Source organism: Fusarium subglutinans, assembly GCF_013396075.1.
Source record: "Fusarium subglutinans strain NRRL 66333 chromosome Unknown NRRL66333_c0000056, whole genome shotgun sequence".
NCBI classification, from domain to species: Eukaryota; Fungi; Ascomycota; class Sordariomycetes; order Hypocreales; family Nectriaceae; genus Fusarium; species Fusarium subglutinans.
Genome location: NW_023502119.1, coordinates 482 through 68,961, shown reverse-complemented (window position 1 = coordinate 68,961; position 68,480 = coordinate 482). Strand labels below are relative to the sequence as shown.

At 47.3% G+C, this 68,480-nt stretch overlaps 18 protein-coding genes across 18 annotated transcripts; 7 read left to right on the top strand and 11 right to left on the bottom strand.

The window, feature by feature from the left end:
- Window positions 1-1,070: 1,070 nt before the first annotated feature.
- Window positions 1,071-3,051, top strand: FSUBG_5625 (CMGC CDK kinase; the record flags this gene model as incomplete). The annotated part of the gene is made up of 7 exons (XM_036683742.1): window positions 1,071-1,207; window positions 1,286-1,367; window positions 1,420-1,522; window positions 1,577-1,973; window positions 2,026-2,217; window positions 2,270-2,556; window positions 2,606-3,051. 7 exons carry the CDS (start codon window positions 1,071-1,073, stop codon window positions 3,049-3,051), a joined length of 1,644 nt encoding a protein of 547 aa, XP_036538851.1.
- A 297-nt stretch (window positions 3,052-3,348) lies between these two features.
- On the bottom strand, window positions 3,349-4,049 carry FSUBG_5624 (uncharacterized protein; the record flags this gene model as incomplete). The annotated part of the gene is made up of 3 exons (XM_036683741.1): window positions 3,349-3,630; window positions 3,678-3,692; window positions 3,741-4,049. The coding sequence occupies 3 exons, from the start codon at window positions 4,047-4,049 to the stop codon at window positions 3,349-3,351; spliced, it is 606 nt and encodes a 201-aa protein (XP_036538850.1).
- A 1,002-nt stretch (window positions 4,050-5,051) lies between these two features.
- On the top strand, window positions 5,052-6,727 carry FSUBG_5623 (SIP2-dominant suppressor of some ts mutations in RPO21 and PRP4; the record flags this gene model as incomplete). The annotated part of the gene is made up of 3 exons (XM_036683740.1): window positions 5,052-5,866; window positions 6,048-6,633; window positions 6,683-6,727. The coding sequence occupies 3 exons, from the start codon at window positions 5,052-5,054 to the stop codon at window positions 6,725-6,727; spliced, it is 1,446 nt and encodes a 481-aa protein (XP_036538849.1).
- A 366-nt stretch (window positions 6,728-7,093) lies between these two features.
- On the bottom strand, window positions 7,094-8,134 carry FSUBG_5622 (glycoprotein endopeptidase KAE1; the record flags this gene model as incomplete). The annotated part of the gene is made up of 1 exon (XM_036683739.1): window positions 7,094-8,134. One exon carries the CDS (start codon window positions 8,132-8,134, stop codon window positions 7,094-7,096), a length of 1,041 nt encoding a protein of 346 aa, XP_036538848.1.
- A 1,593-nt stretch (window positions 8,135-9,727) lies between these two features.
- Window positions 9,728-11,727, bottom strand: FSUBG_5621 (enhancer-polycomb 1; the record flags this gene model as incomplete). Its single annotated transcript, XM_036683738.1, has 3 exons — window positions 9,728-10,579; window positions 10,647-11,417; window positions 11,581-11,727. The coding sequence occupies 3 exons, from the start codon at window positions 11,725-11,727 to the stop codon at window positions 9,728-9,730; spliced, it is 1,770 nt and encodes a 589-aa protein (XP_036538847.1).
- A 1,038-nt stretch (window positions 11,728-12,765) lies between these two features.
- FSUBG_5620 (CNB1-calcineurin B regulatory subunit) lies at window positions 12,766-13,661 on the top strand (the record flags this gene model as incomplete). The annotated part of the gene is made up of 5 exons (XM_036683737.1): window positions 12,766-12,817; window positions 12,923-12,975; window positions 13,083-13,156; window positions 13,211-13,545; window positions 13,651-13,661. 5 exons carry the CDS (start codon window positions 12,766-12,768, stop codon window positions 13,659-13,661), a joined length of 525 nt encoding a protein of 174 aa, XP_036538846.1.
- Window positions 13,662-22,510: 8,849 nt separating this feature from the next.
- On the bottom strand, window positions 22,511-23,745 carry FSUBG_5619 (uncharacterized protein; the record flags this gene model as incomplete). Its single annotated transcript, XM_036683735.1, has 3 exons — window positions 22,511-22,575; window positions 22,635-22,892; window positions 22,965-23,745. The coding sequence occupies 3 exons, from the start codon at window positions 23,743-23,745 to the stop codon at window positions 22,511-22,513; spliced, it is 1,104 nt and encodes a 367-aa protein (XP_036538845.1).
- A 6,460-nt stretch (window positions 23,746-30,205) lies between these two features.
- FSUBG_5618 (MRPS9-mitochondrial ribosomal small subunit) lies at window positions 30,206-31,214 on the bottom strand (the record flags this gene model as incomplete). The annotated part of the gene is made up of 2 exons (XM_036683734.1): window positions 30,206-30,297; window positions 30,362-31,214. The coding sequence occupies 2 exons, from the start codon at window positions 31,212-31,214 to the stop codon at window positions 30,206-30,208; spliced, it is 945 nt and encodes a 314-aa protein (XP_036538844.1).
- Window positions 31,215-31,578: 364 nt separating this feature from the next.
- On the top strand, window positions 31,579-33,184 carry FSUBG_5617 (elongation factor 1-gamma; the record flags this gene model as incomplete). The annotated part of the gene is made up of 4 exons (XM_036683733.1): window positions 31,579-31,608; window positions 31,665-31,884; window positions 32,109-32,157; window positions 32,209-33,184. The coding sequence occupies 4 exons, from the start codon at window positions 31,579-31,581 to the stop codon at window positions 33,182-33,184; spliced, it is 1,275 nt and encodes a 424-aa protein (XP_036538843.1).
- A 378-nt stretch (window positions 33,185-33,562) lies between these two features.
- Window positions 33,563-34,664, bottom strand: FSUBG_5616 (uncharacterized protein; the record flags this gene model as incomplete). Its single annotated transcript, XM_036683732.1, has 2 exons — window positions 33,563-34,313; window positions 34,510-34,664. 2 exons carry the CDS (start codon window positions 34,662-34,664, stop codon window positions 33,563-33,565), a joined length of 906 nt encoding a protein of 301 aa, XP_036538842.1.
- A 786-nt stretch (window positions 34,665-35,450) lies between these two features.
- FSUBG_5615 (kinase) lies at window positions 35,451-36,452 on the top strand (the record flags this gene model as incomplete). Its single annotated transcript, XM_036683731.1, has 1 exon — window positions 35,451-36,452. One exon carries the CDS (start codon window positions 35,451-35,453, stop codon window positions 36,450-36,452), a length of 1,002 nt encoding a protein of 333 aa, XP_036538841.1.
- A 1,222-nt stretch (window positions 36,453-37,674) lies between these two features.
- FSUBG_5614 (GNT1 alphan-acetylglucosamine transferase) lies at window positions 37,675-38,633 on the bottom strand (the record flags this gene model as incomplete). The annotated part of the gene is made up of 3 exons (XM_036683730.1): window positions 37,675-37,728; window positions 37,782-38,377; window positions 38,453-38,633. 3 exons carry the CDS (start codon window positions 38,631-38,633, stop codon window positions 37,675-37,677), a joined length of 831 nt encoding a protein of 276 aa, XP_036538840.1.
- A 2,001-nt stretch (window positions 38,634-40,634) lies between these two features.
- FSUBG_5613 (glutamic acid decarboxylase) lies at window positions 40,635-42,710 on the top strand (the record flags this gene model as incomplete). Its single annotated transcript, XM_036683729.1, has 1 exon — window positions 40,635-42,710. One exon carries the CDS (start codon window positions 40,635-40,637, stop codon window positions 42,708-42,710), a length of 2,076 nt encoding a protein of 691 aa, XP_036538839.1.
- A 907-nt stretch (window positions 42,711-43,617) lies between these two features.
- On the bottom strand, window positions 43,618-46,831 carry FSUBG_5612 (2OG-Fe(II) oxygenase superfamily; the record flags this gene model as incomplete). The annotated part of the gene is made up of 6 exons (XM_036683728.1): window positions 43,618-44,608; window positions 44,660-44,911; window positions 44,960-45,366; window positions 45,424-45,456; window positions 45,513-46,257; window positions 46,338-46,831. 6 exons carry the CDS (start codon window positions 46,829-46,831, stop codon window positions 43,618-43,620), a joined length of 2,922 nt encoding a protein of 973 aa, XP_036538838.1.
- A 1,418-nt stretch (window positions 46,832-48,249) lies between these two features.
- FSUBG_5611 (uncharacterized protein) lies at window positions 48,250-48,717 on the bottom strand (the record flags this gene model as incomplete). The annotated part of the gene is made up of 1 exon (XM_036683727.1): window positions 48,250-48,717. The coding sequence occupies one exon, from the start codon at window positions 48,715-48,717 to the stop codon at window positions 48,250-48,252; it is 468 nt and encodes a 155-aa protein (XP_036538837.1).
- Window positions 48,718-51,280: 2,563 nt separating this feature from the next.
- On the top strand, window positions 51,281-55,319 carry FSUBG_5610 (uncharacterized protein; the record flags this gene model as incomplete). The annotated part of the gene is made up of 5 exons (XM_036683726.1): window positions 51,281-51,671; window positions 51,795-52,051; window positions 52,488-54,197; window positions 54,251-54,724; window positions 54,828-55,319. 5 exons carry the CDS (start codon window positions 51,281-51,283, stop codon window positions 55,317-55,319), a joined length of 3,324 nt encoding a protein of 1,107 aa, XP_036538836.1.
- Window positions 55,320-56,054: 735 nt separating this feature from the next.
- On the bottom strand, window positions 56,055-61,011 carry FSUBG_5609 (mediator of RNA polymerase II transcription subunit 5; the record flags this gene model as incomplete). The annotated part of the gene is made up of 8 exons (XM_036683724.1): window positions 56,055-57,118; window positions 57,162-57,621; window positions 57,744-58,319; window positions 58,364-58,620; window positions 58,665-59,481; window positions 59,966-60,406; window positions 60,452-60,858; window positions 60,909-61,011. The coding sequence occupies 8 exons, from the start codon at window positions 61,009-61,011 to the stop codon at window positions 56,055-56,057; spliced, it is 4,125 nt and encodes a 1,374-aa protein (XP_036538835.1).
- Window positions 61,012-61,566: 555 nt separating this feature from the next.
- Window positions 61,567-62,739, bottom strand: FSUBG_5608 (apoptosis-inducing factor 2; the record flags this gene model as incomplete). The annotated part of the gene is made up of 1 exon (XM_036683723.1): window positions 61,567-62,739. The coding sequence occupies one exon, from the start codon at window positions 62,737-62,739 to the stop codon at window positions 61,567-61,569; it is 1,173 nt and encodes a 390-aa protein (XP_036538834.1).
- Window positions 62,740-68,480: the final 5,741 nt, after the last annotated feature.

Below are 68,480 nucleotides of genomic sequence, written 5' to 3'. Positions count from 1 at the left end.
TCTTTTACCCCAGAGATCAAGATCTCCCAAGACGTGGGGAGGATGAATAACAATTAGTTACTGGCACTGGCCATTTACTTATGGACGTGCGTGGGTTGGGCTGCGTTTTTCGACACATCTTCTATTGGCAAAGGCTAGAACAATGTGGATTCCCTTCTACGTATTTTGATGCTTCACAGCCAGCACCAGCGGCGGCAGAACGACCTCCGATTACGGGGCCCTACAGTAACAGGGACTCAATACGTTGGGTTCACAATAAATTCAACTAAGGACAGTAACTTTAATAAATTAATAATATTCCCGAGATCTCTACGAGGCCAGGATTGCCATTAGATATGGTTAAACGAAACTTTCCGTGATATCCATGCTTTTATGTTTAACATGGATAGCGAGCTTTCACATGCCCAAACACCACCAGTACAGGATGCTTCAGCCATAATATCAGGTAAACGGGTTTTCAAGGTCAAATACAGCCATGGCTTTAGTTTGGTTATGTAATCAATGTATCTAATGTAGGTATACATAGATCAAGCAAAGTACTATATGACGTACGCTCCAAGATCACAATCATTTTCTTGCTGCAAGACAATCGCCGAAAAAGTGAGAGAATCTCGACAATGACGATCATCAACCCAGATGATAAAATGGATCCAACAAACGCAAACGCAAGGGTCTGCAGATACGTACCCCCCTGGAGCACCCATCCCTTCTCGCTCCGCTAAACCTCTTCTGAGCATTCTGCCACGTTCTAGGCCTGACCGCCTTCGTGCGTCTCTCTAAACTCTCGTCTTGGCCTTATTGAAAGTGCATTGACAATCAAGGACAATCAACCAACAAAAACATCTATAATAGAAAACCCCGCTCACTCTCCTTTTCAAAATACCAGCGCCGACTCTTTGACTCCTCCCTAGACATTTACTCTAAAGCGTCAATCATTATTCACACTTTCCCCGATGATTCACGATTAAGAAGCGATGCGAATCTTGTGAGAAGCCTCCCAGCCTCACTCAATTCTTCCCGACGCGCGCATCGTCAACTCACCTCTTCGAGCAACCAACGACACAGATAAAATGTCAGACTCAACGCCTGATGGCACTTCGCCTCGAACCTTTGCGCTCAACCACTTGAGACCAAAATCAAGTTTCAAGGGATGCTCCCGTATTTCCGACTATGAATTGCTAGGCAAACTGGGAGAGGGAACCTTTGGGTACGAACCCCTTGGTCGGCGCATATATCGTCGATCATCGCAACCGAACCACGATCGCATATACTAACCAAAGTTTAGTGAGGTTCACCGTGCCCGCTTGCGCAAGACCGGCACACTTGTCGCCCTGAAAAAAATCATCATGCATCATGAAAAGGATGGCGTATGTCGAGGCACCACCCCACCCAAGAATCACACTGACGATGATCACAAAGTTTCCCATTACCGCCCTTCGCGAGATTAAGCTCCTCAAGCTCTTGTCGCACAAGAATATCCTGAGGCTCGAGGATATGGCCATCGAGCACCCAACTAGACAGAGTGAGTGGACACGACTGCTCCTTGCTTGATTCAACTGACAACAACCCCGTTCAGCCGATAAGCGCAAAAAGCCCATCGTATACATGGCCACTCCCTATATGGATCACGATCTCTCCGGCCTTCTCGATAACCCATCGGTCCATTTCAAGGAGCCTCAGATCAAGTGCTACATGCTGCAACTGCTCGAAGGCCTGCGGTATCTCCACGACAGCCGCATTCTGCACCGAGACATGAAAGCTGCCAACCTGCTCATCAACAACCAAGGTATCCTTCAGATTGCCGATTTCGGTCTCGCTCGACACTACGAAGGAGATGTTCCCAAGGCTGGCCAAGCCTACGGCCCAGGAAGGCGAGATTATACTGGTCTGGTAGTTACTCGATGGTACCGACCACCTGAGCTTTTGCTACAATTACGACAATACACCCCCGCTATTGACGTTTGGGGAGTAGGGTAAGCGTGGATTCGGAATTCAGACTCTCCTTGGTGCTAACAATCAATGTAGCTGTGTTTTTGGCGAGATGCTCTTCGGAAAGCCCATTTTGGCTGGCGAAAGTGACGCACATCAGCTCGACATGATCTGGGACTTGATGGGATCTCCGAATGAAGACAATATGCCTGGGTGGAAGCAGTTGCCCGGTGCTGATCATCTGTCCCCTCGGCCACGAACTGGCAACCTCCAGAACAGGTTCAGAGAGTAAGTCTGCATGGGACAATCTTCGAGGTCCAGTCACTAAATTCATTTCTAGGTACGGCTCAGGGGCAGTCTCATTACTAAAAGAACTTCTTAAGCTGGACTGGCGGACACGAATCAACGCAGTGGACGCCTTACAACATCCATGGTTCAAGATGGCGCCATTACCGTTGGAGCCCCACGAAATCCCCGTTTATGAAGAAAGCCACGAGCTGGATAGAAGAAAGTTCCACGACCGCAAGGCTGCCTTACCCCCTGCCCCCAAGGGTGGGACTGTAGGTATTGGTCCAGATGCGAAGGGCGCCACAGCGGGCTTCAACAGCAACGAGCCTTACGGAAATGGTCGGAATGGTGTGAACGGAGGCAGATATCGCAACGGACCAGATGAAAGGCGCCCCGCTTGGCAACGAGATCGAGGCGCTGGGTTACCGCCACGACCACCTCCGAACGATGACGCAGACTATCGTGAGCGAGGACCCCCTCGTGGTAGAGGAGCACCTGGGCCAAGAGCCCCAGATGTCGACACGTACATACCCGCCTATAACCGGGATGATCCAGGCCGACGGAGGGACGACCGCCCTCCTCCACCACCCAGAGATGACCGTCGGCGACGCAACAGTAGAGAAGACCGACGCTACGAGAGAGACCGTGGCACCATCAGCCGCAGTAGGTCACCCAGGCATGATCGGTCAAGAGATCGAGACAGGCAAGACCGTGATAGGCCAGACCGTGATGCATACCGGAGATAGGATCCAGCCTCAGCGATACCGCCTCACGTGTACGCAGGCCACAGAGGGAACAAAGACCCAGTACCACCTCGAGGAGGGACGAGATTAGGAAATGTATACGGTAGTACAGGCGTTTGAAGGCGAACAACCGAGATTAATCACATGTCGATTCGGGCAGAGCAGGACATGGCGCAACGGAATGATACGACCCAAGTAAATAAGTAAGGAGGAAGAAGAATATCCTTGGAAAGGCTGAGTGTCTAGTCTAGCATTATTACATGAGCGGCGCATGGTATAAGAGGATTTTAGCAGATTGATCCTCTCGTCTAAGAACATATATTATGGGATTATCCATAGCGTAGAAGTTGGCAGCTGAGCTTTGATGTACTATAATACTTATACACGATCAATACTCTGAATCATCGTCATCCTCCTCGTGAATGGTCTGCGATAGTAAGCCACCAGCCGGCCGGCGCCTTTGACTGGAAGAGTCAAGCCATTGCCAGTCGAGCTCAGTGCCTGAAGATTGCGAATCTCGTCGACTGCTGGTCTCGAGCAAACTTCCCTTAGAAGATGACCTTCCTGAGTCGATATCGTCACTCTGCATCCCTAGGTAGGATGTGATGATTGATGAGAATACGGCCAGGCCGATGCCAGTCAAGATGCCGACTCCAGCTGCAGCGCCAAACTAGAAGTTGTTAGACTGAGATAAGCTCATGTGAGTTTTGGTCTTACAAAGGTATACAGTGGCTATGGAACGTTAGCATAATCTTAACTCAATTTGATGTTACAGCATACCTCTAAGCAAGCCAGAAAAGCCCATACAGAGCGTACGGCAGCAAGTGTGTAAGAGAAGAGATAGATAGCTGGTGCAAACACAACGAGTAGAATGTTGAGAAGAAAGGACAATGGTATGAGAATTAGGCGGAAAGGAAAGCTGATTATAGTAAAAAGCCGTGAGAAGAAGCCTGACCAGTTGAAGGAGAAGAGAAAGCTGAAGACAGCGACAACGATGTCGAATGCGAGTATGAATGGAGAGACTGTGGGTGAGGCTTCTTCTGATGTTGCTGCCACGATTGTAGAAGTTGGGGGTGATGAGTCGGACATTTTGGTTGGAAGAGGTTGTGATGTTGATGGTGAGTTGGGTGAGGCTGTCTATAAGGAAGGGAGGATTACATCACTACAGATATGGAAGAGTGATAGGGGTTCAACAAGGGAGCTCAGTATAGGTAGTAACGTGCTTATATGATGATACTCTTGGTAGTTTTTTATTTGATTAATGAATGCGTTGTCGTAAGTCAAGCCATGTCACAAGCTACCTAAGGTAGAGCTCCCTTGAGCTGTTGTAGATTGTGGAGGTAGTCTATAGGAAGCTCAGGTCTTATCGAGATGCAATCCATTGGGTGGTTGGCTTTGAACAGCTAGCTCTCAGTGGATACGGATACCTCATAGCTTGTCTTTTTGGTGTTAGTGATGGCCAGTGAGCGACCTATACAATGGGTTTTGTTCTGCCCTGGACAGAAGTACCTAAAGACTGTCACCTATCAGACTCCCCACCACGATTTAACATCCCACCCGTTCTCTTAGGTTCCTTTTATCCATTTCCATCATCGATCAATCTCTCCACCCCCGCGACCAACGACGAACAAACTCAACGAAACGACCGGACACAAACACAACCCTTTCCCAGTAAACGCATCTACGTCGACGATATTTTGGACACAAACATACAAACGAACAAACAAAAGCGCCGGTTTCATCAGCGACACCAAAAATATTGCATCTGAATCATCATCACGCTACACAAGGACCCCGGATTTCGCACCAAACCCTGCCGTGCCGCGTCAGGCCGTTTCTCGCTCGTCCTCCCTCTTCTGACCTCGACCTTCAATTGGCGCTCAGAGCGCACGTATAACTGTTTCCTACAATCGACGTAATCGACGAGATCTGCATCATCGAGTTTGACATGCTGTTTGTCATATTCCCGATAAGATACCGATAATCCGACCTTACCCCCAATACCAACACCAACACCAACGCCATCACCACCAAGATCACACCCTCAAGTCGCAGAGCACATCCCTCGGAAGGGAGTAGGAGGTAGTAAACATGGGTAACAACCCGTCTTCGTCCTCCAAACCGACCACGCCGACGACCTCGGCTCCTGGTTCGGCCCACGGTCATCATCATGGCCATGAATCTCCCCGCCATCATCTCCGAAAAGATGCCCGCAATATCATCACTGGTCACGCGCATCGCTCTGCCGCGCCTCCAGAGCCTTCTATGGCGCAAGCTCAAGGCTCAACCGTCATCAATCGGCCAAAGAGCTTGCCTCCCACTGCTGTCTCGTCTCTGAGCGGCTCTCCTCATAGCAACTTCGCCGCTGTTCACAAGACTGCTTCTTCCTCGGATGCTAAGGGCATCGCCGAGAAGCATGCAGCTGGAACTCCTGAGCCTAAGCATGCCGAGAGCAAATCCGCTGAGTCTAAACCTCAGTACCGCGACGAACCTACCAAGCCTGTCGATGTGCCTATGGAGTCTTCTTCTCTTCGATCACACCAATCCGCTCACGTAAATGACACAGCTCTTATTCCCAATAGCAGTATCACAGACATGTACCTGACCCGACCCCCGCGCTTGCCCCTCCCTATCGATGAGGAGGTTCACACCCCTGGATCACCTATTTTGGCGCCAGAGTCAGATCTGTCGATACCTGACATTGAGCCTATCGACTCTGACACCATCACACGCAAGAGTTCTGCCCTCAGTGCCACTACAGTTGACGAAGAGGATGGTGAGGAGCTGCGGGTTGATAAGACGAGACCTGTCGTTCAGACCAAGCTGGAGTGGTTGAGCGGAGGTGACAAGGTTTACGTGACAGGTACCATCTTTCAATGGAATCGCAAGCAACGATTGCATCCCATGTAAGTGCCATGATGTTATTTATCCTTCCCTCTCTGAGACACGGGTCGATCACTGCGTCGTCTGTGTTTCCGTGGCTGCTTTGTGGTCTCAGATGACTGTCGTACACGATTCGTCCGGCCTACGATAAGGATATAGCCCATATGGAGTCGAGATATAGTTGCTGACATATTGCCTATGTAGCGAGGGTCGTCCTGGTTGTTTCTCGACAACAGTCTATGTTCTTCCAGGTACACACCATGTCCGCTTCCTGGTGGACGGTATCATGCAGACGTCTCCTGATCTGCCAACCACCGTCGACTTTGGCAACAACCTTGTCAACTATATCGAAGTGAGCCCCGACGATGCTCACAAGAAGCAAGTTCCTGCACCTCTTGCCAGCCCTCAAGCCGAGGCTCAAGTTGCTGCTGCTGCTCAGACAGTCTCACAAACTCAGGAGAAAGCCTCGAAACCACCGCCCCAGCCAAAGGGCAAGCCTGTGCCCCCTCCCGAATCGTATCGAAACCAAATTCCACAGTACCTCGTGGACTTTGACCAAGCCGAGGATTCACAGGCGTATCAGTATGCCGTCAATGCTATTGAAAGGCTACCGAATCCTCCTGCGCTTCCAGGTTTCCTGAGCAAGCCCATCTTGAATGCGGCGACCCTTATGAAAGATGACAACAGTGTGCTCAACATGCCAAACCATACAATTCTAAATCATCTTGCCACTAGCAGCATCAAGAATAACATTCTTGCTGTTTCAGCAACTACTCGGTATAGAAATAAGGTACGTCTGCTATACAAAGCGCCAGAAGGATGATGCTTACTTGATGCAGTATGTCACAACGATTGTCTACAAGCCCACATCCTCAGATGATTGATAAGACACGATGGACGAGCATAATGATTGGGTCATGAGTCAGAACCCCCTATGCCTTGGGCCTGCTTTCAGACATGCAGGCTCGAGTTATGATGTGATGTTGAATGCTTGCTATGTATTAGAGGTCTGGGAGATAAACAAGGATTGGTAGTCTAGTATTCTTAGTCTTGATGGAGGTGCAGTGGTGATGAGTTACATAGCGATGGCGACATGAGCTGAGAATAACGAGGGATGTCAAGGCTTCTTGACGCCATGATGAGGCTGATGCGAGAAAGCTCATGGATCAGCTTCTGCAAATACACATAAACATATTTAACCACGTCAGCTTCTTGTGACCTTGTTCTTTTATTATTATTTACTGAATAGTTTAGTCTCTCCATTTGATAAAGACCTCATCAGTTCTGAATCTCTGTGTACATGTACTCTCCTCCAAAGGCGTCCTAAATCCTGTCTCGTAAGCCAACAAACCAGCATGCGCAATCATGATTCCGTTATCGATGCAGAATCTCTCATCAGTAGCATAAACTGATCCTCCTCGCTCCCTGGCCATATGCCCCATCATCTCCTGCAACCTCTCATTACATCCCACACCACCCACGATGAGAACTTGCGATGACCCAACATGCGCCATGGCCCGCTCTGTGATCTCGACTAACATTGCGAATACCGTCTCTTGCAGTGAGAAACATAAATCTTCTGGTGTGAAATCTGCGCCAGCCTTCATCTGTGCAGCGAGTGCATCCGCTGAGGCAAGAATTCCAGAGAACGAACAGTCCATGCCCTTGACTGCATAGGGAATATCGAGGAGCTTGCTTCCCTTCTTGGCGAGCTGTTCGATGTTGTAACCTGGTGCGGGATCGTTGCTGATCTCTAACGTGCGAGCGAATCGATCGAGACAGTTTCCAACTGCTATGTCAAGTGTTTCGCCAAATATCCTGTATCGCTGCTCGGCATACGCAATCACCTGCGAATTACCACCCGAAACGTATAGCACAACCGGGTTATCAGCACCAGTGATGTATCTCCCCATCTCGATATGTCCCACGCAATGATTCACGCCAACAAGGGGTCTATCCCAGAGTAAACTCAATGCTCTGGCCGCAACAGCGACAGAGTTCAGCGGGGCGCCCATACCCGGGCCTTTCGTGTAGCAGATACAGTCGACATCTTTGGGGGTGATTTTCGCTTCGGCAAGGGCTTCACGTGCGAGACGGACGAAGTGGGCGCGGTGGTGGGCTGCTGTGTCTTTGGGGAGGAAGCCTGTTCCTGGAGGAGATACGAAGGTGTCGCGCAGGTTGGAGAGGATTTTTGTGTCGGTGGGAGTGTGGAGAATGACGCCTATTCCGAGTTTGTTGGCGGAGCCTTCGCAGCCGAGGGCGATGTAGGAGGGTTTGTCTTTGAAGGCCATTTTGTATGTGAGGTTGAAGATGGGAAGTTTAAAGGTGTGGGTGTCGAGATGATGGTGTTGATGTCACTGCTTAGGTAAGGCAAGGCCGTTGTCAACCTTGCTGCCAGAGTTTTGAGCAGAAACACAGGATGTATGAATTTTATTTTTAATATTATTCTTATTATAAATACATTCCAAACTTGTCATCAAGGTTGGCTCAGTCAGGTCAAGAGAGCAATGAGTAAGGTAGACGTCTAATCGATAGAGGGGCAGATCTAATCTCGACCAGGCTTCACTGACAAGACTGAGAACAAGGGCAAGTTTATCAAGCCCCTCGCTTAGGTAGAGTACCCTGTATATCCATCCCACAGTAAGTGTCCCAACGGGCACCAGGCGTCATCACTAGCCACAGTTACTCTCGTTTCCGTAGCGGACGGGAGGCTCCGATTTACTGTATAGTTTTCAGGGTCCAGCTAAACCGTGAACAGCAACGGTACATAAAACTCCGTAGGTAGCGAGGGCAGATCTTTGTTCCATACGGGAAAAGTGGTGGTCACCAAGAGAGAATAGAATAGAATGCACAGCTGTATGAGAATTAGTCATAAAGAGCGCATTAATAGTAATATAATATAAACACTAGATCTAACAACTTGACAATTATCATCATATGAGCTACCTACTAACTTTAGATCATCATGCAAGCTTTTTTTCTGCATCATCTTTTTTTTTTCGTCTCTAGCACCAGCCACCCTGTCTCCATAAAAGGCCCTCACTGTGGCTAAAAGATGTGTAAATCCACAACACCCGGTTCGCCGGCCACTTTTCCTTCACCCGCAGCCCGCCCTCCACTCTAAAGCCTCCTCTATCACTCGCATTTCACTCTCGACAGCTTTTTCCCACTGTCTCATACCATTAAATCACTATCCCAAAGGGCATACGTTTCTCTTCATGGCACTGGCAGGTATATTCCTCTTTGTTTCGAGTTTCTTCCTAGCTTATACTATCACGTGGCCCCTGCTAATATGACATCCGTATCAGCCTGGTCCTCTCATCTAAGCTTGGTCACCTTTTACAGCACGGCACCATGATCATGCAACATCACCCCTTCTACGACACAGTCAACAAGGCGATGCACTCTCTTTATTTCTTCTGGTAACCTTGCCACTACTATTCCCTCTTCAAGTTCTCCCTCGCTGTCGTCGGTATATCAGATCCCGATTCTACAGAGCTCCCCCTCAGCCTCCCACATGACAGCGCATGATCACCTCACGACGGAACCATGATCTATCCGGCTACGGCAAAGACATACGATTCACGACACTTGGGAGAGGCAGCATTATCTTTGTGGTCTAAGAGTCGACCATCGTTCTTTTTTTTTCATTTATCTCGACCTGGGCCGCAAAATGTTCTTTCACTTCAAAACCCGAATACCCACCACCCGCTCCGAAACTCCTTGCAATGCCCTGGTCAACGACTAAATAATACACGATGCCCATCCGTCTACCGAAGGCTCATCGATTTTTTTCCCAGCAGTCCGCCGTCCGTTCTGTCAATATTTCTGGGGTATAAAACAAACATCCACCATATTCATACATTCCACTGCCCACGGTACGCTTACGGCACGGTCTGGGCTGCTTGAGCTTGTGCTTGTGCAACTGCCGCCGCTTTAGCTTGCGCTTTCATAGCCAGATGTGCTTGTGCTGCCGCTTGAGCATGCGCTTGAGCATGCGCATGCGCCGCCGCCTGTGCTGCTGCTGGCGATGGCAGTACTCTGTTACCTGCTTGTGCTTGAGCTGCGACCACGGCATCTGGTGGTACTGCCGGACGTCCTCGAAACATGTATGGATTCAACGGAATTGTTGCCCGGAACTTCAATGCTCGGGTATCAAACGGATCAACCTCATATACAGGTGGCTCATCGTCATCTGAATCCGAGTCGTACCTCCACCGATCCGACTTCTCACCATGTTCTGGCGGTGGCGTCACCATGCCTCTTCGATCAATCCACAATCGGTTCAGTCGACCAATACGACGACGGAACGAAGGTTGGCTACCCTTGGAAGGCTCATTTGATCCAGCAGAAAACTGGAAGACAGGTGCCTCATGTTTGACCACTTGCGTGGCATCAGGTATATGTGTGTCCACCTCCATTTCTGACGACGTGGAAGCCGGGGGTGTCATCAAATACTGCGTCTTCGCTTGTCGGAACTTGACTTCTGTGCCCTGTTCCTTGACTGGCGAGAGCGGCTCCCCAGTTAGGTCAATATGGTTATGGTTCCACTTTCTGTGGTTCTGAACCTTCATTTCTATGTCAAGTCGAAGTTCATTCTCCTTCTCTGCCAGCTTGTCTGACAACAAGACAAGATCAGCATCAAGTGTTCTTCCATCAGATCGCACAGGTTGTCGCAAGTGGGCACCGGTTGGCTGTCGGATGACTGGGGGCTCTGCAGGCTTGCGTTTCTGAGGCTACAAAGCGAGTTAGCATACAAGGAGCGGAACAGTCTCTCGCATTGCGAGTATTGGTTTGGCATACCTTTTGATTGACGAGATCCTCGTCCTCGCCTTTGATGCCCAGCCGAAGTTTGGTTTCCTTGAGTCTTGCCCTTTCTTCAAACAGAGCGCGGTCCATCGACATGAGCTCTCGCTTCAACATTTCACGTTCGTATGCGACAAGTACCAACTGCCGGCCATCCTCAAGTTCACGTCGCAACTTCTTGAGTGTTTCTGCAATTTTGTTGTCACGAGCTCTGGTCTTTCGAGTCTGGCGAGCCTCGCGTCGTCTGAAACAGACGAAGGGATCCGTGTCATCAGTCTCTTGATGAGTCTCAAACTTGAGAGTAGGATGCAATGGCTTATTGCCAGCCTCCTGTCGCCTTGACTTCCAGTATTCGTACACTGATTTAGCGTGTTGAAGAATAGCCGGCGACCCAAGTTCGTGGAGTGCAGGTACCATCATGTCATAGGCGGCAACGGTATTATCGACTGCTGCAAATGGTGTCTGCTCCGCTGCAGTGTCTTCAAACACCTCCATGATGCGCTCAAAGTCATCCTCCGAGAGTGCACCAGCAGTGGGTGGTTTACTATTATACTGTTTGAGGAACTCATCGTCCTCGGTGGTCATGTCATAAAGACACGATATACACTCCTCAACTGTTTGGGAAAAACGGATGTAAGAGGAGGGTTTGTGAAAAGGGACAGGATAGAGCTCATCATAGTTGATGTCGCTCTCCTGGGGGGGCGGAACAGGAATTTCTTGGTCATTGCTGGTTCCTGCCTCCCTGAGAATGGTTTGAAGATGGTATTCCTATTCAGAATGTTAGTATGAGGTCGAGGCTAGGAAATAGGCTGCTTGTTGTTTGGATGATAGTACCATCCAATCACAGCATGACAGGGATAAGGTGAGGAAACATATCACGTGAACAAACACGTGATATCATGATATGTGGCAGAACAAAGAGATGACTCACGTTTTCCTCGGCCTGCTCAACACCGGTCGCGATTTGGTTATCGGTCGTTAAAGCTTCATACTCGTTCGGATCGATTTGGTCTTCGCGAAGAACTGGAAGCGTCGTCTTGACGTTCAACTTCTTGACGCGGACTTTGCGTGATGACATGATGCCAGGGGGTTGGAGGGAGGCGGGAGAGAGAGGCGGTCAGGCGGCGGAAAAACCGCAAAAAAAAGCGATCAAGTCATAAAACGAGTACTTTGAAGTTGATTTTCGACAAGGAATTAATGGAAAAGGTGCTGTTGTGGTCTTTTTTCGATGACAGCTTGGTCGGGCTCGATGGGGTGACGTTGGGGTTTGTTTTGGCGCGTAAAGATTTTTCTCTGCTGCTGCCCGGAGTTTTTGGCAAGGGAGAGTCAATGAATGGCTAGAGAGAGAACGGTAGAGTTTGATGACGGTGTGCTGATGGGAGGGGTCGAGGTCACTCCCCACTGTATCTTCGCGGGCGAGGTACCTACGACGCTTGGACCAATGCCTCCTTTTTTTTGGGGCTGTACTTTCCTTCCGTTTGGTACGGAAGCTTATGGTTTGTTTTGCTGGGAGCATGCATTTTAGTGGTAAGTGCCCCAAAATAGCGCTTGCTTTTAGTGAAGTGAACACTGAAAAGGTTGGAACGTTCTGTTGCTGGCTCGACAACCACGTATCAGACGGTCTCTGACAAAACGGTGAGTTGTGTAAGCTTTCATGTTGAAGCTCACATAGATATTTCTCGAAGTTTATCATTTATGAAGTTTCGTGTATCCTTTAATATGAACATTTCTTCTAAAGACACTGTATTCTTCCGTACCTTGGTGCCTTGAATCAATCCAAGTGTCAGAACACAAATATCAACATGGAAGGTGCACCGTAAGGATAACGGAAGTCGTGCTTGAAGGAGGCGGGAGGTACCTACTGCTTCTTGAGGTGGTCGCCCCGCAGAGTAATTACCCCTCTGCGCACTTGCCCCTTTGCGCAGAAGATCGGTCTAGAATTACCTAAACTTAGCGATAGTGACAGTGAGACCTCACTTCAGCCTTATCATCAACATTTGGACAACAGCACAATACAGCTTATTTATAACCAACCGACGCCGCTTCGCCACAACTTAACCCACCCCGAAACAATCTTCCACACTCAAATCCACGACGATAACTCTACGTTGCCAAAATGGGCAACACCACCAGCGCAGTCCTGGACAACCTCGTCCAAGGATCCAACTGTGAGCCTTGCCCTGGCCCCTTGGAAGCCCTGACCCCTCAACGCGAACGCACGGTTGGGGGAGGGGTGATGGAGTGAAACATATACTGAGATGTACGGTTTCTAGTCGACAGAGAGGAAGTTGATCGTCTGCGAAAGCGATTCATGAAGCTGGATAAGGTGCGCAAGCTTTCCGACTTTTTGGTCCTTCGTCATGTCGGATGAGATATATGGCTGAGACCTTCACAAGCACAACGGACATGAAGAGCTAACTTGGGACTTTCTAGGATAACTCCGGCACGATCGAACGCGATGAATTCCTCAGTCTTCCTCAGATCTCGTCCAACCCTCTGGCAACGCGGTCCGTCCAAGCTTCTTCATACCTCTCGCCAATTAGCTAACTCGGCTACAACAGAATGATCGCCATTTTTGACGAAGATGGTGGCGGTGACGTCGATTTCCAAGAATTCGTTACAGGTCTTTCGGCTTTCAGCAGCAAGGGAAACAAGGAACAGAAGTTGCAGTTCGCATTCAAAGTCTACGACATTGACCGTGATGGCTATATCAGCAACGGAGAGCTATTCATTGTCCTCAAGATGATGGTCGGCAGCAACCTTAAGGATCAGCAGCTGCAGCAGATTGTGGACAAGACTATCATGGAGGCCGATCTCGATAAGGACGGCAAGATTAGCTTCGAGGAGTTCACCAAGATGGTTGAGTCGACTGACATCAGTATGAGCATGACTGTCGGTAAGTTGTTTGAGGCTATAGTTGCGTCTGTTTCGGCGATGAGTTGTGCCCGTCATGATTGGCAACTGGGACTTGGGTGGTTTATCAGACGCTGACATGTTACAGACCAGTTCTAAGCGATCGCACATAAAATGGTGCATACAGGGTAGGGGAGTAATGGCTTCATCATTGCCATGGACTTACACGATCCATAGTCCAACGAGGGCTACAGGTGGAAATGGATGAGGGAGATGGGGTTGGAACGTCTAGCGAATCTAAACATCATTACGATCATGAATTCACGCATTCTGTTTTGTTGACCAACAGACTCGTGTTGCCCGCTGCCTATTTGTATTGTCTAACGCTGGACAATTCTAAGAGAGGACGAGGGACGCAAATGTGTTGCCCCCTGTTCAGCTTATGACGAAGCTAATAATCTAGTATATTGAAAACTCGACTCGGGATGATACTTCTCCAGCAAGGGGGTTTGACTTGACATGGGAGCTCGCTGAAACTCCCAATGCCAACGATTCGCATGGCGACCGTCTTAGCTTTGTTCACTCTCGAGACGAGGGCAAAAGCCTCGATTCCTAGGGGACTACTAACAGTATTAACTTGAAGCCTAAGGGCATGAATGAATCGCTTCTTTATTTTCAGCTCGTTCATTAGGCCATTATTGAATTCGGCAGTTCATCCACCATAATGAAGTGTAATGCCAAGGGTTTCTTGACTACTCACCTAGGGTAATAGAGTGCTACTAATATTGAACTCATACAAAAGACTAACGACAAAGACAGATATGTTCCTGGTTCGCGACCTGGTCTCGGACAGTTCGGGCTTAATGCTCATCAAGACCTCTCTCAGCACCGTGCAGATGCACATCAACGCTATATCACTTTATCACGTTCAACTTGGTGGAAACAACGGTCCCTGGAAGGGCGACGGTGATATCATTTTCTGAAATTGTTTGAATCTATCCTTTCAGGGTCAAGTCTCGTGTGGGAAGTCATATCGTTTTCTCAAATCCGTGTTACCCTGCGTCTAAGAATGAGACCCTAATCTACTCATGATCTCTAACATGACCGCTGCTATATTATTGCAAAGTTGGAATAGATGATAGAGTTGGAAAAGACTGTCGTCTATTGCCTCTCAAAGCGACCATGCAACGTCCATCCAGCCGGGAGTCGGAACATGCTCTCGGTCAGGGCGCAGTCTTACAAGATAATTAGATCAACAAACTTTAACACTTTACGACACTCTGAATACGATCAAGATAAACGCGCCGCGACGGCTATGTCGGATATAAAGCCGTGCCGAACGCGCAGCTGAGGCCCCTTTTTCGGTATGCTCGGACGTCTTGAACATCATCCAACCATATACATACTTTACAGGGGCCGCACGTCTTGAGTGAAACTCGAAGCATGCGCCTCGTAGCCTTGACGAGGCTGATGATTGTTTTCGCAGAACATGGCAGGGCTTGCAGAGGCCATGAGGAAACAAGGCTATGCAACTCTCATGGGGAGAAAGTTTGCAAGTAGGTTATAATTGCCAAATTCAAGCCTTGATGTTCCTCTGTTTGGAGATCCCCGGTGGTGAGACAGGGTGCATCATGTGCATCATGTCTACATCCAACGACACACCCTCTTGAGTGACATCGAGTTCCTCATGTTTTAGCCCCGAGTCATAGCGGACGTTGCCGGTCGATCCCCGGCGTCGGGTCGGGGCTGCATCATGAACCGCAGCAGCGCCCCCACGTCTCGGACATCGATGTGATCGAATCAAACATGTATGCCGATAATTGTCGGGTCTGGCGTTTCACTTGCTGATATGTCTGGCCTCAAAAATTGTCAAGAATGCTATAGATGGCTTGTTATACCAACCCTTTCCAAGAAAAGGATTCCATGTCTCACAACGCCCCAGAAGTCTCGGGAGCTATCAGAATACCGGGACCGGGGTGACCGGAGAATCGGTATTGTAGCACGGCTGGTGAAGATCCGGGGTTTGAGGATCCATGACTGGAGGCTTGCTTGCATCCTTGACAAGCTCATCACACCTCAAGATACGGGCGCACAAACAAGCCCTCGGCAGCTGACTCGATGTTGCACGAAAAAGGCCTTGGCTGCATGTCTCGAACAGCATGCAACCCTTCAATGCGAGTTGTTTAGGTATTGTACTGTCCTAATGTTGAGGCTAACGAAACAAAATTGTTTCGCTGGGAATTAGTCTCGGTTGTTGATCAGGATGTAACCCTATCTCTGGAGGAACATGGATGTATCTTGAATTTTCAAAGCGGGCTAGGTCGTTTTGTTTTGTTTTGTTAGACTAGACAATAGTTTAGTTCGGTTTCGTTTTGTTCCTCGTCAAATCTCCCTTTGTTATCTCCAGGAAGCAGAGGGGTGCAAGTTGAGGTTTGTATAAGATGACCTGTCATATTCGGATTTTAGTGTCGTTGAATTTCCGGCTGGCTGGGACGGCGAACAGACGTCCCTGTTTGTGTTAGGGGGCTTTAGAAATCCGATAGACGAATCGCGGGAGACAAATGCCGGGATTTGATTCGTGATTTGTCGCCAATTGTAGACGGTGTGTAAGTATTGAGCCGATCAGATCTGATACCGCTGGTTAGCTAGCGACAATAGTCGCGCCACACTAGATGACATTATTGGCGTGATCGACGAGGGAGGCATCTTAGACATGTCTTTTGACACTTTTTGCGACTCCATTCTTGAAGGATGGCGCACGTCAGGATTGTATTGTGTATGCATAGCTCAGCCATGGTCTCAGCTCTCGAGTCAAACCCCCAAGCAGCTGAGGAATCAATATGTTGAACAGTCTGTCAAATTCGCCTATTGGTTACCAGCATCCGCTCAGCTGGAACACCAAACATAACTAACCCCCACAAATTGCGGCACAGGCACGCCAACGATATGGCGCAGTCAATGAATTACATGGATAGTGTTTATGGTGTTTTCTTTTGTTCGCCAATTGTCCAGCTGACATCAGGCATTGGTAGCCAAGAAAATGAAGATGCTCGAGGGAGACCAGAGGGTGAGCTAATGCCCAACGATTCAGCGGTCAGGCGAAGTATGTAGAGTTGAGCTTGATAAAGAGTTTCGGTTGCTTTCATCCGCTGCCTGTAGCGGAACAGACGGAACAGACAGACCACGACAGCTGAAAGACACGGCGAGACTTGGAGGCGCCGCAGTTCAGAAGGGATCAATTAGGTTAGCCCAGCTAAATCTAGCTACTTGGGAATGGATGCATCGAAAAGTCAGTCAGGTGATGCGAATGATGGAGGCGAGTTGATGCCCGATGCATGATACTTGATACTTGATATGTTGAACTGGGGCGGTCTGAGAGACGGATGGATGACAGACATCAAACGGCCCAATTCTCGCCTCCTGCAAGCAATAGTACGGCGTGTAAAGTCAACGTCAAGAGGGCGGTGTTTCAATTAGGCGTCGATGTCATTAGGCTGTAACGTGAGGGCATTCATGCATCTCTCGATATGTTTCCTGTTGTTGCGATCTGTTTCCCCATTAGAAGAAGTTGTCTTGTCAGAGCGTCAGCTGCGATTCGACAATAATGTTTCAGCCTCATTTGGGTTGCGTTGCATCGCATCAGCGAGGGGCAACGTGATCGACGTTAGGGCGTTCACGGCCGTTGGACCTCAAGGCTCAAGCCCCAAATCCTTCCATGATTGTGGCGAGTGAGTACGTGATCGAGCGGTTGGGCTGATATTGGGTAGGGTGACATGAAGAGAGCGGTAATCTTGCGCCCTTTTGATACTATGTTAGGCATCGGCCAAGTCGAACTCGATGGTGGAGGGGCGATTGTTGGTGATGGTTCACGAGCAAGTCAGGCGGGGCGCAGCAATTGGCTGGAGAATTCGGATGAAGCAGAAATGCAGGTAACTCGCGACAATGACAAAAAGAAACGAATCATGGTCGTTAATGCGGGTGCGCCCTCCACGCTTTTGGTCTACTAGAGTCGATTGCGTTACTGCAGTGTAGAGTAAAGCTGATCCGTAAAAGAAGGAGAAAAGTTGGATGTAAAGAAGAAAAGAGAAGCGAGGGTATCCCCGCTCTTAAGAGCGCAAGTATAGGTAGGAGGGGTCCATCCAGCTCAGTTCGGTCCGCCTCGTTCTTTCCTCACTAAACCCGGCTGAGTTTGGGCAACTCAATAAGGTCCAAAGGAAGAAAGAGAGAGAGAGAGAGAGAGAGTTAGCAGATTGGGTGCAAGAGAAAAGTCCGTTCGCGACTATTGTTGAGGCTAACAAAGTCGCTAGGGTTCGAGGACACGTCAGTTGAATCGGGATTATCATCTTATCCTGCCTTTCTTTGACTGGTCACGTCACTATTATTGGTGTTGCCAGATAGAGAGTTTACTGGAGATAGACTGGACTCAACTCAATCAACTAGTAGATTTCGAAATAAAAGGTTTATTTGGTTGGCAAAACACAACTGCCGAGGACTGTGTTGCAGGTGACCAGTCATCTATCATTGTAACTGCGCCCAACTGCATCCTAAGGACTACCTAAGTACTAACCTTGGGTACGTTAGTCGAAATGCTCGGTATCGTTGTTACCAATCGTCCATCTCTTGCATGCTTAAATCGAAACCCCTTGTGGAATTCGTGGCTCTGTCGTGGCAAGGATATGCTTGATATCTCTTGCTAGCAGAGCGGAACAGAGACTCCTCAGTAACATTCAGAGAGGATATGCTGTGCCGTGGTAGACTATGTACTCCCTGCACTGATTGATGATCGTCAAAACACAGCAAAATCTAGATCTCCGGGAATCTCCCGAATGTAACTGAGCAATAATGTCCTCCCTTCTGAAGCCCAATGATGATGATGGTGTTGTGTTGTTTGCTTTTTAGTTATGTCACTTTTCTTTTTTGGCTTCTTGTCTTTTCAGCCACGGTGGATTATACCAGGTAGTACTCCTTGTCCTGTCAAGCAGAACCTGGTACACAGCCCCCACTTGACTCGCGCAATCTTTCACTACTCACACCTCACGCCCCTAAAAGCCACCCACTGTCCATTGGCTCACAGCGACCGGGTAGGGCAGACGCCTCTTGTTTTGAGGTGCTTGTACCTGCATAAGAAGCCACTTTTGCGGGAAGACAACCGACTCGATTTTGTACCTGGTACGTATCCCCTTCGTTTCGCTATGACACTGTTGCATTACCTTAGGTATGCACATGAAAATGCAACTGCAAATGCAAATGCGAATGCGCCTCTCTCTTGCAGCCAAGCTCGGCTCAGCTTCACAAAGCGCCCAACTTTGACAGGCTACATTGGTCAGAGAATTTCTTTTGCCAACAGAGAAAACTGGACTCGGCTGGCTGACAATGTTTCTTCTTTTGTTTCAGGGACTGAAGAGGAAAGTCGTCATGAGTGCATATGTGTGTGTGTGATATGCATTAGGCTGTGCCTCTCCTGTGTAACCAACCTCGTCCTTCATAAATGCGGCCTATAATTAACAGAGACGCACGGGACACATCGGTGAACTCAACAAAGTCACCGAGTGAGTTATCTGTCGGTGAGGCGATGTGTTGTTGGCGGTTCTGCACTCTTTGCGATGAAGAATGAAGGTCAACATAAAAATAAACTACTTAAACCTAGGGTGGGTTCAAGACAGTCAGCCAGACAGTACATATGTCGGTATATTCAGTGAAAGGAGCTGTCGGATTGGTAATTACCTATTTAGCGTTTGAATACGCCATATGAACTTCACCTCCACAGCGCCAGCCACTCCCGTGCGTACGTCAACAACACCAACAACAGGGAATATACAGAGGTCCCTACTAAAAGTTTTGTCCTGCCCCCCTGTTCGTAACAGGGGACCCTAGGAGGTTAGAAAAAGTAATAAAAAAGGCAGTATATGTTTTCCTTACCTATAAACCTTCTATAACCTCTCTATAAGCTATTAACTGATTTTTTAAGCTTTTTAATAATCTTATAAGTCCTTTAATTATAACCCTAAATATAGATATTATAATAAGGGCTTTTATTATATTTTTTAAGGCCTTATATAGTAATAAGTTTTTTACTAAGGTTACTAAAATATTAAGACTTTTAATTTATTAGGTTAACTAAATATATACTTATATAATTAATAATAGGTTTAACCCTAATCTTAGACTAATAATTCTAAGAGATAAATATCTTAAAGATAAACTTTAATTAGGGTAGCTAACTAATAAAGGCAATAAAAGAAATAAAAAAGCTTATTATTAGTAAGGTATAATATAATTACTTTAAATAGAAAAAAACCTATATTAATCTTACTACTAAGCTTAGTACTATAAGGATAGAAATCTCTATAATATTTATTTATTAGATACTAGTTTTTTTAAAGTTTTAGAAAATAAAGCTAATAAGGAAACTAAGCTTAATAAAGTTAATAAAAGCTAAGAGACTTACTTAGTATATTACTTACTATAACTAGACCTTAAAGGACTAAAAGTTAGTAATTTAGTTAAATAATTTAGTTAAATAAAACTACTATAGTTTTTTTATATTAGTAAAGAGGTTATTATATATAATAAAGATTAAATAAGTAATTTATATAAAGCTATATTTAAGTATAGTAAAAGGGGGTAATAGAGTTTATATTTTAAGGCTTTTTTTTTATAATAAAAAAGGTCCTTATTATTACTAAGTTTTAAAAATTAAGAAAAAAAAAGGTAAATTCTATACTTATTCTTAAGGAGCTTAACTATAAGCTTAAGCTAAAAAAAAAGGAAGAATAAAAGCTAATAATAGTAATAAAAAGAGTTAGTTTAAGGAATTTACTAAGTAAAAAGCCTATTTAAAAGTAAAATAAAAAGAATAAAAAACTTATAAAAAAAAAGGAAAGGAAGGTATTAACTAGTAGTAATATTAAAAAAAGATTTTTATTTTAAAATTACTTTCTTTTATATAGTTATATAAAGAAAAAAGGCCTAGTATAATTATTTAGAAAGATAAAATACTAATATATAGCTACTATATATAGTAATAAGTCTTTAACCTTACTAATATATAGTAACTTCTTTAGTATAAAAATAGCCTTAATTTAAATACTATTAAAGCTACTTAGCTATATTTAAAAAGGAAAATAATAAAAAAAGGTATACCTTAAAGTAAATATAAAGCTATTTATAGGTAAGAGGTAGCTTAGTTAGTAATACTATAAAAGAAAATCTAAGTATAAATTAAATAGATATTTTATTATATAGAAAAAATTATTAAGCTAGAGGGAGGAAATAAGTATAAGAAAGGCAGGGATTATTTAGTAAGAAATTAACTTATTTAGAAGTACTAATCTACTTTTAATAGTATTAGTGATTTTAGCGTAGGATAAAACTTTTAGTAGGGACCTCTGTACCTCACGTATATAATATCCACAGTCGGAGACATGCCCAAGAAAACCACATTCAATAAAGCTACTCTTCACTATTCAAGATAAGTCTGTCGATAACCCACTTGGAACAAAAGCTCAGGTACCAAAAGGCACTCGCCTAACCGTCCGTCAAAACCTCAGCCATCATCATTTTCCACCTTAGACTATACCTACTGCACATCCAATGTTGTCGCTGTATTCGCAGGGATCAAACTCAGCCCGCTTTCTCTCGCAAGCAATACCCTTCAGGAATAACCCCGATGGCAACTCCCGTTTCTTCAACTACGGACGGATACTACAGTAGAGTAGAGTAAGGTAGGTAACTAATCAATTAACCCCTGGCCTGGTATGCCCCCCCCCCCCTGTCTTGTCGCTTGTCCTGTCTTGTCAGGTCCTGTCTGTCCTTCAAAATCTTAGGGCGGCCCCTCCCTCTCACTTACATGGGTATCTTGTCACTTTTCTAAACGAGGCGCCATCACATCCATTCCCTTATCCATATCCATATCCATATCCATCCATCGATCTGCTTGTCAATCCTCTCTTTGGCTACCTAGGTATAGTACCTTAGTTAACAACATTGCGGGGGCCAAGCTCCTAGAGTCTACGTACCTCACCGACCTATCTACATACATCTATTCTATTGGAGCCAATTGTTAGCTGGTAACATTGGGCAGAAATCATCACACCGTAAAGTTCTCCCTGCTACGACCATGCCAGTTCAGACACCTTCACAATTTTAATGCCTGATCAAAGCACTCCTCCCAATAGTACAATTCTATCAGCTTCTATTCAAGCATGCGTCTCATCCTGGTATTCCCATTCATCTAACATAGCTGGTAAGCCCGCGAGGTTCTTCCAGTTCCACTCTTTTTGCCTACCCTCCTGAACGCTGTAAACCCATGACCGCAGCCTGTCTCTAACTCAAAGCAAGGCTCGGTAATAATAGTACAGTGCTGCCAAGTCTATCTTGGAAGCCTGACGAGAAAAGAAGAAGAGAAAGAGGAAATATGAAACCCTGCCCAACCCAACCCAGGCCTAACATTTGCTCCAACCACAGTAAGGCAACTTGATGCGAGTCTGAACGCCTTTCTCCCGAAATCATTATCCACGCGCCCTTCGGTGTCAAACCCATATCCATTTGCCTCTGCAATGACCAGCAATGTATCCCATACCCGTATAATACATAGAGTATTGACCATACCCTCTTTTCCATTGAACCAACCCCGCGATGCAATCCTATGCCTTCGTACACTGCCAGCAAATGGTGGGAGAAAATCTGGCAAAAACAACATAAAAGGAAACTCGTGAACAGCCCGTTGGGCTTACCATACATGACATCAACCCAAGTCGAAAATGCGAGTGACAAGGGGGTAAGCATAATACGCAACAAAACGATCGATATATCGATTTGTAAAAAGAAAGCAGTTGCGAAGCGCAACGAAAACAGCGCGTTTCTTGTTGCAGCTGGCGCTCACCATAGTGATGCACTGCAGGCATTGGGTCGTGATGCCTGATTTTGAACGCAAATTTCGGTGTCAAAAAAAGGGTCATGTGTGTGTAACATGTGTTTGAGTGTTTCTGCAGTCTTAACTGTGTACGTTATCGGTTGCCGCTGTCACTGCCTTCTTCTGAAGCATCGTATAAGTCCAGACAGTCTTCGAGAACTGTATGCACATATTAGCGAATCCGATCAGACTCTCGGGGGGGGGTTCTAGTTGCTCACCAGCAGTTATTTGATCCTCCCATACTCCATATTGATAGTCCACCAGGCCATGGCGCTCTATACCGTCACATAGCCTTATTAGTTCGTTTCCCATCTTTTTAATCATGGCCTTTGAAACCAGACTTTGCGTTCTCGAAAGTTGTTGGGATGAAGTCATTAGGTCAATTTGGCGCTGGCCCAATCCGAGCCAAGCGTGGTTGAAGTCGTTCCATAGCTGAATACGATCAGCATGGAGGTTGGTATCGTCAAGATTAAGACCTACGCACGCACAGTAGTTAGCTCTGGCTTTCCTATTCCCCTCTACGATTCCATAGACAATGTAATACATACCCAGATCTGCGACCTGAGACAAGAGCCAGCTAGTGACGCTAAGCAATGTCTCAGAGGCACTCTCAAGAGATCCATTCACTATCTCCTGGAATATGCTCCCTAGCTGCCTCTGGTAACTGACCCATTTCTCTTCAAGGGCGCCTTCCGCATAGTCGTGGTCGTCTGTCATTGAAACATCGGCGGTGTTTGTTGCCTGTGGCATTGCGCTCACACTGGACATGCTGTTGCTCGCGTAGTTCATGGCATTGCTTTGCTGATAAACATTCGCGGATCCGCTTGAGCCCTGCGCCGGTTGCTGTAGACTCGGGCCAGCTGAGGCCCCAGTCTCAGACCCAAAGTAGCTCGAGGCAACGTCTGGTGGCATCATTTGCATAGCTGCAGGCTGCCGCGAGCTGAATTGCTGCGCATCGTAAACTGTGTTTTGCGTACTCGGTTGCCCAACGTTATACATCATCGTAGCTGCGGTGCTGTAGCCGCCAAAGCCTTGCGTTTGGCGGGAGTCGTGGCCATACTCAGAGCCATAGGCTATAGCTGTGCCAGGCATAGTTGCCGTCGAGAATGATGCACTAGGTTCTGAATAGTAGCTACTGTAGTTACCCGGAGCTCCCATGCCTCGCCCTGAGGATGAAGGGCCAGCAAGGGATGCAGGGCGGTACCTGTCGTTGGAAACTCCAGCGAGCGAACGGCGTTGTTGTGACGGATCGTTGAGTGAGTATCTCTGATTGGGGTTCGAATGGACCGGCGGTTCATTCTGCCTCCTCATACGGTTCGAGTCGTCCATGCCCCGAAGACCTTCGATACCACACGACCCTGCTGTCGGTCCCAGCTGATGGGTGGTCGGCAACGCTGGTGACTGTAAAGCAGCCAGTTTCGGTGATCCGGATAGTTACACAATACACGGTGCTGTATCAACGAGGAGGAAAGGGTATCCCTCTAAAACAAAGTGATGTGGTTGCGAATATTTGACGGGACAGTGTTGTTGATAGTGCCGGAGGGGTCACCGCGGGGTTGCTGAAGAGGTGAAGTCCACAGTGGGAGTAGTCGCGATGATCGATAGTCGGGGGGTGTGGTGAGGCAGGGAATGGATGGCTAGCTGGGGAAGATAGTAGTCGAGTTGAGAGATCAAACGGCTCTGCAAGCAGGGTGCCGCTGGCCTATTATTCGCAAACGAAACCCAGCGGTTTACTGATCAGGCAAGAGAGCTGATGGCTCAGCCGGGGATCTGGGTAGCAACGTAGTTTATCAAGTCGGCTCCCAATCGTAAGCTAGAGCCTAGCGCGTTCATGCCCGGTAGAGGCTGGACGTCGAAAAGATGACGAAGAACAAGGCGTTAGTCAGGTCTAAGTAGCTTTGTCTGGGGCTTTGGGGCCCAGGGCTGATTTGCGGATGAGTTGTCAAACGGTTGTCTCGCCGTCAACTAGGAGGATCCTGGCCAAGACCCCATGTAAGAGACCTTGAGCATGACAAGCTCGAGCCTACTGCGATCTGCTGGGGCCACTACAATGCACCAGGGTCTCTGTGAGGGACCAAGTAGATGTTCTAAGAAAAAAGCTTTCACTAAGCCGGTACGGGCGTACGATTCCGCCGAATCGGTGTGGTGACAGTCTCTTGGTCACGTTGAGGAGGATATGACTGAGAGCAGCTAACAAAAACGAGGATGTATGATCGAAGGGTCGACAGTGGGGCACGGGAATAGACGTGAGTCGCGGAGATGACGAAATTCATCAATAGCAAACAGAGGATAGCCACGGGATCTATATAGCATACTCACAGAGAAAGCATTGCACCAGCTGGAGGGCACTATGATTTACTTAGGGTCCACCCTTGAAGGCAGGGGCAATATGACTGATGAGACTCACTGTGGACTCAGAAGGGGGTTTCGATGAGAAGGGAGGGGGGTGTGACAGTAGACCAGACAGATGTGAGGGACAAGGAGATCAAGTGAGGCGTATCGTTTTAGACTACTGGCTAAAGACGCTGTGTGAATGGCGTCAGGGCAGCCGACATACATGTTAAGCCCATGGACAAATCCAAGATTGAGGCAAGATGAGTGTACGTGTGTGTAACCCAAGCATTGGATTGAATGGGCAACAAGCATTTTATGCTTCAGCTTCATCCCCCGAAGGGGAGATGATCCAAGGAAGATATGAGGCAAGGTGGGAAACGGGACTGAGTGGCCCAAAACACTCTAGAAGAGAACAAAGTCCAAGAGGAAACAACAGCAATTGCGGCTACAAGTGTACGTAGCCTGGAAGCAAGAGGTCCATTCAACAAAGAGGGCTCATGAGAACGGGTTTGGAAATTGTGGAAGGATCGGCGTCGTCCTTCTCCATCCACCACGTAACCAGCCTAGGGCACCACCCCTGGCCCAGTACCTTGGTAAGAGGCGCCAGGAAGATTGGAGGGGAATGGTACATATCGAAGTGGCTTGCCTGGGCGTGAATTGAGTGGATGGAGGGTGTAGCGTCTCGGATCCTGGGGCGCCATGGGTCCATTGCGCAAGTACCGGACCGCTTTTTGAGCCGTGGCCCTAGTAAACATCCGGTAGTCATTGCAATTGCTGGGCGCTGAACAGCGGCTTCTCCTGCTTTCCATCCAGTGGTGACTAAATGTTGGAATCCTGTTCTGCTTTTTTTCGTCGTCAGAAGCTGGGTATCAATGCATTAGATAAGAAAAGCGGTGGTCCCAAGACTGTTGTTTGTGGCTGCATTTCCTATCCCATCGCCATCAGGCACTTTGTGTTGACCTTCATATATCTATAGTCAGGTAGCCGCCAAAATAGTTTCACGCCTTGCGTTTTAGGGCTGTACCTCTTGAAGCTCCAGTGCTCAATTGAGATTTTTTTGGCTTATTCTTTGACAAAAGGGTTAAGTGGGCTAATGCCATTGAAAACTTGACACGAGACCCGCCAACCGCAACTTGGACACACATGGTGATGTTTTCGCAAATTGCGAGACGCTCAAGCTCTCTTGCTTGAGGTACTTGTCGCTCCTAGTTCTGGAAACCCCATGTCTCAGTCCATATATTCCGTAAAATACCCTGGCTTGGATGCAAAGGAGACGGCTCATCGTATGGGGAACAGACACAATTGTCGAGGTGTGTGGGTAGTTCCTAAGCTCTGCATCATGGTTAAGTGGCTCAGAAAGAATTAACCAGATCTGATCGTGTGAAAAATGACCACTATAGCCAAACAAGGCCAAGCGGTTGAAAGAGCCTGTCTGTCAAAGATTGAAGGCTGTCCCCAATGCAGGACAATTGTCAGCTAAAGTTGGTGCATCTACTATTGTCTTGGAAGATGCCTATGATCGTGCGGTTTGCAGGGGATAATTCGCAAAAATGACCAAAAAAAGACGAAATTTTCTCATATCGATCTTAGACCTGAGCAATATTAGCTGTCTGCTGGGTTTTCTTTCCATTTTTGCCCGCCCTATACGAATCGACGTCGGTAGGTTGATTTGACACATACGTGTCTGTAGCAACCATGGACTAGGGGTTTGAGGGTGACAAGAAAAGCAACGACAGGCTATTGCAAGGGCTAAAAGTCGCAGGAAAAGAAAGAAAAGCAACACAGAGCCAAATCGAGCCATGGCGCTGGTCCACAGTCCACATATGGAGGTGGTTCCAGGTGAGGAAGCCGGAAAGAAACGCTGGCCAATCGACAGAGGAGGGCGATATCAACTAAAATCCTTGTTGGAGTTGATATGCTAGGTAGCTTGACCCTCGCGCCAGCCTTCCGGAGAGGGCGATATTGTTATGGAACGTGCCAACAATGCTTGAGTTCAGCTTGCTCGGATTCAATTTAATGCTTCAGGCCAACCAGCATGAATGCGAGCCCCTTGTGGGCATGCCATGTTGCTAATAGGGGCTGGCGAATTATCCGGATTTTTGGAGACGCTCATGGCGTCGGGGAAACACTCAATTCTGAGCAAACTTTGAAAGTCTGATGATGCGGACTTAGATCGGGTTTTAGAATGGCATATGTCGTGAGGAGCCGTTCGGACCTTGATCCTGGTTGGCTTGCGTGAGGAAGATAACAGTCCGGCAATGTCGATTCACAGAACAGAAGTCAGGGCGTTTTCGTGGTTGGTCAATGGCTCGAGGAAAGCGGAAATTTTTCTCATAAGGACTGGGGTAGGCGTTAGTCAGGGCACCTGCCAGCGACCGATGCTTGGGATACAGTGGGTAAATACCAACATTTTGGAAATGAGACACAAATAGGCTTCGTCAGCACGATCTAAGGGTCTAGATACTAGACTCTCACATTGATCGTCTGTGTCACGAGCAAGGCTGTAATGAGGCTGGTAATCACATACCATCTCAGTGGTCGAGTTTGCGTCGTGGAAGTGGCGATTCCAGTTGTGGTATTTGAGGGGAAAGTGCATGTGATCTTCACTTTTGGCTGAAAGTTGGCGATGGAAGGTCAGCCTCAAATTCGTTGCCTTGATTCCTTCAACCTCTGTACAAGTACGGAAGGATCTTTCCTTTTTGGTACCTTATCAGATAAACTTACGGATAGAGCAGTTCGGATTGCCTTAACTAGGTAGCCACACTTTAAATGGCAACTTCGATTTTACCTCTTTCCATAATCCCTTGCCTTTTAGCTTTAATCCTCTCAACAAGCGTCATCATCAACTCTAGTAGTTAGATGACGGCAATTGAACACAATAATTATGCGACTTCTTCATTGTTTCTTTATACACGCATTACCCGCGTTTACAAGAGAACCATTGTTGCCTCTTCTTCGCGTTCAATGGTCTTACTGTCCATAGCTACCCTACATCAACATATTCAACGGCTACAGGTGCTTTGATAAAACTGTCAACCCAGGGTCATCACCGAGATCTCCCACCATCCGGCCGACCCCACATCAAGTACCGGTACCTGGATGACCAGGATACTTGCTGAAGCGCACTAGTTGACGCGCATATCGGATCATGTTTCGCGCGTCTAGAACTGCAAAAGGCAACGCGCATCAGCCACGCATGAGAATATGTCTTTAGTTGGGCTGGGCAGCTGGGGTTCGAGGGGCGACGATAGTGATGCTGAACTCGAAGCCCAATCATAATACTGCCCAGACACCAATCGACTAACAAAGGTACCTCGCTCCGTTGATCACAGCCCTGCTCACCTTGCAGGTTCACTATCCAAGCACAGCAACCAGAAGTTCGAAAGAGGCATTTCAGAAGCCTTCTGATGAATGTTGTGCATATGCTACTACTATTGTGTTATGCTGATTAGCACACATATATGCACGCCAAATTAGGTTGATCGAAGAACTAAAGACGATCTCAGCCTCGCCTAAAAGCCGTTGGCCATTAACTTTTCCTCAACTCTTGGAACGAGATGAGATTGGAGATTGTCCAGATACACCGCAAGTATCCAGTACAGAGTGCCGCAACGGCACCGATTTTCAGGCAACAGGGGTATCTATCCACTCGTGGCTGCGTCCGCCCCAAAAGCCTCCGACCTCAAACCGCCGTCTGTCCATGCTTAACGCTCTCCACCTCCACCATGACGAGAGCGATTTCTGGATATTATTCATCAGTACTAACTCTAGCTGGATCCGCGTTGGCACGGGCTAAGTGGCGGCCTCAATGTTGAGTTCGACGAGGACACCGCGTGATAATGGTTGTCACTACACCGAGAACTCTGGATCTCCTATACCGTCATTATGCTAAGATCCAACAGTTATCGAAGGTTCGCCTAGCGCATCGTCATTGTAAGTTTATCTTAACTTTCGCAGCGTTTGTGGATTCCTACCATAGGGCTTGACATGATTCCAATGGCTCCAATTCCCGGTTTGCACGAGACGCATTTGTTGTGATCGTTATGCTTATTACCGAGAAATGCTTTATTTGAATCAACACCAGTTTGCAATATTCTCAGGTCCCAATCCCCGAGGGGTTGATTGAACATCGTTTTCGGAAGATTCTCTATCCCGCCACACCGTTGTGCCGTTGGATCTTAAAAATTGAGCCAACCGCTTTTCTTCCTGAGCATGCATGAGCTGAAACACTTCAAGCCACCCCACTGAAACTGTTCTAGAAATCTTCTTATTCTTCAGCAATCCACTCTCCAGCTTAACAGCTGATGCAATGGCTTGAGGTGATTGGGATTAATCTGTATAGGACGATCCGGTTCTTCATATCAACGAGCTGCTTACCCCAAGAGTCATTAGCATAAAAGCATTATGGCCGACTCATGGATCGGCCCCTATACCCGCGCCTTTAATGTCAGAGGTATTGCGCGTCAAAGCAACGTCCCTCGTTGAGACGCTGCGACCACCGGGCTGCGGATGAAGGACCGCAATCACAACAATCACAGTTAAATACGAAGTTCCTCACCGCCTGGCTAACCGGAGTGCACTCGTTATTCAATTGCCATGGAGCTAATAGTGCCAGGGATGCTCAATACTTCGCCGATTGCCATCCGCTCCGTCCCGGTTCAAACTTGATAAAAGCCCGTTGTTATATCTAGGTCCAGGGCTCATGTACTCCGTACTATTAGTATGACTCCAACGTTCGTCCTGCATTAGCGCTAACAATACGATTATCCAACTTTACTTAACGGCAGCATAACCGATTGCGGTATAAAATCATGACATGAGCGGATAGCGGGAGCTACCAGCGCCTTGGTGGCTTGCTAATTACCGTCAAGGAGCACCCTTCAGGGTTCGATGGGATGGCCCGTACATATTTGCTGCAATCCGGTTCGGCCGGCAGGTGCTTGACATGCTTAGCACGTCAGAAAATGTCTTATACACAGTTACACACATGAAGAAGGCTGGGGTCCACAAAGTTTGTTGACCCCCTGCATGTCATTAAATACTCTTCAGGGCGCGTGAAGGAAGCGTTGGCATCTTGCAACAAGGATCCATGTGATGAACAGGCACGACTTTCCGGAACCCAAGGAACCGGAGACGTGATGCCGCATCAGCTCATCTGAGATCTATGGTTACATCCGTCTGAGTGCACCAACTGTTATTTCGAACCGACACGATAATGAACCACCGAGGAACAGGAGTGCTTTCATGACGGGCTCCAGCCATAATTGCTCGTTCACGCGACCACAAGCCAAAAATTGAAGCTTCTTTCCAAGGCCGGGCATGGGTTTCTAAAACTACAGAAGTTTTGTTTATACATGGAGGTTGGATGGGCGCCTCGCTCACCACCCTTCTCATCATGATCACAGCAACATACTCGATCCAAAGTCGTGAAATGCCAACTCTTTGCAAAATTTGCTTATCGCTTGACCCAGGCGGGCATCTTGCGTGCCTTGACATGGCCGTGCTTCTTCCTCTCCACTGTCCTTGGGTCTCTGGTGATACACCCAGCTGTAAATACGAGCATTAGTCACTGCAACAGAATCAATCGCGACGGTGAACATCAAGCACGTACCTTTTCGAAGAGCAGTCTTGAGCGCTGGCTCGTGAACGATCAGAGCTTTGGCAACCGCCAACGTAAGAGCCTCGGCCTGACCGGTTGTTCCACCACCTTCCACCAATGCCCAGACATTGTACTTGTCTAATCTCTCAGTGGCCTGAAGAGCCCAGACCGCACTCTCACGATCATGAACACGACCGAAAGCTTGGCTGAGGGTCTTGCCATTGACCAGTACCTCTCCTGTACCCTCCACAACCCAAGCCCGGGCAGTAGATTCCTTTCGCTTGCCGACACCGACGGCTCTTCCAAACTTGTCGATTGTCACCTCATGAGGTACGTTCATGAAAGGGTTGATGTCTCGCTTGAAATCCTCAAGAGCAACCCGGACTTCCTCAGGGAAGAGTGAGGTCTCAATCTGGTTCAAGCGCTTGGCAACTCGAATGACCTTGGCGTAGTGGGAGGCCTTAATTGGTTCACCAAGTTTCGATCGCATTTCATCGAGCTTTATCCAAGCTGTGAGAGGAGCAGCGCTTGGGGGTAGTGTCGGAAGAGTGTGGTATTTGGTGAGAAGACGAGCGATTCGGAGGTACATCTCATTGAATTGAGGTTCCCGAGAGAAGTAGGAAGCCGAGATGGGGATGGCTCTCGCATGCTGGACATCCTGGAATGGCAGAGAAATCTTCGAACTCGAATCTATCACGGCGAAAGGGTCGGGCTTGGGTTCGACGATCGTTGAAGATGTTTCACCGGTGATGCTTCGTACACCGAGGGGAAAAGTCGCTCTTTGCAAGGCAGGCTGAGGCCATGGTGCTCGGAAAAGTTGGCCTTGGCATCTTAGCTGCCGTAGGCTATGTGTAAATGTCGACATGATGGCCAATTCGGAGGATGGCCCCGTCGGTATCGTATCGGACCACGAGGTTCACTGACTGTCCAAAAAACTTGACGGGAATTCAACGATCACGGGCTCGCTGAGTCGGCGAGATCACGTGGAGAGGATGGGTGTTCGAATACCTGGACTTATCTGTACGCCACATATCTCACCAGCCACACTGTATCACAGCCACTTCTTTTGCAGCTCGTTGCTCGGGCAGTAAGGCAGGACCCCACTAGCGCGGGGCAACACACTTATTAGAAAAAAACTTCCCCTCCCTCTTTTTTCTCCTCCTCATTCCTCCTTCGTCTCTTTGTCTGTCAACTTGTTCGTTCTCAGCTGCCTCAGCAAAGCAATCAAGATGGCTTTCGGAACTCTCTTCACCCGCGAGGTACATACTCTCGAGCATTGAAATTGAATCTGAATTTGCTGCAACTTCAAACAAAGAGCGTCGTTACTGACTGGTCTTGGTTCTTCCAGAACAACTGCCGTTCTACCGCCATCCGCGCGGTCGCTAAGGCCAACGACATCGAGCTCAACATCGTTGAGGCCGAGAAGGGCAACGCTACCGTTGAGCACCTCGAGGCCAACGGTCTCGGCAAGATCCCTGCCTTCATTGGCGAGGATGGTTTCGCTCTCTCTGAGTGCATTGCCATTGCCATCTACAGTAAGTAAAGCTGTGCGCGATGCGTGCCTAATCTGGCACCACTTTTCTTTCTTCTTACCCCTCCCTTGCGAGTGATGACCTAGCATTATTATACAGTTATCCCTGTCTGAAATATCTTTTTCAAGAGTTATTGTGTGGATATCGTCTAAATTCTGACCCTGCAACCCAATTTACCTTTGTCTACGTTGTCAGCTTTGTCGGGATCTTTGCTAACCCCGCTATAGTCACCTCCCAGAACGAGAAGACCACTCTTCTCGGCAAGACCAAGCAGGAGTATGTTGATATCTACGGCCCTTAAGAAGTTCTCGTGCTAACAATCTAAAGCTATGCTTCTATCCTGAAGTGGATGTCCTTCTTCAACTCCGAGATCCTTCCCAGCCTCATCGCTTGGTTCGGTCCCCTCAAGGGTGACGTTCCCTACAACAAGAAGAACGTCGATGATGCCTCCAAGGCTGCCCTGAAGGCTTTCTCCGTTGTCGAGGAGCACCTCATCCGCAACACCTTCCTTGTTGGCGAGCGCATCACCCTTGCCGACCTCTTCGCTGCTGGCATCGCTGTCCGTGGCTTCCAGTACTTCTTGGACAAGCAGTGGCGCGAGGAGAACCCCGCCGTCACTCGATGGTTCGAGACTGTCCGCGCTCAGCCCATCTTCGCTGAGGTCGCTGAGAAGGTTGAGCTCCTCGAGACTCCCGCTCTTACCAACACTCCCCCCAAGAAGCCTGAGCAGCCCAAGAAGGAGGCCAAGAAGGAGGCTAAGAAGGAGGCTGCCCCCGCCGCGGAGGCTGCTGACGAGGCTCCTGCTGCTCCCAAGGCCAAGCACCCTCTTGAGGCTCTCGGCCGCCCCGCTTTCCCTCTCGATGAGTGGAAGCGCCAGTACTCCAACATCAAGGATCACAACGAGGCCATGAAGTACTTCTGGGACAACTTGAACTTCGAGGAGTACTCCATCTGGAAGGTTGACTACAAGTACAACGAGGAGCTTACCCTCACCTTCATGTCCAACAACCTGATTGGTGGCTTCAACAACCGTCTTGAGGGTTCCCGCAAGTACATCTTCGGATGTGCTGCCGTCTACGGCGAGAACAACGACTCCGTCATCCAGGGTGCTTTCGTCATCCGCGGCCAGGAGCACGTCCCCGCCTTCGATGTTGCCCCCGATTGGGAGAGCTACAACTTCGAGAAGCTTGACCCCACCAACCCCGAGCACCGACAGTTCGTCGAGGATGCCTGGGGCTGGGAGAAGCCTATCACCGTCAACGGCAAGGAGTACAAGCTTGCAGACGGCAAGGTCTTCAAATAAACAAATTCAAAAAAGGAAAAAGAAAACAAGAGCGATGATGATAATGGCTTATGGTTAAATGGTTGGGAGGGTAAATGAGTTTATGATATTCTGTGCCTCATGAAGGCCCTGCCGGCTGGCAATTCCCTATGTAGTACTCAAAAGAACGAAGAGCTGTCTGTTACTCATAGACAATTGAAAGGTGTTTTTTTTTTTTGAGATGAAGTTTCTTGTGTCACCTTCGACGATGGCCATTTATTCTATAATAAACACCTTACGAAGTTGTATCCTATGAGGTCTTGGGCCTCGGGTATCTCTAAATGAATCTAAACCGTCTATGATATCCTGTGATTCATCTTATTCCTGATGCTCCACACGTTGGCACAGGGTCAAACCTGACTAGGCTGCATGCTCTGGCAAGACGTAGACTGGATCGAGCTTGAAAGGTGACTGTCTTACAAAGCGGCTGATATCCGCCTGGTAGGCCAGTTCATTCAGGTAATCGTGAACCTGCGGCAAGACATTAGGCATTTCCGTAGACAGACCGGAGAACTCTGGAAGTGTAAGCGTGTTGAATGGTTCACTCCGGCCCTTCTCTAGCGAGTCATCAACCAAAATAGTGTTGCTCTGATCCCAAAGACCTCCCTTATGAGTTTGTGGGTGAGCAGCCCTGACCCGCGGATTAGTCCACACGGTCGTGAGGCGTTTGTAGACTTGCACCTTTGCGTTATAATCATCCCCCGAGAGACCAAAAGAATCACGACCCCATACGACAAGAACCCGCTCACGCTGCTCAGGTGTGAGGAGCTGTTCAACCATCTTGTTGACGTTTTCAGGACGGGCTGAGGACCAAATCGCAACATGGAAAGCGTCGAGGCAATATTTCATGAAGGTCTTTGCATGAGGTCGCTCGACGAAGTCGAAGGGCCGGCGCTTGTTGGGCCGATAGAGGAGAGTACCGTTGAGGTCCATTATAATAAGAATGCGACGCGGCTGAGGGAGTCGTTCGGGGCTGAGGTTCGCTTGGGCCATGTATTGGGGCGTGGGGTTGGGAACACCCCCAGAGGCTTTGCTTGGGATCTTGTTGGGTGATGAAGAGCGGCGTCGAGCTGGAGGAGCCTGGATCATTGCCCTGGGGCCTTTGGGGATTCTAAGAGGAGTTAGTGACGTGGTATGGAAAGACTACATGCCATGAGTTTAGAGGCTTTTGATGCATCCTCAGGTGATATCAGTCTTATTCCAGGCGGAAATCACAACTGATAGATTATACATTTCCAAAGTCCTTCGGAGCGTTGGAATGCCTCCAGGAGTCTTATGCATATATGAGATAGATCTTCTGAACATACTTTGCGTCTGCAGCCGCTTTATTCTTCTTCTTGGGGCCTTTGGGGGCGTTCTTGGGCGCATCACCCTGTCTCGGTTGCGCCAACGTGAGGCCCGGTATGTTCATCGGCCTGAATGATGACCCATTCGGCACGGCGGGCTCTTTATATCCTGTCATGGCTGAAGCTGGGAGAAGGAAAGAAGCATCCTGTGATGGTAAAGTCTGGGGTGCTGTCGAGTTGACTGGCAATGGAAAAGTAAAGCTAAAGTCAAAGAATTTATGAGTACGGGATGTACAAGAGAATAAAATATTGCGCTTATTCACCAGACGGCGAGCGGTGCCCAGCATGGGGAAAGGAGGAAGAGAGGCGCATTAATCAAAGAAGAACACGATTTGCGATACAAACATTGGCTTTTCTTAACTTTAGCGGCCGAAATCGCGGGGCAGCAGGGGGTGGGCCTAGATCCATTCAGGTATGCAAATCATTAACTAGAGGGGCCATAACAGCACTTTTAGACTGTCCATATACTGGATACAGTGCTGTAAGAGACTAATTAGGACTGCAGAGCCTTGCAAGGGGATGCAATAAAACTTAGGACCTTTATCCTAGGTGACAAAAAAAACCTCATATAAACTTAGTGTAATTTAGTATAGATATAGAGGATCTTAGACTAATTATTTTTAGCACCTCAGTTTAACGTCAGAAGTCTTCTTACACCCTGAGGCCTTGGTCCTTGATATGTAGCGACAATAATATTCCATCTTCTAAAATGTCTTGATCTTGAGGTTCCCAGGTTTTGACCAGCACAGTATATAGTACGTTCAATGCGGGTATTCAGCTACCGGGGCGCTAAGATAAGACTTCTTCGTGGGGCTTATCAAAGGTGGAAAATAAAAAAGTTCCCGGCGTCGCTATGATTAAACATTGAAGAGTGGTTATTCAATTACATACAACAGCACATCATGGCTTTCAAGCGAAAAACGCCATCGTCATTTGGACTGGAGAGAAGAGTGCGACCGAGGAGAGAGGATGAGTGGATGGAAGAGCCAGAGAGTCAAGGTTCCTCAAGTGAGGACGATGATGATGATGATGAGGTGGAGGAGGAGAGTATTCGAGGCTCATCTGATGACGATGACGACGAGGACGAGGAAGATCAAGAATCTGGAGAAGGTTCGGGAGATGAATCAGAGGTTAGCTCATTAACGTCTCTCCTCGAAAACCCACTGCTGACTCTACCACAGCCTGAGGAAAACACACCAAAGATAGACCTCTCATCGGTCTCGTTCGGAGCTCTCGCAAAAGCACAAGCATCATTACCATCTTCTGGTCACAAATCAAAATCGAAGAAATCTACCGATGGAGACGCCCCGAAAACAGAAACACCAGCGCCCAGGAAATCCACCAAATCAAAGGACGACCCCAAGCCCAAACGTTCTTCCAAACACGCCCCTCAAGAACAAACCTCCAAAAAACCCGTATCTCGCCGCCGAGAGATCCTCCCAGATAACCGGCGCCAATATCGCGATCCTCGCTTCGACCCCCTAGTAGGCCGCGTCGACGAAGAAAAAGCCAGCAAAGCCTATGCATTCCTAGACGAATACCGCGACAAGGAGATGGCCGATCTCCGCGCACAGATCAAGAAGACCAAAGACTCTTACGAGAAGGACAATCTAAAGCGCCAACTCCAATCCATGGAATCTCGCAAGAAGGCCAACATGCGAAGACAGGAAGAGGAGAGGTTGCTGAAGGAGCATCGCCAGAAGGAGAAGGAGCTTGTGGCGCAAGGCAAGACGCCTTTCTACCTGAAGAAGAGCGAGCAGAAGAAGCAACTGCTTGTCAACAGATACGAGGGCATGAGCAAAGGACAGGTCGATAGGGCGATTGAGAGGAAGAGGAAGAAGTTTGCTGGTAAGGAGAAGAAGGAGTTGGACTTTTTGCAACGGGGATCTCGACCACGAGGATAATCGAGTTCAAGACCAATTCTTTTGCAGCAGACTGAGATCTGTCAAGCGGTTGGTCTTGTGCGAGTTGCATCCTGGCAGATGTCTTTCGATGATCTCGAATCGGTGTTCACACTTGGCGTTTTGGCTCTATTTGCCCGCCTACGCATACATCGGACATAGCGAAATTGCATTTCAGAACGATCATCTTAGTCTATACACGCCACTCGTGACTCATTTCAGCCCACCATCGCTTCCCAACGCACTCCCCTCCAACGATCCAACTTTGTTACCTGCTCTTCAGTAAAAAGTTCACATAAACAGCAAAAGAGAAAACATACAACAGCGGGGATTCGCTGGTCGTCACCGACCCAACTACTAAACTACTAATCCGCCCCTTATCAGCTTAGGAGAGCGGACGGGATCCCGAGTTCTCTGATAGGTATGGTCGTATGTGATTGTCAAGGCCGCAACTTCAAGTTATACAGGGAGTCTGAGGAGGCGGCTTGTGAACACATTGATTATATTGGTGGAAATAAACCAGAGGAAACACTCAAGTCTTTAGGGACAACATCGCTTGACGAAGGAGCCGTTTGTGAAAGAGGATAGAAGTCCATTGGTCGAACAAAAATGGTTGAGTGTAGTTCGATATACCAAAGAAACACGAATAGGGGATATTTGTGAGCTGCCACCAATGCAACTGCCGAGTTGCCTGCTTGCCTGATTTGGGAGACTGCTCCCGAACAAACTTTATCTAATACTTGATAAGACATTCTTGACTGTCGCAATGTTTGTACTCACAAAGAACAACCCCAAGCGTTACAGGCACATAAACGGATGTAGGGTAACGCAGCCACAACGTCAGTCAACGGGTAACTATGGGTCTGCCGTTAAGATCCGTGATTGGCCCGATTGTCGTGCACATCATTCAAACGCATGTGTAAGTGAATATGGCCAATTGCTGAAAGGAAGTCGTCAACTTTCTTAACAGAAACAGGGATATCTTAGATTACCACGTGGAGGTCTCCTCTTGATATTTACCAAATGCTTTGCTCATGCCAAATCATCTCGTATTCGTCTCGAAATAACATAGGTATCTCATCAAATGCACATTCCACAACATGCCGGGTGACACCCAACCACTCCTAAACAGCAATCAATATGTACTCCTCTGTTTAACACCCAATTTTAGTCCCATAAATCATTGCTCTGATACTGAGTAGCTTGCATTTGCAAGAAGGGGAGATCATTCCTCGTACTCTTCCTTGGGCAATATCACCTCATCCAGTCCGCAAATCTCCTACATTTTGTTAGCCCTCAACCAAGCAGGAGACAGCCGAGACGGATATTTACCTTGCGCTTTCGTTTGAAATCTGTGTAGAAAGAGTTCCATATTATCCTTGCCGCGCAGTCCTCTGCGCCATCTGCCAAAGTCGTGCAATTGGGTTGTGATTGGAGGCGAAGTTCCTCATCCGTTTGTATCCATGGCTTGGAAACCGGCCAGTCCGAAAAATGGACGAGTTTAGCTTCGTTGTAGACAGCGGCGGGATCCCAAGGCTCAGTATCAGAGCCGAGATACCTCTTGTGATTGTCTGCACGGAACTCACCCGTTAACAGATCATATGGACGATGTGGGAGGACAAGGGCACTCTCGCGATACAGATAGTTCACAATCTCCATATCGAAGTCGTTCTCAGAGGCAGAATCCACCTTGGCCATAATGCGAGCAAATTCCTTTTCAGAAGGTTGGATAAGTATCACCTGGGATGAGAGGATCTCCTTCTCAGGAAACAGCCAGTAGGCCCTTGGCATAGCTACTGGCGCTGGGGGCGAAAGGAATAGTTCATCCATGTCTTGCAACAGCGTGGAATCAGAATCGATAGAGAGCACGCGGCTGTATTGAGTCTGATTAAAAGCGAGGAGCTTTGTGTATGAATCAGCCCAGGTATCTAAGGATGAGACTAGTCAGCCGGGTTCCTGTACAAGAACTACACCTCAAAGATGTGATAAGAGTATTCGCTTACCGTCTTTATTATCCTTGTGCTGAACTGTAATGGGAACGAGCTTGACTCGATATTCATCGCGAGCTTTGATGAGCAATTGGGTATCCACAGAGCTGCCGTTATTCGCCTCGAACATGTGGGAAGGATACATCATCACTCGATCGGCGCGACTGGAAAAACGGTGCAATGACTCAAAGAGCATGACTGAGTTACAGAGATAGTCGCTGTTGGTGACATATTGGGTATAGGCGAAGCGCGACCAATCGACCTCTATGGAGCCATGGTATTTCAATGGCTTCTGGTAAAGGAACCCATTATTCAAGAAGAAGTAGAACAAAAATATGACAGAAATGACTCCCGCTGCCCATCGATATCGTTTTGGCGCTACGAAGCTCGGCGGGAATGAAGGTGTCAGTTCAGATAATAGCTTCGCCATTTGTTTCGTGGGGCGCAATAACCGAGTTGTAGAAGCTTCTTTTGAAGCAGTTGACGAGGGGATTTTAATGATTGAGCAACTGGAATGTGGAAATAGTGAGCGAATGGTGAGTGCGATGAGCCTGTATCCAGATAAAGAGAGTGTCAAGGAGCCTGTCCTTAGGTGATTAGTCTATACAGTAGGTATTGTTAGGCAGCCAGAGGCCAAAGTCTAGGTAATTAATGAAGTCATCAATAGGTAGGTAGAAAATGGGAAAAGAAACATGAAGAAGGAAGAAAGCGAGTGAAATTCAGAAACCAACTGCCGCCCAACAGAAGGAATGAAATGAATGCTGCGGCGTGGTACTCCGTAGGTACTTATTAAGTAAAGGCCCTGGAAAGATACTTTAGGTCCAGGCGCTTAGATATGAATCAACCCTGTATGATTTGCGATACCTACTTTAACTAGCCTAGTCGCGACAAGAGGCAACATACGATTCGCCAATCGGAGGAAGCCCTTGGTCCCATAGTCGTTGTTTTCATCTGCCGTGTTCCGACGATCAAGACGTCCTAATATTGTCTCTGTATCTGGTGTACAGGCTTGACTTATCATAAGGCACTCCAGCTCAAGATATACAAACATGACTTTGTGTTTATTCTAATATAGTTTGTTTGCTGTCTTAGGTGAGGAACACGAGTTTGTGGGCTAATCGCATGTTTGCTTTTCTGTCTAAGCGCTGTCATTGAAGACACTGCATTGCCAGTCACACTGACATGAGACTATCCGAGCACACAGTATTGTTCATCAACTGATCTTGCCGCACGCACTAGAGATCGGTTTTCTTATTTCTGATAACACAGAGAGGCTAACTAGGACTTATCAACTTTTCTATGTAATCTACAATGAGTCTCTCAGTGGCAGAGCCTCACTTTGCATCTTTTGAATACGTATTGATCTTATGAATATGGATTATGCTCTTACAGGCTGTGGCTACATTAAGTGTGTGAAGCCACTTTGGCAATGTCATGCTATAGTTTATCATATGTGAACCAAAGCAAATGTTATGTTCCACAAGCTTGAAGTCAGCAGATTCTATGACCACCTCCTATCTTCACCCCATACAAAAAAGAGTTAGAGGAGCTCGGACTTTCCAACTATCTTTGGTCATATGCTGAGTCAAGCACAACGAAGCCTCATCACGACTTCATAGAATCGCCAGCCTAGTACAAAGCCAAACAAGCTGTAGGACAAAGTCATGGTTCATAGAAGCAAAAGATAAAACCATGAATGCCTTATGACAAACCCTACACCAGTTACACGTTGTCTTGTTCTCCCTCGTGTTGTGTAAGTTGGCAGTTAAAGATGACTCTTTTACAAACTTGGCTCAATTTGCTCCCTTTGATGTTGAGCCTCAACCAGGTGCAGATGTCTCTTGTCTTACCATGGACTTTGCTTGCAATAGCCGATGATCACGCTGCTTCCCCTACGAACCAAAGCCAGAGGCCGTGTATAAAACACTGCAGAATACCACTCAAACTCTCGACGGTCTACTCACCCCCCTGTTCAAACTTCTTGTTATCAGCTTTGTTTTCCACTCACTTGCCTAGCTTGACAAGTCATACTCCCCCACCTTTCGGTGAACGCTCTAGAATCACCGGAGATGAAAGTGAGGGCAGTACCAAACGGTTTTTTTACGAGGTCGCTCGACAGGGCGTCCTTTTCAAGACCGAGAAACCCAATCATCCAGAAGCCTAAAGCTTTGTGCCACGCCAAGTCAGCTTCGACTCCATGCCAGAGTCCGGCCTCACAGACGAACAACATATCCATGAATTTATGTCTATCACTGCGAAGAGTACTAAATCGAGGTCTCCAGCCTTTTTGGGATTTCCTGATGTTACTGCGTGCCCTGCTGCAGTTGGAGCAGCCCTCTTGATACCACTTCTGAACCAAAATATGACGAACCCAGAGACTTGCCCACCAAAAGCGACCTTTGTTGAGATGGAAGTCATACACTGGTTACGTGAGGCACTTGGCTATCCTGTACCTGAATCCTACACCAAAGCCATGGACGTCGGCGGAGTCTTTACGCCTGGGGGGTGTCTTTCAAATACTGTTGGGCTTTTGGCTGCGAGAGAAAAGTGTTTCCCCGGATCACGCTGGACTGGCATCCCAGTGCTGCCGAGCAAGATCCGTGTGTTAGTACCAGATATGGCAGAGAATCACTCAATACGCTCAGCCGTGGTGATGATATCACTCGGAGAGAAGAACATCATACCTGTTCCTGTTGATGCCGAGTTTCATATGGATCAAGAAGCTTTAAAAAGGATTATTGACCAAGAAGAGAATATGGAGAGCACCGTCATGGCCTGTGCTGCATATGCAGGTGATCCAACGTACTTGAGGATCGACGATTTACATGGTCTATCGCAGATCCTCCAAGAGAAAGATATCTGGTTCCATGTTGACGCCTGTCACGGCAGCCAACTTGCCTTTTCAGAACGACATCACCATAAGCTGCGAGGCATCGAAAAAGCAGACTCGATCGCAGTTGACCCCCAGCAAGCAATGCCCATTCCCTATGACTGCTCTTTGGTCCTGTTTCGCGAGCCCAGTACCCAAGCCTCCCTGTCGACCGACTCAGACTTAACCTCCAACGCGCAGTGGTCATTTGGAGCGGCTGGCCCTTTCGCTGGATCTAGAGCTTTTAACTCATTGAAGATTTGGTCCTCGATAAAGAGGCATGGAAAGAAAAGCATGGGCCGGATGATTGATGACAGACTAGAACTCACAAACGCGATCCAGTTGGAGGTTCAGCACCGACCAAGCCTCGTACTTTTGGGCGGAACCGACATCAACTCCTGCATGTTTATATACGTCCCCGCAAGTGTGCAGCGATATTGTCTTGAACACAACATTCGTCTCTCAGACGCAGATTTGGAGAAAGTCAACCAGCTGAATCTCCACATCCAAGATATAATCCACCGAGAACGTGTCTACTATATCTATGGGTTCCCTCTTCAAAATTGCCCGCATGGTAGTTTCATCGAACCTGGCAAGACGGTCTTTGTTCTACGTACCTTGAATGGGAACCCCAAGTCAACCATGGATAATGTGAGAGGCTTGCTGGACAGAATCGAATACTTGGGACTGTTTCTTCTCACAGATCGCCAGTACATATGTATGGGAGACACTGCCGGCTCGTCAACAAATCGTCTAAAAAGAGCTGAAAGAAAGCTCACTCAAAAGCTCTATGATTTATTCGACAACAATGACTTTGTAGCCATTATCTATGGCTCTTCCGCGCTTCAGAATAATGCTATACTGTCGAACATTGATCTAATGATATTTGCTCACAGCACTGAGTCCTCGAAAATACAAAAGTTAATCTCAGTTTTCCGCTCTGTGATGGAAGCAGAGGGGATACTGATCGACTTTGAGATTCCCCTTCACCGAAGACTCCTAGTAACATTCGAATTTGCTAGCCAAGCTGCAGAGTCCGGACCTCCTTTGGACGAAACGGGACATGTCTCAAGCATCTCTAATACGCCAGAGTACTTGTCATCTGACGAGATGTTGCGACGATTGGCATTCAACGTGCTTACAACTCCGAATAAGATCATCGCAGCCACGACCGGCGGTACTAATAGACTCAAGGGCCTGGAGATGACTGCAGCCAGAACATTGGTAACCACGATTCAGCACCTCGGGCGGTCCGAAGTTAGTACGGCAGATGAGTTTGTAAATCTCGTAACAACAGACGGTGATCGAGGGGAGGGAAAACATCTTGGTTATAAGCCACGACGCGATGTCTTGGAGAAGCTTCTTAGGATCTTTCACGATGTACAGAAGACTCCGCTTGAGTGACTCTGACAGCATCGTTGTTAATTATCGACATTATTTTGATAGACAGAAACCATCCAGTTACTTATTTGACTTCATATCATGGACACTTCCGGAGGGGACTGAAGGTTGCCTAACTCTAGCCAAGAATTTTCATCTGGTACTTTGTAGATAGCTTCACTGAACCTCTGACATCTGTAGTCTCAAAGATAAGAACTGTGTTGTCATAGTCAACCGAGGTTGGTTCGATAAGTTGATGGCATTTGACCAGGTCCCGAACGATATGCACCTCAGTCAGTTTATTATATGTTGCGCATGTACCTAAGTTTGCAGATTGCGGTGTCACTACAGGCTCAAAGTATACCTTTCATCATTGTTGAACCATAAACAAACTTCCAATGTTGGAACCTCTTACACTCTTCCCATTAAATAGGCTATATCGATCTTCTGAACCATTACAACCAACCTTAGTGACACTACTCGAAAGGTATCCGCTACCATCATGACACAAACAAAAGTGTGTAGATGGCGTTATCCTGTATCTAACTGCCTCACATGGTAGTTCTTATTTGGAACACCTGTAGCTTGAAAACATATTGCCAGACTTGCATAATCCTCCGTGCTTCTGATACCTGTACGCCCAATGTCATGCTTTCTTTTTCAAGTGACCATGCTTGTTTAGCCTCCATCCTCTAGTCAGGCAAGCTGTTACAATGAGAGATTGCACCCGCGTTGCCAAACGCAAATACAAGCAATGAATTGTATATCACTCACTCGTGAATACCAGGTTGGCCTCCTATCTTCATTTCTTATGTGGGAAAGCAGACACGACCCGTATCACCCACGTTTGTAGTCGCATATACTTGAGAAGCCGAAAATAAAGAGTTGATCACGACTTTACCACAAGCAGAAGCAGTGAGTAGACCATTAACTAGTCACTTGTCAAGTCAATCACCTCCGCTGCCTGCTCAATTCTGCGCTTTTCTCCCGCGGCTGGTCGGCGAGACAAACTTGCCTGACTAGTCTCCCCAGTGCAGAGTTTCTCAATCTTTTCGAAGTCCGAGCCGAGCAGCGTCTTGAGCTCGCTCCCTTTGAATTGGCTGAACTTTTCAACAAGATAGACTCTTACTTTCTGCCAGTGCTGCCGCTCCACGTCCAGGGGCCGAGTTTTCTTGGTTATGACCAACGTATTGGGGTTTGTATTCCGTTGTGTTTCGTGTTTGCACCCTATACCTGCGCTGTCCACTTGTCGGTGGATATGCTGACGCCGGCTTTTGTTCATCGAGAACCTCCCAGTCATTTGTGTTGGGTGGTTGAGAAAATCGTTCACCCGCTCGCAGTCTCCGCAGTTACACGGTACGCTGGAGAGGGACCAGTCTGTAGGTCTAGCAGGCTGCGGACCAAGGCAAACATCAAGTACGGCCTTGACAACAGCTGAGAAGAACTTCTGACATGACTGTGTGCTAAGGGGTATCGAATTTTCATGAAAAAGCGGAATGACTGAACGCAGGAAAGGCAGCCAGAGCCGGTAGAGCTCCAATTCTGGGAGCTTGCTGGCCTGTAATGTGACTTTGGTCAAGAATTGATTCTTGAGATCATCCAACTCTGTGCTGACTTTGCAAAGCTTGGAGAAGAAGTCCTTCAAGATCTCACAGGAGATTGCAGCCCCTGTATCACGTTTGGGTTGGGGCTGTATAGTGACCCAGGAGACTCGGGTTCTCTTTGCCTCCTCTTCAACAGATTTTTCATCCCGCAGCAAAGTAAAGTTCTGTGAAGTGATCAAAAGCCGTGCCATAGTTCGATAGAGGCCTATCCCTTCTTCACGAGGAAGCTTGCCGTTGGTGCTCAAGTTCATTAATTGAGATAAAACCCTAAAACGAAATGCAGGGGCCGCAAGCCTCTTCTCAAAAATGGGCACAACACTTTGCGTTCGTCAGCATCATAGGTCCAATCACGGGGTTGAAAGAACTCACCGCTCCGTCAGGAACAGGATGGGGTCGTCGAAGTATAGCGACATAGAAACTATAGAGGATCCATCATGTCTCGTGACATCCCTAGGGCCTTCACCTTTAACAGAGGTGTGCAACATTTCACGAGTCCAGTTCATGATGGGCGCAGGCGTTGGGAGAGCATCGGCGGCCAAGTCACGAGGTAGAGGAACCAAGTGAGAGATAGCCTGAAACTTGAGTCTTAGATTATAAGGCTTAGTCAAAGCAAGGGATAGCCTATTATACGTTAACAAGGGATCAAATAATGCGTTGATGAAAACATACCCTCCTTTGACCTTGCTGAACCTCTCCATAGCCTTTTCTTCCCCGTCAGACTTGACCATCCACTGCCTAAGCGCAGTAAACACGTTTGATGGCAAGATTTTGAACAGCTTCGCGATAACTTCATTGACGAGCTGATACTGCCGATGCAATAGGGCGGCATTGACGACATTTGACAACACAGACTCGTCCTCCAACTCAGTCTCTCCGCTCTCCATGTGAAGCAGCCCTGGCTCAACAAGATCCAGCAGTGCAGTAAGCATGTGTTCTTGCACATTTTTCTGTAAACATTGCTGGGCCAGGTAGTTAATCGGCGCTTGAGGAAATTTCTGGTGTGTTGCACCATAATAAGAAGAGTCAGACTGAGTGAAGAAATCGACAAGCGACTCGTGAGGAACGAGAGCCACAGCCTGTTCGAGTAATTAGAAATACTGGGCGACGAAAGTAGAGTAAAGAACGATACATACTCCTAGACGATACCATTGAGTTGCCTGGGGACCCTGGATCACACAAGTTAGTAAAAGGAGGTTGGCAAAGATCCAATTTGGATGTATACATAGTTACCCATGTATCCTTCGTAATCTTCCTTAACAGGACACATATCACTGAATACATCAGGGTCGGTGATATTCTCCTCGTCAATGGCCATCTGCCCAGCAACAATTTTACCCTGTAAATCTCTAACCGTCATGAGCCTGTATTCTGATTCGAGAACCTCCTCGAGGCAATGGTATCCTCCGTCATACTCGTCATCGTACTCCCCCATGGCACCACGATAGTTGTACTGTAGGTCTGAGGGATCGAATTCCACATTACCTCTGTCCTCCCTCTCGAGTAATGTGAGAAAGATTGTGACAGGTAGTCCTTTACAGGCTTGTCGAAGAGCTGTGACCCTGGCTATGTCTGGTCCTTTCAGTGCCCGGAAAGAAATACTGTCTTCAGTATATTCGTGGTCCAATATATGATATATAAATGGGTTCTTCCGGGACGATGGATCGCGTGCAAGCCATCGTCTGATGCAATGGCGGAGTGGCCGGAGCTCAGATCGCTTGAGAGCAGCAGATGGACGCGGCAAAGACTGATCAATAGCAAGGTTGTAGGTCAAAACCCAGCGATAGCCCGAGGTGACGGGTAGGACCTCGTGATGCACATCCGAGTACCAGGCAGCACAGGAAGCCTCTTGCTTGGAGGAGCTGTACTTGACCTTCTCACCACAGTGCTTGAGAACCACATCGCCACCAGTGTGCGGTGATGGCAGATTGACGACGAGTGTACCAAACATGCCTGGGATCTTTTCGGTGCTGATGACATTATTAGTTGGTTCTGTAACCATGGAAGCATAGAGACAAACTCAGTGTGTGCCTTGAACATGGCACCTTACTCGTAAAGCAGCATTTTGTAGAGCTCGGCACGAATAGGCGTATTGATTCCCATCTTCTCAGTTACCATCTGGCACACTTGTTGGAGAAGGGCGGGCCATCTCAACCAATTAATTGTGAATTGTGTTGGGTCTAGTTCCCATGTATTTCGCACTGCAGTGTCGACAATGGTCTCGCTTCCTTTACCATAAGGTGCCTGGCGTGCCTGTTTGATAATTTGACGCGCTTGAGCTTCACCAAGCGGCAGGGAGATAGCCCCAACATCATTCACAGAGATGTCGAAACTAGAAGGTATATCCAATTTTGCATTGAATGCAAAACTTCCCTCGGAGTTGATAGCCTCAAGGAGATTCAAGAGATCAATCGAGAAGTCCCCCCTCTTGAAGTCCAATGTGCTTAAGTCGCTGGCAACGCTTTGGTTGTCGTTGTCGGCATGATGATGGGAGCCAGCGCCGGCGCCGGAGCCTGATGGGCCGCCAGTATGCACGGATGCCATTTTCTTTTGAAGCTATCGCAGCTGTTGAATAGGTGAAATCAGATGGACGCGTCGCGTTTTGGCTGGAAAGTTACTTTGATACGCTAAATGTGGGGGATTGGCCAATGACGTATGAGGATGTTCGGTGTAAGTCGAATGAAACGTCGACAAACCTTGCACAACTCTTTGCTTCTTTTTTCTTTTTTTGGTCTCATCAATGAAGAGGAACAAGGCTCAGGCGCGTTTGATGACGAACTGGTTCAACTTATGCTACAATTTTGTGCATTTTCATCCTTGAAATGGGCCGTTCGAAGCTTCATTGCGCCAAGAGTTGGAGTGAATGAGCAGGTACTTCCACGGTGTGAAGGGCTTGAGAATGTGACGCCGCCAATCGGGAATAAGTACAGTATAGATTGATTACCTCAATTGGCAATCTCTAACATCCCATCCACTCAAACAAAACGAGAAAATGAGGTGCAACATTCGTGAGCCGTAGAGATTGGATGCCTCTAGAATATTAATCCATTAATTCTTTGAAGAATTTCTCCAACTTTGCTTTTCCATCATCTTTGGCCAAGAAACCATTTTCATCCTTTGCACAATTCTTTTGCAAACACATGAACTTATCCGAGTCGATGTTTAATGGCTTCTTAAGGTTGAGTATGGCGCTTATACCCGCCAGCTTGAGTCCGCATTCCGAACAAAAATCCCGCTCCTTTTTGTAAAATGCTCTGAGACAAAGCCCGTCCCTGCAAGAAAGTCAGCTTGATGAGCACATGGTTGATTGTTGGGATAAGCTGGCCACTGACTCGTCGGCAACACAAAGATACTCCTGTGTCCCGAAGATCGACATCACGTAATCTACTGTTTCGTCCGGCCCTGGAAGACCTTCAGGAAGGTCTGATTTGTAGCACGCCCTCGAATAATTGAAAAAGTATTGCCTAAGAGAAGAGCGGCATGACGATGAACAGTATGCTGCTGCTGCTACTGGGTCCTTCAAATAATGTCCCTTCTCTATCGAACCTCGACCGAGGAAGAAAGGGCAGTCAATGTCTGACGTTAGAGCTTGGCGACATTCTTCATCAATGGATTCAGGAATCGTGCTGTTCCATGGCTTGAGAGCGGTAGCTGAGTGAGTTGCGAAAGTGAAGACTATGGACGTGAAGATTGGGAATCGCATGGTTACGAGTAATTAAGGAATAAGGAGGACGGCTGACACTGAAGAAAAAAGAGGGAATTATGTTGAGAACGAGATCTCTTATATGTGAGGTCAATGCATTGTTGGTCGGATGTCAAGATTACTGGATCGATCCACTCTTCATTTAAATCCTATGCCAACGCTCCATGATGCTAACAACCAACAACCAACTACCAACGAACAAAACTCCATGCTCTCACAAACACCATAACAAATTAGAAAAGAGTACAAAGTAGGCAGCCTAATCACCTCCTCCACCTCCTCCGTCTCCTCCACCACCACTACTTCCACCACTATCTCCTCCTCCGCTTCCTCCGCCCGAATCACTGCATCCTCCTCCGCTGCTGCTGCCTCCATGGCCCCCATAGCTGTGACCGCCGCTGCCTGATCCATCTTCTACTCCCCCCCATCCCCAATGCCCTCTATCCCTGTGCCCATGACCGTGACTGTTGCCAACTGTGTCATCCGAGACTCCTCCATACATGTTTCCAACGGGATAATTTCCACCATCAGTGGTAGCTGGGACATGGTATCTTCCCCATGGAGGCCCAGCAGAGCCCGCCTTGTTTGTAGATGTTTTCTGTGTAGGTGCTGGAGCTGTATAAGCGCGTTTTGGTAGAGCTTCGTCAGGTGTTGGCTTTGACTTTTCAGTGCCTCTTTGCTTCTTCCGTCTTGGGAAGTATTTGGTAAGAAGATCTTTAGGAGACATTGCGGTTGGATTGTGATTATTGAGAGCCAGTAGCGTATAAATTTAGGCGTGATGTTGCCCTTTATATCTGTTTGAGACTCACTTACAAGACTGCCTCGGCTGTGTTGGTGCTAACTAAAATGGTGTCTGTGGTGCCATCATCTTCATCTGCAGCCTGGTCGGGCGTCTTACAGCCCACTTGACTCGGCCGAAACCGAGCAGTCTTAGGAGCCTCGAATATTTTTACTAAATGGAGACATAGCTAAACAGAGCTCATGGCACTTTATTAATGCCTAAATTTTGGAAGTTGGTAGAGTGAAACATACAATAGTAGGTATGAGACGAGGCTTGTACTTGCATTTTCCGTGAGCGCCGATATCGCTAATCCACGAGCTTGACTATATCAGAACTTGACGGAGCGTCTCTCATTCTCGTACGTAGAATAGAAGACGTCAAGCTGGAAAGGGCTCCATATTTGAGACAATGAGCTTTATGGTTCGCCGTAGAGCCGTTAGCGACGGGACCGCGTTCCACCCGACTTCTAACCACCCAGCTGATATCGTCTTCTTGCTCAGCCCCAGGCGCTGCAGTAAGCCAGACAAAAATGCCTTCTTTGGAAGAATGACGACACTTTCTATAGCTTGCTAGCGAGGCTGATTTCCCAGTTTGCGCAATGTGATGAGAGTGGTCAGTATGGCACAGGGTCGCTTGGCAGTTCGTTCATTGCCTTGCAAAGGCATAAGACACACAAACTGAGATGCAAAGAACCTGACTCTTGTATCCGTACAACACCTGTTTATTACAAGACAAGAGCGTAAGTTTTAGGATCCAAGTTCATTACAGCCGCTGCGATTGTTATTGGGCTATAACTCTTCAAAGCTATTGTATAGATTTTAGTTAGAATTATTTACTGCTGTCCATTTCTTATGAATGCACTTCGCCGGGGCATTGGCTGGCTTGCCGCCTTGAAATGTAATTGACGAATTACAGAAGGTGTTATCAGCATCTGTTTCCGCATGGAAACAAACCGTGGGCTGTTATTGGAAAGCGCCTTACACGGCTGAGCCTGCTCAACAGGATATCTAGAACCTCCAGCTGAAAGACTTGTTCGCACTCTTCAACCTCACCTCAACACCCAAGTTTACATCTACAACATAACAAAAATGAGCTCTTTACAAGTTCTTCTCATATCCAGCATAATTTTCCGCTATTCTGGCCTCGTCGGAAATCTCATAGCTATCTCTTCAGCAGCTCAAGTTCCGCCAGGAAGTCCCCCCTTGCGGTATATATACGATCAACTCCTTGCGATCCAGTCGGAGCTGATCGATGGCCTCTTTTCCTTGCAGAAAGAAAAGCCCCCATCGGATGACGAAAACTTTACTGACATACTAAATTGTGCGAGGGCGTGTGTAAGGGACTGTAACACTCTTTTTAAGGCTGCCAAGACAGATCTCGAGAGAGGGACTCAAGACGGGCAAGGGGGACAGTTCCTGCGTTTAGTTGATCAGCTGTTCGTGCCTCCATATCTTAGGAGTCTCCAAGGCGCGGTCAATGAGTACACTCGACCAAGTACTCGCCACTCGGCGAAATGAGTCAAACATGTGTTCATTGTATTAATCCATACTAACATTGATAGCAACATCACATGCCATGTGCATAACCAATTGGAAGACATGGAAAACCGGTTCAATATTTCTCTAGGGTGCGTGCGAGGCTTTCGAAGAGCTCCAAAGTCTACAGGCCTTGTTGACGCTCAACTCGGCCAAATTTCTTGCGGAACAGAGGCTTGGGACGAAATCTGTGACAGATTGCAACACATATTATCCAACCTTCACCAACTACAGACGGCAGTTTCAATGTTAGGCGCCCTCAACCATAGCGAGAGAACACTTCGCCAGGGTAGGATCTCGAAAGCTCTCGAGGGAACGTTCTCCTGGGTCTTTCAAGAACAAACAGACGACGCCATCCATACTCAATATTCGTTGCGTCGCTGGCTCACTTCAGATCACAGCCTTTTCTGGGTCACAGGAAAATCATGTTCAGGGAAATCGACATTGATGAAATTTGTTGCCGAACACCAGGATACCCGAAATTTACTGCAAAAATGGGCTGGGCATAGGGAACTATTGATTGTCAATCACTAATTTGATGCTACAGGTCTATCAATCCAGAGATCGTTTGAGGGACTTCCGAGATCCCTCGTATTTGGAATTCTCAGTGCAAAGCCAAGTCTCTTGAAGAATTCATCGTTGAGTCTTAGCTCAGCATTAAGCACCCTGCTGGCAACTTTCAAATTAGGAGACATATTAAGCTCCATAATAAGGAACAAAGTTCCAGTTAATATTTATTTCTGTATCGATGGGCTGGATAAGTACGAAGGAAATCATGCTAAGCTGTGTCGACTGATAGAAGATATATCATCTCTGCCCCATGTCAAAATCATGGTCTCCAGCAGACCATTGGCTGTGTTTGATGGTTCATTCAATATTTCCTCTGAAGCCAAACTATCTATGGAAGAGGTCAATCGAAGCGATATCAGCAGATACATCACTTTTCACCTGAAGGGAAGCCATGTGAAAGCTATATGGCCCGTTCGAAGTACAAGGATCTTGATATTGAGTCCCTCAGTGCTCAAGCACAGGGGGACTTCCTGTGGGCTGTTTTGGTCACTCGTTTTCTCCTTGAGCATCCGCCTCGCGTGCTTGATGCCTACAACGGAACAGAGAATGTTACAGACATCCCCAACAACCTACCAGGCCTAGCAAATATTGTGACAGAATACTCGAACTTCCAGTCTTGTGGAAAAGCTACTGAGTATCTGACAATCGCTCGCGAAGCAAAAGGGTACCTCGCTGCCGAAATCCTCTACTTTCACAACTTCGACTTTGCCAATGATATGTTCGCTTTTATGACACCAAAAGACCTTTTATCGACCCATGACGAGAAGACAAAAGAACTACATCACCAGATTTATCGTGACATCATACAGACGTGAGGAGGACTCTTGGAAGTCGTCGATGGACAAGTTGTCTTCGTGCATCGAGCTGTCTTAGAATTGATACATTCTGAAGAGTTCCATAACTACTTACTTACCAAAGTTCGGAAAGGGTTCGATTGTGATCTCTCGGTCTTCAAAGCATCAGTTTCTTGGCTCAGGCGAAAATCTTTCAGGAGCGGCGAATTCGTCGACTTACAGCCCGAGCCGGCAGCGATCAGTCTAGCATATGTCAATAGTCTTTCAAAGTTCCATAAGAGATTGGGAAGTACCTTGCCCGATTTTCAAGACACATTCAACCAGCCAGTCGACGTTTACTGGATGACAAAGGCTGTCAACATCCGAGGAGGCTTTCAAAACGTATGCAAGCACGAAACATCTGGATGTTGTCAAAGACTTGGGATATAGCGACGATGCTGCACTATCGGTTTCAGATCCACTCAAGAAGCTGTATAAGCGATGGCTTCATCCATACGAAGAGCATCTGCACCGAAAGAAGCTATAAGAACACGACCCTATGAAAGATATTGAAGACCTTGTTTCCAGCTTGAGGGAGTGTCTGGAATATGCAAGAAGTTGCAATCAAAAGGGAAATACTGTTGACATAGCCTGGGCACTACTTGACAACATTGAAGAATGTCTGCTGTCTATGACTGCGAGGAATCAATTCAACATATCAGATTTATCTATGACAAGAGGCATTTACCGTCATCTTGTGATTGAATCTGGTATACGGAGATACATCGCGAATAAACTCTGGGTTGATCCAGGATATTTTGACAACAAATATTCACAGAACTACCGATCACCTCTTTGTTCTGCGCTTGGAGCAGCACCACATAACCTTCATCCAGCGCATCTCAGCTCAGATTCTGTTGATATATCGCTATTTAAATCAATCCTTGCTCTTGGGCATAAGCCAAACAAGTTTCACCATGCAGGGGAGACACCCTGGGTGTCCTTTGTGAATACCTATGTTCCTAACACATTGTCCGATTCACCCCTGAGGCTCGACAAGATAGACATCAATCTGATAAATGAGATATCCATTCTCATGCTTGAAAATGGGGCCAGGGCAGGAGACCATGTCGAACTTCTGGACAAGAAATTGAGGACGTGGAAAGTTCCAATTTGGTTCAAGTTCCTCATGCTGGCCCATTGGGTACCGACTTTCCAACAGGCCATGTTCGAACGTGTTTTCAGTATGATATTAGAGAGGGCCCCATATATCCTTGATTCCAGAGCTTTACTAGAACTCAAATCTGATGGCGAAACATATGAATGGGTTCCTTTTCCATTATGGGCAATCTGTGCTGACAATTTTGCACTGCCTAACGTGTCCGATTCTAGCCCATCTGATGCTGATTTTGTGTTCAGGGTATTTGCAGGAGTCTGTGAAAAGGATCTGGATAACTTGGAAGTGTCTGAAAGCTCTCGAAAATACCTCTCGAGTTGCTTCCTTCCAGACTACCCAGAGCTTAGTAGACAAATACTGATGCTCATTCCCGGAAGCGACTCCAGGACGATAGGCTTCACAACAATAACCTCGGTCAAGCGGGACATAAACACAGAGAGTATTAATAGTCTAAATTCTACGGATGTGACTTCAATCGAGCTTCCAGAAGGTATAGAGGTTGAATCTCCTAAAGACGGTGCGATGTGCAACAGCGCGGTCATTAACGAAGTTGGCTCAATTCAGTCAATTGACGAAGATATTCAGTCAAACAACAGCAGCATTGCGCGAACTCCAGGTATCATCGCCGCCGAGCGCCAAATTGGCGACTTGCTTTCCCGGCATCCGGATCTCCGTTTTATCATTGATATGTCATTAGCACCTATGCCAAAGGAGAAGCTCGAGCGCAATATTCGAAGATCACTCAAGCTTTTGTATCTTAAACTCAAAGATCACGAGGAAAAGCACATCGAAATCCAGGTTTTGACAACTCGAATGCTCAAGGGGCGAGGTTCAAGGACTAGAATCTCAAAAAGAACTGTCTATGGCGAGTCAAAATCCTCGCCTCCAGGGAACAGCAACGAAGAAGAAGAAATACGCCCAAGCTTTCGAAAAGATCGAGCTTATCTCAACAATTGGATATTAAAAACGGAACTGTCTGCAAGACCAGATGAGAAGCCTCAGCAGCCAGCGGCTGAGACTGATGGTATCAAGCTGACAGAAAGCGACGACGGTATTGGGGAAGAAATAGAGAGCGGTTCTGAAGAATTCCAGGCAGTCCAAGTCGCAGAAGAATTTCTCATCAAAGGTCCTCCTTTCCAGGCGTTCTTAGTCCGTCTTGGACTCTCATTATTGCCTGACACTCTCAGACAAGTCATGCAGTTAGCTGCTTGGGATACCATTCAACTGATCGATACTCCGGCTGAAGCCTCACTTTCTGATAAAATCAAGACTTCTGTGGAAGAGCTGACCGGCAGTCCCTGGGATTGGCGGCCACTCAAACCGCCGGAAGTACCTTTGCAAACGGGCTTTGTGCGAATGAACTGGGCATGTGTGAGTTACTAAAGCATGTAAGACTTTCTATGTAACCACCTGACCAAAAATAGCTTTGCAACAAGCCGCTTTGGATCGATATTACTCCTTCTCAAGCACAAATCATCAAGAGATTAGCCAAGAACCCTACCGCATTGGCTGAAGACCCTCACAAATTGACTCATAAAAGGCGAAATATCTTCCAAAGGTTCACAGCAAGGTTCAAATGGAACTCTGGAGCCCTATTGCCTATCTCGACGCCAGTATCCCAAGGCAGTCAACAACCGTATGTTGTGGGCGGCAATAACCACATCCAACGAGGGGTGGCTACTACAGAGCAGAACAACATCCCGCCTGTGACTATTGATGATCTGAGGATCCAATTTGGAGTACCCATGGGGCTTAAAACGCTACATGTGACTTCGACCCCGGTCCATCAACCAGACAGCAACGTCTTTCCACAACTGAAGGCTGAGTATAGAAGAATGCGAGGCCGATGGAGAGCCTGGTTCTCTTTCTGGCAGCTTAGTCACTGCAATTTCGTTAAGGTGGGTGCATATAAATCTACGCTCTCATATGTCAAATGCCTCAAATTGACCCACCACTACCCATCGAGACCATGTTCTGGTAATATACATTAATAGTTATTAGTTCGAAAGCATTGCCCGCAACATTGTTGTCGCTTGTGGTCAAGACCTGCCAAAGGCTAGCGACTTGGACTACGATTATACGCCAAAGCCACCTCAAGCGTCAATACCACCTGTTCACCCACACATCTTTGAAGCTGCATTCAACAGCTGCACTGGTGGCAAATGCCGAAACCCCTCTCCTTTTCACGACTGCTACGAGTTTGAAGAAATGACTTACATAAAGAGAATTCCGAAGAAAAAGACGCCACTTTCACCAGGAACCATTGATATCCCTATTTGGGGGCTCGAGGCCCGGCATTGCATCTCGTGCTTTCATGTTATTATATACCACTTGCTTATTCTCGGTCCCCCCTTTGTGTTGTGGGGATGGTGGATGAGTAGACATCCCGATGACATACAAAGCGCATCTGTTCCCATGACTGTTGTTTTGGCAATGATTTCTATGTTTTGGAGTGCTACTGGAATTATGAAGCAATTTCGTGGTGAGCCATAGTTCGATGAGCGGGCTGAATACATGACTTTGCAGATATGAACGACTGATGATGGTAGAACTGTTAATGTCAGAGAACTACAGGATATGGAGAAACCTGCTCTTCAACAGAACGGAAGAAAAGATATTTATTCCATGTCATCTGTGTCTTTTCTCTAGTTATGCCCGAGCAGTATCTACGGTCAAATTGGCTCTCTCCTGGATACTGACCTTCTCGTGTGGACCATGAGCATCGTAACAGAACCGACTCAGACATCAACAAGATCAGGCCGCGTGGCCTAATGGCTAAGGCGCTAGATTTCGGTCCTCAGCAACTGATCCCTCTAGAGATTCCAGGTTCGACTCCTGGCGTGGTCGATTGACGAAGCTGATCCACTTCCTTTTTGCACTTCCGTACTCCTCCTAATGTCTCATTTTTCGCTTGATATAAAATGACAGATAGAACAAGCAAAAATGTGGTTCCGCCCGGGATCGAACCGGGGACCTTCTCGGTGTTAACGAGATGCCATAACCAACTAGACCACGGAACCAGTGATCATCGAGATTCGTCTCTTGGCAATTGCTGGGTGGGGACGCGCTATTGAGCTCCAAGTTCTCGAAACCACGAGTTATCCTGAAAACAGACAGGCCAACCACTTTGTGCACCTGGTAAAACAGTCACTGAACCAGTATTGAAGCAACATACGTCTATTCATACCCGTGCCATACGCCTGCCCATGATATCAGACGCCTCTCGTCTTACTGAAACGAGTTACTAATGTCATCCCAATCAAAGTTATCCATATCCTGAGTATCGAATCCTTCAAACATGGCAGCATCCCCTGAAGGATCCAAGCTGCCTCCGTCGTTGGCAGATCCAAGTCCCAGATCAGATGGTACACCACCCATACTGACATCAAGAGTCAAGTTATCAACTGACATATTGTCACCCTGAACACCTGAAGCTGCAGCAGCCATGGCATCTCCAAGTGCAGCGGTGTCACCATCGAGGTTAAGAGACATCTCCGCAGTTTGAAGCATTCCTGGAGGCTGAGGGATGATCATCTGTGCTTCGACACGACGATGTAGACGTACAACGATCTCAGCGAGTGCTGGGTCCTTCTTCTGGAGTTTCCTACATCCTTCAGCTTCGACTTTGAGAAGGTCACGAAGACTCCGCTGACGCTGGACCGGTGGAAGCATATTTCCGTTTGCATCGACAACTGTAGGGGCATCTTTCGCAGCATCAGGTGCACAGATCAACGCGATAGCCACGTCGTAGACAATACTGGCACTTCCAGCCTCTGTGTGTTGTCGAATCTCCTCCAAGATGACGTGCAATACTCGTTTGGGGCCCATTATCTTCAGAGCAGCCAAGATTTGACGATGGGTATAAGACGTCGGCATACTGTTCATAGCGGGATGAATGCTCCAGTGGACAAGACCTTGGATAGTAAGTTTTATGGCACTAGAGAGACCAGTAGGAGGTGTAATAGTCCAAGACTCAAGCTCATTGAGGTCGGTTCCTCCTGTCCGACGTGACAAGGGGATACTATCCTTGAGAGTACGCAAAAGAGGTTCAATATCTTGATTGTTGGGATCCCGACGTTGGTATGTTCGTAATGCATGCTCCAAAGGCTTTGCAATGAGATTTTTGACGGATGACAGCATTGAGCTTGCTTCTCCCGAGATGGAGCTTGGGAGGAGGATGAGTTGCAGAATCTTGATGATGGACTTTTGTTCTTTTTGGTCGATCCAGAGATAGTCTGCCAGGAATCGGATCGCCGGGACAAGAGATGGCAATAAGAAGGTATCCACCAGGTCTGTTTCGTCAGCATTAATCACCTTATTGGCAATGGCACTCACATTCTATGCCTCCTTTGAGGCTTTCGTCGTTGAGATAGCCATGCGTGTATGCAACGACAATGCTCTGGAATAGAGGTGCCACGACAAGATAAAACTCTTGCGGGGGACAAGATGACATCAACTCATCACCGAGACCACCGGCCTCAGTATCGAAAAGTCCATGGATCCACCCGTTTAGGTGGTCGTTTTCCCTTTGAGTGAGCTCATTGCATTGCCTTCCAATATGTCCCCTGCCAATAATCTTAGCGACCCAAGAGTCAGGGCTGGCGATGCCAATTTCCACTGCGTTTAGGTTATATCGGTAGGTGAAAGCCAAAACAAGCAGTAGAACGGCACCAAACTCCTCGTACACAGGCTGATACTCTTCTTGGTCATCTTCGTAACGCCAGTTATCAAGAAGCTGACACAGGGGTTCAAGGATGTTCGGAAGCTTCTCAAACAGAAGAATGACGTCTAGTGACTGTGGTTTTGCAGCAAGTTGGCTACATAATACTTTCAACGACATTGTTTCCTTATTGTGGCATGATTGCCGTAGTACCTATGATTGTTAGAAGCAAATAGGCGACGAATGAAGTCACTTACCTCAACAAGTGCCTGACAAACTGCACCGACATTGCCGTCCATCTTGTCGAGTTCCCGAACGAGCCCCTGAATCTTTTCCGTATCAGACAAACAGTCTTGCACAAGCTTATCTTTGGAATGCTTCTGTAAAGATGGTTCATAGGAAAGCGATATTTCTCCCAAAATCCTCTCCACGTGCTCTCTTTGCACAAGACCATGCAGCACACACGCGGCGCAAAACTCTTCTCTGATACTTTCAGTATAAGGATTATTGTTTCGAGACTCGTCAAACATGAGTGATGCTGTAGGAAACAGGCTTGTGTCTACGTGACTTAGTGCCTCTGTAATACAGAATTCAGCCGATGTGCCAGGGAAGCCAGGGGGTAACAGTTGATAGAGAAGTATAGGGACTTTGTTGATCAAGAATGATCTTAGAAGGTGGGCGTCTTTCTGTCCCTCATTGCGGAAAACCGCGTTGGCCAAGATATCAAAAGATGCGAGAATTAGGTCGATAGCACTTGATTGGATGTCCCCTTGATACTTATTGCTCATGTACGAAAACAAAGCATGGTCATCCAAAAGAGGGCGTGCAATAAGCTAACAAGTTAGTCTAGTCATTGACCTAGAGACATCAAACTTACCGCAGCGTTTAGATAGATATACAGTCCTGCCCGAGTGTTGCTGACTGGAATATCTGCCACAACAAAATTGTCCAGGCCAACAGCTGAATCAAGAAGCTCGTCCATAGCAGCATTAGTAGCTTGCTTCTTCTTATCGGCGGGATCAGAGCTGGCAAGGATGTCCGTTCGGAACTGCTCGAGCTTGTCTGTTATTTGCGGCACGAGCTGTAACGTTGGCACAAAGCTTGCCAAGCTAGCAGACATTTCTTTCCGAACGTCTGTCCTAGTCAGCATGAGTAGATTTGAGGCGGAATCGTGTTACCTTTGGCAATTGGTTTGCTCACAGCTCCGACGAGGATGTCATTCTCGCACATCCGTAGTAGGAGTGCGACCAGAGCTGCTCTCGACGACTCCATTTCATCCCGTACCTGGGCTGTGTGCAATTGCTCAATCATATCGGCCGCAAATGCAGTCGTGAAAAGGACCATCAATTTGGAAATGATCCTTGTCATATCCAATGCCGTTTTTGAATCTCGTATGGCTTTGCCTTCTACTACGGATTTGGTAATCCCGTAGAAAAGCACCTCTTCAGCCCAGTAAGAGCTCTTCCAACGAGTAATCTTCTGTTTCTTTTCATCCTTCTCTTTATCATCGCCTTTTTCATTCTCCTTTTCGTTTTCCTTGCCCTCATTGGCGTTCGGTTGTTGTGCATACGCATGTAAGGACGAGTATTTGTACAACGCTTTTAGTATTGATGGCGCATCGACGTAGCCGAGTCTTGTGAGCACTTGTAAATATGGAGGGATTCGAGGGTCGAGACTATTATCATTTGATGGTTGGGGGCGAAGGAAGAAATCGGCGACGAGGGCGGGAGGGAGAGGGTGTTGATCATGGACGAGTCGAACATAATTCTCAAACTTCTCCGTATCGAGACGTTGAGAAATAGAGCGTGCGACAAATTGAGACCAATATTCTATGGCCGAGCGCATCGCTTCTGCGGCTGCTGCGCGAGAGTCCATGGCGAAGGGAATGGAATGGATATTCGAATCGATGGTTAAACGGTTGGTCGCGAGATGGATCGATGAACAAAGGAGCTTTGGATCGCGTCCATAAGGTGATCCTTCAGAAAGTGCGCCCGTCTATTCAATTGGGCGTCAGTATACCAAGAAATTCGAAAATAATTATATTATAGTGGCGGGGATTTGCTCTCCCAGCGTCGGCGCATAAACTTTGGTGGATGTAAATGGAAGCTTGAGCTGTCGCGGAGTCGATGGCCTTCCTTGGTGTTGACTTTGGTGGGGACTCACTGTAGCGCGGATTTGTTCCGCGTTGAATAAGACTGCCCAGGTCCACCAACTTGGACAAATCCAGTCGCCATAACCTACCAACATAAGGGAAATCACAGTATTAACAAGTCTTTTATATTAAATCATTACTACTGACTTCATACCTTACCTATAAGTACCGCAGCCTAGAAGCCTAACAGCTGCCGAAAAGCGAATGCACATTCATGGGACCATTCCACTTCATTTATGTGAGATACCTAGCTCATATGCCACATATTGAGCTGCCCAGATTCCCTCCAGCCAGCGGTTAATTCTGATCCTATATTTTCTTTGTTACTTCAGGTTCAATCTCCTCCAAAATCCCACCCAACTCCTCCCAGACCCTTCTACACATCTTCTCTCCTTCATCTCCCTGCATAATCTTGGGCAGTTCATGAAAAGCGCCATTAGACATAAATTTTCCGTTCAAACTTTCGTCTACAAACGCTCCAGCCAGTAAAGCACGGGATCCCACCTCTGGAGTTCGTCCAAAAAGTGCAAGGAGGCCTTTGAATATAAGATTGAATGGCCAGGGAGTGTTATCGAAGAGTGGTGTGCTACAGAAGCCGGGATGCACGCCGTTGACAATGATATAGCCTTTTCCAGATGCTTCAATAGCTTTGGCGAGCTGGGTCATGAATATGAGTTGAACGAGCTTTGTTTTGCTGTAGTGTTCAAGGACACTTGGTTGCTCATCAAGAGCTTGGATGATGTTTGGCTCTTTTACAGGAAGGCCACCCTTGTATAGTCAATACAGGCTCATAGTCATTCAAGGAGGACTCACCTCAAATGCAGCGTCAGAAGACACAATCACAATATGTGGGATAATGTTGAACCTGGTTGACGTCTGTCTTAAAGCAGGGAGAACAAGAAGCGTAAGTAGGGCCGTCGAGATGACATTGATGCTCAGCATGGACTCATGACCCTCGATAACCTCACGCCTAAAGACAAGAAGACCTGCATTGTTGATCAAGACATCTACTCGATCTAACTTATTGACCCGATCTGCAAACTCGCGAACACTGTCATGCGATGCAAGATCTAGATGCCAGACCTCGACGACATTTTGTTTTCCTGTTGTCTCTTCAATATCTTTCTTTGCGTGTTCACCCTTTCCAAGACTGCGACATGCGAGGATTACTCTGGCAGCGTTGAATTGGGTAAAGTGTCGCGCTGCCTCGAGAGCAATACCTTGGAAATGGTCAGTGACTAAGTAATTAGTGGCGTATGTATTTAAATACCGCCGTTTCCGCCAGTGATGATGATTACTTTGCCTGTGCAATCTTGCTCTTGCGGTGGTATTGTGGTGAATTTGCCATAGATCATATTCAATAAGAACGACATCTTGATTAATGAGCGGCGATCAAAGCGAACGCCGAGACTATAAAGAAAATGAGCGTATAGTTCAATTGGTTTACACTGGAGCTGGGTCTATAAGTATGACGGGATAGATCGCTCTGTCGAATGAGATGATGAAGCAGTGAGTGAGGTTCAGATGTTGTTGTTGCTGCTGACGAATTGTGTGACGGGGCAATTTAAGCCGAAGATGGTTGCATTGGCCCCCTGTCTGAACATAACCACTCACTGAACATAACTTATTCCGTTACATATTTCTAAGTACTTTCTTCTCTTTGGGAAGCCAAAAACGATACCTCTGTATCTATCTGAGTACTCCAGGTCTGTCATACCCTGCTCTACGAATAACATCGGCTCCATAGACAGCGCTTTGAGCCTCAGCGATCGTTGACTGAATAGACTTCACCACTGGCAATCCATATATGAGCTACATTTTGTTTGTGTTATTATTAATTAAATAAGAAATCTATAGGAAGATAAAAACACAGGGGAATCTCAACACTAAACAAATACTAGAACATCTCAGCATCTCAAGCAGCAACCCTACTTCTCAAAAACTGTCATCATAGTCCTCTTGCCAGCCGCCCAACCATCAGCATAATCAGTACCCAGATACCGTCCCTTCATCCACCAGATCATGATGCTAAACAGCTTCATGGTGCCCATTTGACCAGTCGCTCGGCTTCGGCCAAGGGTTACAGCAAACATTGGCTTATCGGCAGGCGTATACACGGGAATTTCGCCGCCATCGAGATGAGCGGGGAGGTTCTTGAAAAGATGCTGTGCCTGTTTGTCTGCCATGCCTAGCTGTGAGTTCTCAAGGTTGCCGGCGTCTCCGATTACGAAGATGTTCTTGTGGCCCTCAACTTTGAGATGGTTGGTCTGCTTGACGTAGCCGTTGCTGCCGAGAAGGTTCTTGGGAACGAATTCGGTGTTGGGAATATTGCCAGTAGCAGGGAGATAAGCATTTGCGGTGATCTTCTTGGTCGTTCCGTCGGCAGAGCGCACCTCGAGGATGGTATCTGATCCCGATGGTGTTGCACTGACGACAGTTGTCTTGGGCATTATCTTGACCTTGAGCTTCTTGAGCTCCTTGACAGCCTGCTTGCGAACTCCATCTGTCGCGGGGGGTGCAAGAGGAAGATCGTCCGAAAAGATGAAGATGACCTCCTTGGTTCCGTGCTGAGAGTACTCAAAGCCGAGTTCACCGGCAGTCTCGGAGCCGGTGAGACCACCACCAGAAACAACAATAGTCTTGGCCTTGCTGATCTGATCCTGGATCTCGTGCAACTTGGCCTTGGTGGCCTCAGTAGAACCGATATCCTTCCAGATCAGGCCATCCCTCGTTCTCGAGCCAGTAGCAATAATCAGAGTGTGGTAGTTGACCTCGCGAACAGTAGCACTGCTGTTAAGCTCAACACTAACAAGGCTGGAAGTGGTGTCAAGAGAGATAGCCTTGCCCTGAATCCACTCAAACTTGTCGGTAGGGTAAGTGCTGAAGGTAGGTTCCAAGGGGATGATAACCTTGTCGTCGGGTATTTGGCCGGGAACAACGACACGAGGCATGGCGACAGGCCAGTGGAAGTGAGTATTGGGCGAAACCACGACCATCTTGAGATCTTTGCGCTTCATGACTTGGTTGACCATTGTTTGACGGATCACGGGAAGGGCGGCAGGGCCTGCACCGAGGACCACGATGGTCTTGACGTCTGTCATTGCGGTAATAGTTGAGTACTTATCGTAGAGTATTAGTAGTCAGGGTAGTACGATTGTAATACTGCTTGAACGTAGTCGTAATGTGAGTGAAGATGCTTGATTCCAAACATGCCGTACCTCTCTACCTATATACACAATGCAATCCAAGGACCCTCCATCCCTTGCTTTCTCAGCGGATTAGAAACCAATAATTACCAGTTACCGCGCGCACAAGCCCCTTGTGGAAAAGCAATAAGGTTGAAAGGGCATTGCATTTCTATGTCTGCCCCTGTTTAGATTAGAAAAGACCAAATGCCCCGGGCGCGGCAGATGTTGCATAGCTGGTGTGGAACGGTCGATGGGCCCATAATTGGAGACGACTGACCAATCGCATTGCTTAACGCTGGCCCTCCCCTCTGCCGCCTGTGGTTCGGAGACTTAAATGCGCTGTGGCTTTGGCTTTGTCAGTGGATTAGATAACTCGGCGACGGGTTCTATTAGAGGCCGAAACTATTGAGTTTAATTATCATGACAACCAGACAATTTACATGTGTCGCTTTGAAGCTCTGGTAATTACATAATTAGCATAGTTTCTATCATTTTGAGTGAGAGTACCTAGGTAGTTACCAATTGAAACATGTATAGAGCGCCATAACCTTCACAGAACTTTGACAATTACAGAAAGTGAGAACAAGAGTTCTTCATCAGATAGATCTAATGCTAGATAGACCCTGCATGCTCTAAGTTCGGATCGGTTGACAGCTGGTGCACAGCCAAGCCAATGAAGGTCAAAGCCAAGGACCCTCCCTTGCCGCTGAACAGAGAAACTTGGCATCGTGGCCCACTTCATGCCAACAACTTTAAATCAACAGACAAAGAATAGCAATAAAACAATTCGCGATTCAGTGTTGGCTATTGTATCATGGTGCTGTTTTCTTCTTCTCTTTCTTTAATAGATATATGTATCTTAAAACTCTAAGAACTATTAGATTGCCATTACCTCAGTTTCTGAATCTCAGAAGTGAGCTATCTATTATCAATGGTCTAGGTTAGGCGTACCAAGTTCCCACCACCTTCTTGGTTCCAACTCATAACATCTATCACCTATCAACAACATCACCATATACACACTTTTAACCTACAGCTTTTGATTCAATCATGCAGCTGCGATAAGCAGTGCATAGCTCGTCTTGCAGCATAGCTTTAGTTCCCTTTAGGCCAGCAAATTTGACCAACTATCGTGAACTCTTCAGCGAATATCTAGTTAGAGACACGAAATACGTTATAATGTGATGGATGATAGATTGAGCCAAGAGGAGCAATACTTCGCCATGGAGCTATTAATCTCGATAAGATCACCGAACAAAATCGCACGCCATGATCGTGATTTCCTCACTCGTCAATTTCAATTGTCGTCATTTCCTCTCGTGGCCTGACGCTGATGAGGAGGCGTTGACGTTTTGTTACTCTAGCATTGCCAGTCCCTGTGGGCATAATGAAGATGCCAAGAAACTCGCTACATCTATTCATCGAGATCTTCGTTATAATACCCCCTATGACAACAGCCGTTATGGTACTTGATCTCGATGCTACACACTGACTTGTCATACCCTATAGCGTCACCAACCTAGTAAAACGGCCCGAAGACAAATATCCGAATAGAGATAATGTTATCGAGATCTTGTTCAATGACTGTGTATGGTAACGATGCGTTGTTGACTCTGTTCGATACGACCCGTCTTAGGTTGCATGACTAGGATGGGCAACCCTCAAGGCAATGGCAGCTGAGATCACGTAGTAAAAGCAACCGAGTCGAGACCACGGTGTCATATCCCTTGTCCTTCTACCGTCGACAGGGGATAAAGAAGAAGCTCTGTCGGGAAGAAAAGACCCCAGGGGTGGTGGTGCGGCTCAAAACGTCATACCCTGAGAGGCGCTGTAATATGATGCAAAAACTTCGCCGCAAGGCAACCACTCCACCGTCGCTTTGACCGCGGATCGTAAGCAACTCACCAAAGTGAGAATCGACAGGCAGAAGTGATATCAAATTGTTGGTTGTTGAGATTGCGTAGTTGATTACTCCTTATTGAGGAGGTGGGAGGGATTGGTAGAGGATTTCGAGGGAACTCCCGACGTTGGCGGCCACCAATCTCATGTGAATGACTTCCCTTTGCGATTCTTGTGGCCACTGCTATGCGCACAGTCTAAACCAGTTGCAATTGATAGCTCGAGAACTTGATCAAGCCAGCGGGCTAACATCGAAACGTACAAGGGCTGCTATTCCAGACTGTTTCGTCAGGGGTTATCTCAGATCAACAACCTGGAGCGGAGCCATCTTGCATCACGTAGAACCTTATGTCATCTTCTCAAACGACGTCAAAACAAACATCAAAAGCAAGGATGCGGTGCGGGCTCTAGACGAGGGCCAGGGCCCATTCAAGCTAGGAAAACATCGATGGGCCAGGGTTTAGAACGGCGAAAGAATCTCCCCAAGTGACAGAGGTTCTTTCGTAGGTGGCATTGATGATTTTCGTATCGACAAACAAAGCTGGAAATGCAGTGTCGTCATCACGTGTCACGTCGGCTGATCAGAGGCGACAGCTTTAGGAGATGCCCTTTTTGAGTATGTATCGACTCTGCTGTAAGGGGTCCAAGGGGCTGAGATTTGAGAGTGCCGTCCAGACCTCGAGATCACAGGCTTCTGTTTGGCCCAAAAGCAAGGCCAAGAAGCTGTTTGGCAGCACAAGCTTGTGGGGCATAAAATGAGGCTCTAAGAGAGTTTTTGACGTCTGTGACAAGCAACGTCAGGCAAGGAACAATCAAAGAGATTGACGTCGAGACTTGAACGCAGCCTTTTCGTATGGCTGTCCCTGGTTGGCCAATGACGCAAATGGCATGGAATGTCGGTGATATCTCTAGCCTTGTGAGTTAAGGATAGTCTCTGCAGGCCGCCGCTCTGGTCTGCTCATGATGCTAGTGCTCCCTGGACGTGCAGCGTATAGCAGAGGCGAAACGGTGCTGAGGCGAGATATGACGGTGTACGGTAGCATCCTGCATCTTCCTCTCAGGGCCTCCGTTTTCCCTTTTTCCCTTTCCTGTTGCGGAGAAGATGAAAATGACCCCTGTAAGAGGTGACATCAGCAAGCGACTCTTTAGCGTGGCGGCTGAGTGACCTCATTGGCGCACCTGTCTCACAGCAGATTTCTATGCATGCCGTCATTGGCCCACTTGACTCTCGACTATAATTTCCCCTTTCTCTACTGGTTGAGCGGCACAGCACACAGTTTTTGGAAGCGCGCCATGATGACTTGATACTGTGGTGACAATCCGACGTAATAGCAAATTTCTCTGCGTTTCGACACGACTTTGTCCGTTTCCGTGGCGGGTAAAGGAGAGTACTAGAATGCACAAGGGGTTGCACACCTATTGACTGCCGACGTCAACAGATGATTCATACCGGGGCGTGTTTTGCAGCCTCTTGAGGAGGATTCAGGGGCTTTTCATGTGCACTCATAGCTCATAAGATTCGGTGTGATGTTCACCGAGATAAGATCGAGGAAAGTGGGAATAGCCTCGCTTCAAAAACTTCGATTAGGCGTATAGTACTGTAGCATCTGCTGGTCATCAATAGAGTAAGGCTTTTCAAGGTTTTCAGTGCGTGATCAACCGGGCGGGTATGGGGAAATCAGTGGCCCAGGGGCATTTGGGTTTTGCACCATGGGATTGTCGCAGATTTCCCATAATGTTGGGTCGATTTCCCCCTCCCGCCTAAATTCCCTCACTCAGAATGGATCCAGTGATGTGCGCCTCCCGAGAGCATATCGAGCTCTCCCCACGTTGATGCTACGTGTTTGAGCCTCAAAGATTATCATCTGCCACGAGATCCAATGAAATCTGAAACTTGTGGCTCTCGATATACGCCAGTGCTTGTCGACCTCGAGATCTCAGGCACTTGGCTTGAGGCTTTTGTTAATTTGGAGTAATCCCGCTCTGATCCCTACGACTAACTCATTAGAGAGCGGCACCAGAGTCGGAAGAATGCCAGCCCGAGAGCTGTAGTGACGATCCCTGCAATTTGGCTGCTTAAGGGTCCTTGTCTTGGCAAAAGAGTCCAGGGCCTGGGCGAACCGTTGCTGCTTTCAAACAGCCGCGTGACCCGCTCAATGAAGCTCGTGGTCTCATGGTCTCGGAGCTGAACAATCATTCAGCGGACTTTTGGCGCAGTGTGTGGTAGAAGTCTGTTTCCTCAGTGGCATAGGCTTCCATTTCGCATTGTGTCTTCGTAAGAGGTGTTATTTGTCGTAAGAACACATGTTTTCTCAGGCCATGATGCCTCCGCATGCATCATTGCCCCGTCTTTTGGCTTGAGCTTCGAGCCATGACTTCCAATCACCCACCATAGTCGAGCAATGATGCACGAGATGACTTCAGTGCCGGCACCGGATCAGCAGGGTCTTTCTGTATTTGCGCTGTTCCCCATGCCACTCGCGATTGATGTGAGTTAAGCTCTTTGCAATGGTGCAGGGATTTGCTGATCAACAAAGAGCGGAGTGGAATACAGTAACGGTCGTACTGTAAATTATCTCATTCCTGCACGTAGCCTCACCTCTCGGAAGCTCTGAATGGAAAAAGTGGCAATGGGAACAGGACCCTGAGCAATGGATTTAGCGAATCAGAGAAGACTTCGTCAGGGTGCAGGGATAAGCCGACGATCTCTCCGAAGCTTACAGTGAGCCTCCAGTAGGGAGTCGTCAGGCTACGCCATTGACATGCGCTAGAGGACGTCTATCTCTGACGATCAGTCGCTCATGATGGCATTACATTGGACTGAGCGGACTGTTGAGCCCCTCTTTTCTGTTGCGTCCTAGGGACATTTCCCGCTTTGAGAAGAGAAGTGGAGGGGAGAGGTTTATGTTGATGTTATTGAGTTGAAAGATGTAAATGAATAAGGTACTCGAGATCTTGGCCCAAGTGACAAAATACTTGGGCAAATTTGTGATAGTTTATGATAATTCACCTGGATTTACCGCTTTTGTGCAAGTATAAGCTGAGCGTCGTTATTTACGCACCCTCACTAAAGGTCTCAAGTCTTTTGGCTTTCCTAGGGACGGGTATGACATCCGGACTATGAAGTGTGTGTATAAGGCCCCGATCCAATCGATATAAACAGCACACTCGATCTGGCATATATATACTTTACTACTTATATAAGTAAGCTATTATACTAGGTTATATATAACCTACTATACTAGCCCTAGTTAGTCTTAGGGGCTTAATTAATAAGGAAGGCAGTTAATAAGAAAAGGACTAGGTAATATAACTATTAGGAATTATTTAAAGTTAGTAATATTATTATAGCCTTATATAATTAAGAACCTATAATAATGCCTGCTTTATTATAGTAATCTATACCTTTCCTAGCCTAGCCTAAGAAAAAGATCTTAACTATAAGTAAAAGTAAGGCTAAAAAAGAGATTAAAGTCCTATTAAGTTAGCTTACTTTAAGTTAGCCTTTTCCTATTTAGTATTTATAAGTATAATAAATAGTATTTTAAAAGATAATATAAAGAACTTCTTAAAATAATATACTAAACCTTAGCTTAAAGGTATAGTAAATAAGGAAGTAGCTAAAGTATTTTCTTAAGAGCTATAATATAAAGAAGGTTATTAAGAAGCTAAAAAATAAAAAGACCTAGCTAATAAAGGTTATCTATACTAAAATTAGCTATAAGCTTACTAAGTAGTTTTCTTTAAATATTTTT